At 33.1% G+C, this 70,404-nt stretch overlaps 7 protein-coding genes and 1 long non-coding RNA gene across 20 annotated transcripts; all 8 read left to right on the top strand.

Moving 5' to 3' along the window:
- Nucleotides 1-12,950: 12,950 nt before the first annotated feature.
- On the top strand, nt 12,951-19,193 carry LOC112707411 (probable hexosyltransferase MUCI70). Of its 2 annotated transcripts, XM_025759141.3 has the most exons (10): nt 12,964-13,722; nt 14,785-14,836; nt 14,918-15,075; nt 15,200-15,446; nt 15,629-15,738; nt 15,814-16,013; nt 16,625-16,728; nt 17,740-17,930; nt 18,070-18,269; nt 18,858-19,193. In XM_025759141.3, the coding sequence occupies exons 1-10, from the start codon at nt 13,452-13,454 to the stop codon at nt 19,080-19,082; spliced, it is 1,758 nt and encodes a 585-aa protein (XP_025614926.1). In that variant the 5' UTR covers nt 12,964-13,451; the 3' UTR covers nt 19,083-19,193. The 2 variants fall into 2 exon arrangements, with proteins under 2 accessions (XP_025614925.1, XP_025614926.1); XM_025759140.3 differs by having other exon boundaries at nt 12,951-13,722; nt 14,785-15,075.
- Nucleotides 19,194-20,655: 1,462 nt separating this feature from the next.
- On the top strand, nt 20,656-22,588 carry LOC112707410 (uncharacterized). Of its 3 annotated transcripts, none has more exons than XM_025759135.3 (3): nt 21,229-21,478; nt 21,604-21,662; nt 21,918-22,588. In XM_025759135.3, the coding sequence occupies exons 1-3, from the start codon at nt 21,414-21,416 to the stop codon at nt 22,301-22,303; spliced, it is 510 nt and encodes a 169-aa protein (XP_025614920.1). In that variant the 5' UTR covers nt 21,229-21,413; the 3' UTR covers nt 22,304-22,588. The 3 variants fall into 3 exon arrangements, with proteins under 3 accessions (XP_025614924.1, XP_025614920.1, XP_025614919.1); XM_025759134.3 differs by having other exon boundaries at nt 21,604-21,665; XM_025759139.3 differs by lacking the exon at nt 21,604-21,662 and having other exon boundaries at nt 20,656-21,273.
- Nucleotides 22,589-24,934: 2,346 nt separating this feature from the next.
- On the top strand, nt 24,935-25,629 carry LOC112707408 (cytochrome c oxidase copper chaperone 2). Of its 2 annotated transcripts, none has more exons than XM_025759133.3 (2): nt 24,935-25,087; nt 25,175-25,629. In XM_025759133.3, the coding sequence occupies exon 2, from the start codon at nt 25,198-25,200 to the stop codon at nt 25,411-25,413; it is 216 nt and encodes a 71-aa protein (XP_025614918.1). In that variant the 5' UTR covers nt 24,935-25,087; nt 25,175-25,197; the 3' UTR covers nt 25,414-25,629. The 2 variants fall into 2 exon arrangements, with proteins under 2 accessions (XP_025614918.1, XP_072057390.1); XM_072201289.1 differs by having other exon boundaries at nt 24,948-25,087; nt 25,187-25,629.
- Nucleotides 25,630-28,998: 3,369 nt separating this feature from the next.
- Nucleotides 28,999-34,062, top strand: LOC140174610 (uncharacterized). Of its 2 annotated transcripts, none has more exons than XR_011864346.1 (3): nt 28,999-29,093; nt 29,244-29,396; nt 33,860-34,062. It is a non-coding gene; the product is annotated as an uncharacterized lncRNA (long non-coding RNA). The 2 variants fall into 2 exon arrangements; XR_011864347.1 differs by having other exon boundaries at nt 29,047-29,093; nt 29,235-29,396.
- Nucleotides 34,063-37,406: 3,344 nt separating this feature from the next.
- On the top strand, nt 37,407-41,092 carry LOC112707407 (thymidylate kinase). Of its 5 annotated transcripts, none has more exons than XM_025759130.3 (8): nt 37,407-37,544; nt 37,640-37,693; nt 37,933-37,990; nt 38,314-38,670; nt 39,287-39,398; nt 39,555-39,614; nt 40,134-40,238; nt 40,676-41,092. In XM_025759130.3, exons 3-8 carry the CDS (start codon nt 37,953-37,955, stop codon nt 40,787-40,789), a joined length of 786 nt encoding a protein of 261 aa, XP_025614915.1. In that variant the 5' UTR covers nt 37,407-37,544; nt 37,640-37,693; nt 37,933-37,952; the 3' UTR covers nt 40,790-41,092. The 5 variants fall into 5 exon arrangements, with proteins under 5 accessions (XP_025614915.1, XP_025614916.1, XP_072057840.1 ...); XM_025759131.3 differs by having other exon boundaries at nt 37,415-37,544; nt 38,317-38,670; XM_072201739.1 differs by having other exon boundaries at nt 37,437-37,536; nt 38,317-38,670.
- A 2,422-nt stretch (nt 41,093-43,514) lies between these two features.
- LOC112707406 (probable ubiquitin-conjugating enzyme E2 25) lies at nt 43,515-48,049 on the top strand. 4 transcript variants are annotated; one of them, XM_025759127.3, is made up of 8 exons: nt 43,515-43,736; nt 43,920-44,028; nt 44,924-45,055; nt 45,143-46,159; nt 46,273-46,336; nt 46,410-46,549; nt 46,643-46,954; nt 47,561-48,049. In XM_025759127.3, exons 1-8 carry the CDS (start codon nt 43,657-43,659, stop codon nt 47,843-47,845), a joined length of 2,139 nt encoding a protein of 712 aa, XP_025614912.1. In that variant the 5' UTR covers nt 43,515-43,656; the 3' UTR covers nt 47,846-48,049. The 4 variants fall into 4 exon arrangements, with proteins under 4 accessions (XP_025614912.1, XP_025614911.1, XP_025614913.1 ...); XM_025759126.3 differs by having other exon boundaries at nt 44,924-45,061; XM_025759128.3 differs by lacking the exon at nt 43,515-43,736 and having other exon boundaries at nt 43,737-44,028; nt 44,924-45,061.
- Nucleotides 48,050-50,570: 2,521 nt separating this feature from the next.
- Nucleotides 50,571-53,372, top strand: LOC112705363 (uncharacterized). Its single transcript, XM_025756199.1, has one exon. It carries the CDS (start codon nt 50,571-50,573, stop codon nt 53,370-53,372), a length of 2,802 nt encoding a protein of 933 aa, XP_025611984.1.
- A 4,127-nt stretch (nt 53,373-57,499) lies between these two features.
- On the top strand, nt 57,500-59,833 carry LOC140174732 (protein MAIN-LIKE 1-like). The gene is made up of 4 exons (XM_072200237.1): nt 57,500-57,571; nt 58,182-58,924; nt 59,007-59,094; nt 59,189-59,833. Exons 1-4 carry the CDS (start codon nt 57,500-57,502, stop codon nt 59,831-59,833), a joined length of 1,548 nt encoding a protein of 515 aa, XP_072056338.1.
- The last annotated feature ends 10,571 nt before the right edge of the window (nt 59,834-70,404 follow it).

The raw sequence follows: 70,404 nt of genomic DNA, 5'->3' as shown, positions 1-70,404 counted from the left end.
TGCTTTGTGCTATGCAACCTACATCCAGTCTCCTCCACAACTATGGAAGAATTTCACTATAGTTAACAGTATTACATACACCAATTTCACACTCAAGTTCTAACCTAACTTGACATTGGCTATGCTAACACTCAACTATTCACTCTTAGTGCTATCCCAACTAAGAAAGGGGTACCAAACAGGTACAAGATACAAGACACTTAATCAACCTATAGAAATATGAAAATAACTCTAGGCTTTTCTCTAAAGTGTATCTCTCAGCCTTTTTCAACTCTTGGCTTTTTCTCAAGCTTTCTCACAATGCCTTTTCTCTCAAGAAATTACAGAAAGATAAGCTTAGAAAAATACATCACAATCAGTAAAACATGAAGGAGATTGACTTCATCAACAGCCTCTGTGCTATGCGAAAAACCAGATTAGCAAGCCTCTGATTCAGTTCTTCATACTGGCGGAATGCACCTTTGATTAGGTTACACTGTCCAGTTAGTTGAACTTCTTCAAAGAGATCTTCTCAGAACAAAACTTTCAAACTCCGGTTTTCTCTCCTTAGTTCTGAATGAACAGAAAAACTTCTTTTAACTCCTTGCATGTTACTGGGTCCTTCTTTCAAGGTCAACATCTTGAGCCTTGAGCTTCACCAACCACAGATTCACTTTTTCTCCTTAATCCTCAGAGTAGAAACTTTCCCTCTGACTTCCTCATCTTGACCGAAAGCCACAAAGCAGTAACCATAGAAATCTTCTCATGGTCAACTTGATCTTAGCCATAGAATAGCTACTTGGTCCCCAAGTATCACTTGTGACCGTAGATGTGAAACAGAATAGGGCAGAGAACCACTTTTTCTTGAATACCATTTTCGGATATAGCAGAGAGTTGAGAAGAGGAGAAGAAGATTTGATGCAAGCAAAATGAGATGGATTACCTTTGACCTAAGCTTGATTTGGTTTGGATTTTCTGATTAGATTTCTGTGTGTCAAGCTTTAACCTTTCTCTCTTTTGCTTCTTTGGTGTTTAGTTTGGTGAAGAAGCTCTTTCTCTTTCTTACTTTTCTGAATGTTTGATTTGACTTGATTTGAGAGAAGTGTACGTTGCTGTGGTGAGAGCAAGTGAGAGGGAATGAAAGCTTCTATCTTGTATGAGAAGCTTTGTGGGATGGATACGGGCTTGGATCCGGTTTTCATTAAGCCACCCGTTTGGCCCATTGGATCCTTTGGCTTTGATTCTCTTGGGCTGTGCTTGATTACTTATCCATCAGCCTTGCTATATCATTTTCATACCATTTGGGCTGCTTGAGATTTTGTTGGCCTGCAATATGAAATAAATAATTAGCAACATATACTTATTAACACTTAACACTAATTATTTATTTTGCCCAAAAGTAATGTTTGTCATCACTAATTAATTTAGTTAATTTCTTAACTCAACAATCTCCCCCTTGATGACCAACATGATTTAAGCAATAATCAAAAGGAAGTGAATTTGAGTAAGGTTTAGAAAACTCTGTTTGATATTTTTCATTTGCTTTTATATTGCTCCCCCTTTCCTTTTCAGTATTAGCTCCCCCTGGATTTATGCTTTCCTTTTTGTCCCTGTTTCACATTATACTTAAAGAAAGCACAATAAAGGGCTATGTACAATATATCTTGTATAGGGAGTATCAACTTAGCAATCAGCCCAATCATCACGCTAATACCATCAAATAGATTCAGCATGTGAGAGCATGTATTAATGCAGCAAAAATTCAACATGCAAACCTATCTTATCCTATTGCTTCCTATTGCTAAACATGCAAACCTATCTTATCCTATTGCTTCCTATTTGCTATTACTCCCCCTTTTGTCATCAAGGGTGGATAATAAAATAGAACAACAAAAAATCTTGGATCCTGCAGAAAAGGAGTTAGAGCACGGATCAAAGTACTAACTAAACTGTCAAAAATGCAGCAATATTAAGAGTTATTACAGTCATCCAAAAAGAAACAGTTCAACTAGTTGCAAAAAAAATTAAATAGAGTTCATGAGATAAAAAGGCAGTTTTCATCCCAAAAAGAGAGCAGCAGCAGCAGTTTTCATGAGACAAATCTTAGGCATCAGAACCATCCCCCTCCGAAGCAGCTTCCTCTTCAACATCGGTGGCAAAGTCTTCATCATTATTAATGTTATCAATGAAGGTCATAAGCACAGCCACCCTATCCCTTGATTTCTTCAGAAAGTTCTCATGCTTGCTAGCTAGTTTCCTTTGCTCCTTGCTCATGGCAATAAAGTGATTTGATTGAGAGACAAACTCTTGAGCAACATCCTTAACCACATTTAGCAGAGCCGATTTCTTTCCGGTGGAGATGGACGTTCCCTCCGTGGAAGGAGCAGGAGAATCCTCAGGGACAAAATCATCATCTTCATCATCTAAGACAACTCTTTCAGATCTAGTGGGTCCTTTGTTCTGTTTCACTGAACCACCTCCCTTTAGATATGAATGTCTATTTTCATATTTCTCATTTGTCAAGTCAACACCAAAATACTCAAAAATACAAGTTAGAAACATGCCATAAGGAAGAGCTTTGTCCTTTTCACTTCTAACAGAATCAAACATGTATCTAACCATCAAATATGCAAATGAAATTTCAGTTTTGGTGAGAATGGCATATAAAACAAGAGTGTCAGTGTATGAAACCCTTTGATATGAACCACTTTGAGGAAGTATAATGTGGTTGACCATTCGGTGCAACTGAGCACGTTCATATCCTAGGGCTTTGTGTGTGGGTGTAATGCCATCTATTAAGGAAACATGTTCACAAATACTAGCCAGGGCATCATTGTAAGAAACACCAACTCCTTCATCCCACTTAACTGACGTGTATGCACAAGGCCCAACATCAGTATACTTCAAAGCTTCACTGATGGTCTCATTGTTTAAAATGATATCTCGGCCCTTGACATACGAATGAGCGGTGCCTTCATGATAGGTCATGTTTGCATAAAACTCTTTGACCAACAATGGATAAACAGGTTTTTTGATGTCAAAAAGGTGATTCCAGTCCAGAAAAATTAAGTTGTCAACAAAAGGAAAACCTTTTCTTTTCAAAGATGGCAGATCAGCGAGAAATGAAGAGCATAGGGTACGATACTGGATGACTCCCTCATAAAAATCATTATTCATGGCAGATTTAAATCTATAGGGATTATAGTTTGAATGAGCGGTCATAAAATGGGCTTTGTGATCAAATGGTCCAATTTCTGGTTCTTTAACATTTTTGAGAGGGACTCGAGTGTTACCTCTCTGTGAACGCACAGGAACTGACCTTGCCCTGGGTTGTTGTGGCTCAGGAACAGGTTCCTCCGTCGCCTGACGCTTCCCTTTGGATGAGGATGGCTTTGAAGAGCCAGGTTTTGAAGAGGCAGGTTTGGAAGGCGTCGCCTTTGGTGGTGGAGTTGGTTTGCCGAGGCAGGGAACCTTGGAGTGTTCTTGGTTCGAGCCATGGGGTCACAGCGAGGAGGAGAGGTAGGAGGAGAAGGAGAAGGGGTAAAGGTCCGGTCTTGAGAGCGAGTGGAAGGCTTTGTGGGTTGCTTGTAAATCTTCTCACGAGGAGCCCTTTTAGCAAAGGTTTTCTTCCTCATTTGGTTAGTTTCAATCTTTTGAGGGAAGACAGGCAGTAAAGTGAGTGGGAAGAAACCGAAGAGTGTGTGGAGAAGTTATGGAGGGAAGAGAGGGAGTGTTGGTAACCGTACCCAAAAGCAAATTTCCAAAACCATGCAACTGCATCACCATTTGAAAAGACTTGAAAAGACATGACCTCATAAAAGAAAGATTTGATTTGGTTTGAAAATTAATTTTAAATTTTCAAAGTCTTTGAGAAACAAATCAAATTGAAAATCCCTTTTGGACAAAAAAATGAACGCACAGGCCACTAAAATTTTAACAAACAATTTGTAACATTCATGTTTGGGCCTTGAAGTGATTTGGATTTAATGAACCACATTTGGACCACTCTTGATCTGAATATTTGAGTTGGCCCATATTGAGTTTCGCTTGAAACAAGCCCAGATCACGCTGACTTGAAGAAAATTTTCATAGCCTGCCCAGAATTGTCTCATACTTGACCAAACATTTAAGGACTTTCCAAGGAAGCAACATAAACCAGAAGTGCTCCTTCTATCTACTCTGTCACCAGCAAAATCTGCATCACAATAACCAACTACAGAAAAATCATCAATCTTAGGATACCAAAGACCAAAATTGGATGTGTCATGAATATATCTAATGATCCTTTTAACCGCAGAAAGATGTGACTCTTTAGGTTTGGATTGGAACCTAGAGCACAATCCAACACTTTGCACAATATCGGGTATAGAGGAAGTTAGATACATAAGAGAACCGATCATCCCTCTATACCTAGTCTCATCAACATCTTTCTCAGTTTCTCCCTTATCTAATTTGGAATTAGGATGCGTGGGAGTTCCCATGGGTTTGGCATTTTCCATACCAAATTTCTTAACTAATTCCTTGGCATACTTTTCTTGATGAATGAAAATACCGTTTTCAGTTTGTTTAATTTGCAGCCCAAGGAAAAAATTAAGTTCACCCATCATACTCATGTCAAATTCGCTTGTCATGAGCTTTCCAAATTCAGTACAAAGGGATTCATTTGCTGATCCAAAAATAATGTCATCAACATATATTTGGACTAAAATAAAAGAATCATTAGAGTTCTTGATAAATAGAGTTGTATCAGTGGTGCCTCTTTGAAAACCATTTTTTAAAAGAAAAGAGCTAAGTCTCTCATACCAAGCTCTAGGAGCTTGTCTTAAACCATAGAGAGCTTTAGACAATTTAAAAACATGATTAGAATGCTCTTTATTTTCAAAACCAGGGGGCTACTCCACATATACCTCTCTATCTATCACACCATTCAAAAATGCACATTTCACATCCATTTGGTATAATTTAAAACCACAAAATGCAGCATAGGCTAAGAGAAGTCTTATGGCTTCCATTCGGGCAACAGGGGCAAAGGATTCATCAAAGTCTATTCCTTCTTCTTGGTCATATCCTTGTGCCACTAGTCTTGCCTTGTTTCTTGCAATGCTACCATCTTCTCCTAACTTGTTCCGAAATATCCACTTGGTGCCGGTCACTTTCTTTCCACTTGGCCTTGGAACCAAAGTCCACACTTGGTTCTTTTCAAACTCAAGAAGCTCATCATCCATAGCTTTAACCCAAGAGGGGTCATTTAGTGCTTCCTTGACGTTTTAAGGCTCTATTTGTGAAATAAGGGCAATGTTTGAACCTTCATTTGCCTTTCTAGTGGAAGACCTAGTTTGCACTCCATGAGAGACGTCCCCAATGACAAATTCCTCAGGATAATTCTTCAAGAATCTCCATTCACGAGGTTTGGTGGACTTGGATGCGGATTCAGTCACCAAGGGATTCTGTGTGCTGCTGTCTGCAGAATTTCCTTCAGATTCATGAGACAAAATGGAATTGTCTCTTGATTTTTCAGCATTTGCTATTTCTGGTTCAGCTTGTCCAGAATTTTCTTTTTCATGATTCTGAGCTGTTTCATCCTCCTTTTGAGCTTGATTTCCTGCATCACCATCTTCCAAAATGCTTTGCACCAAGTTAGTATCACAGAATGTAACATGTATGAACTCTTCAATAATTCTAGCATCTTGATGATAAACCCTATATGCTTTACTAGTTGTGGAATATCCTACAAACAAGCACTCATAAGCCTTTGGATCAAATTTTCCCAAACTTTCTTTGTTATTTAAAACAAAACATTTGCATCCAAAGATGTGCAAATAATCTAAGTTTGGTGGGTAGCCTATCCAAAGTTCATAAGGGGTTTTCTTCAAAAATTTCCTTATGATTGTTCGATTTAAAATGTAGCAAGCTGTGTTAACCGCTTCAGCCCAAAGGAATTTTGGAATATTACTCTCACAAAGCATGGCTCTTGTCATCTCTTGTATACTTCTATTTCTTCTTTCCACAACACCATTTTGTTGTGGCGTTCTTGGACAAGAGAAATTGTGAGATATTCCAAATTCTTCACAAAAGGATTCAAACAAATTATTTTCAAATTCAGTTCCATGATCACTTCTTATAGAAGAGATTTTTAAATCCTTTTCATTTTGAATTTTCTTGCAAAAAGGTTCAAAGGCCGAAAAGGCTTCATTTTTGTGTGCAAGAAATAAAACCCAGCCAAACCTAGTGTAGTCATCCACAGTTACTAAACCATAATGTTTACCACCTAGGCTTTGAGTTCTTGTAGGACCAAATAAATCAATGTGTAGCAACTCAAGTGGTCTTTTAGTAGAGATGTCTTCCTTTGGTTTAAAAGAACTTTTTGTTTGTTTTCCCATTTGGCAAGCATCACAAGTGATGTCTTTGTCAAACTTTATCAAAGGAAGACCTCTTACTAACTCTTTCTTTACAAGTTTGTTTATTTGAAACATACTTGCATGGCCCAATCTCTTGTGCCACAACCACTTTTCAGATTCTTTGGAGTGGAGACAAGCTACATTTTGATCCTTTAGTTCATCAAGAGTAAGTCCATACATATTATTGAAACGCTTGGCAACAAACATCACTTCATTTGTTTTTTCATTTACAACACAGCATTCAAGTCTTTTGAAAACAACAAAAAATCCTAAATCACACAGTTGGCTAATACTCAAAAGATTGTGCTTTAAACCACAAACTAAGAGCACGTCATCAATGAAAGTAGATTGCTCATTACCTACTTTTCCAACAGCAATGATTTTACCTTTGCCATCATCTCCAAAGGTCACAAAACCTCCGTCATACTTATTTAGTTTGATGAAGTAGGTTGACCTTCCAGTCATGTGCCTTGAACATCCACTATCCATGTACCACATGTCCTTTTTGTTCTTGGATGCTAGGCAAATCTGCATGATGAGTTTCAGGTGGCCTTAGGTATCCAAATTAATTTGGATCCTTTGAAGTTAATCCATCTTGGTTGCCCAAGTGCATTGAAATCACAAACAACATTGTAGACCTTGTTTCCTACAACTCTCTTTTCAATGAAGCATTGTGCATATGAGTGACCAAATTTTTTGCAATTAACACAATGATTTTCTGGTGTGTGCCGCTGAAATTGAGATGAGTTATATTGCTTGAAATGATTAAATGGTTGGAATTTTCTGGTTTTTGGAGGAAAAGCATTTCTTTTGATAAACTGATTTTTGTTATAATTGTTCCTCTTTGCAAAACTGTTTTCACCAGATTTTTTAGAGCTCTTTGGATTGTTCGAAAATGAGGTTTTGTTATAGAAAATAGGTTTCTCAAAAGCAGCCTCATTTTTCGAAATATAACCCAAACCTGGCCGGCTTGAACTCGGACCAGTTCTTGGTGAAATTTTAGCTTCATTTGTGTATTCTTCATCAGAATTTTTTTTTTACAAGTTGAAACACATCCGATACCTGATTTATTTGGTATGGATTTAGTATTTGATGAAGAGGCCACAAATTTCATAGAGGAAGTGTTGGAAACAGCATCTTCCTTTGCTATGTAGCCTAAACCAGATTTTTCAAACAACGGTCTTTGACTTGCAAGTAATTTGTCCAAGTTACTAGAACCTTGAGCAAATTTTTTCAAGTCACCATTCAGCCTTTTAATCATATCATTTAATCTTTCATTTTCAGCAATTAACTCATGAGAAGGATCCACAAAGTGCTTTCCTTTTAATTTTTCAAGTTCAGATTTTAGAAATCTATTTTCTTCAATGATGTCCAAAGCACATTCAGTTTCCTTTACTTTTTCTTTTAAAAAATCATTTTCAGCTCTTAACACATCTCTTTCAGATTTACATTCATTGTATTTATCAAGCAGTTTTGATGTGTTTAATGTAAGATCATCAATAATAGCATGCAAGTCCTCAATGGTCAAATCATAATAATTTACCTCATCAAGATTGTTGTTTCCAGCCATGACACAGTCTTTGTCATCTCCTTCATATCCTTCTTCTTCATTTGAGTCATTCTCAAGATCTTCCCAAGCTGCCATGAGTACTCTCTTCCTTTCCTTCTTTCCTTTGTCTTCCTTTTTGAGCTTTGGATAGTTTGATTTGAAGTGTCCAGCCTCCTTGCAATGATGACACGTCACCTTGCTCAAGTCTATTTTGTGCTCCTTTGAACTTGAACCTTTGTATTTTCCCTTGCTCTTCATCATTCTTCTAAATCTCCTAGCAAAAAACAAAAGCTCGTCATCTGAAATACCATCACTAGACTCACTCTCTTTTGGTTCTATTTGTGACTTGAGGGCTATTCCCTTTTTCTTTGAGTCTGTGTTTGTGTGTGTGGCTTCATAGGCAAGGAGTTTTCCTCTCAGCTCATCATAGGTTATGGGACTTATGTTGTTACTCTCGGTTAGGATAGTGGCAGTGTTTTCCCACTCTTTTGTGAGGCTTCTATGGAGTTTTCTCACCAAGGTTTGTTCTGCATAGTTTGTACCCATAGCATCAAGGTTGTTGATTATTATTGAGAATCTCTCAAAGGCTTCATCAATGCTTTCTCCATCCTTCATGCTAAACATCTCGTACTCTTTTCGCAGCATATCAATCCTCGTTTCTTTGACTTGTTTGGTGCCTTCATGTGTAACCTGGAGTTTTTCCCAGATTTCTTTGGCTGTCTTGCATCTAGACACCTTCCGGTACTCTTCAAAGCTGATAGCACAGTGAAGAAGGTTGATTGCTTTAGCGTTCAGCTCTATCTTCTTCTTATCATCTTCATTCCATTCAGCTTCACTCTTAGTGCTAACCCAACTAAGAAAGGGATACCCTACTGGTACAAGATACAAGACACATAATCAACCTAAAGAAATCTAAAATCACTCTAGACTTTTCACTCATGTATATCTCTCTGCTTCTTTCCACTCTTAGACTCTTTCAGTGACTCTCTCATTCAGCCTTTTACCTCAAGAAATTACAGAGAGATAAATATTAAAAAGAAAATTACACTCTGTAAAACATGAAGGAGATTGATGCTTCAACAGCCTCTTTGCTATGTGATGAACCAGATTTGTTTGCCTCTGATTTAGTTCCTCATTCTGCCGGAATGCTCTTTTGACTAGGAAGCACTGTCCAAGTTGATGAACTTTTTCAGAGAACTCTTCTCAGAACATAAACCTCAAAATACTGGTTATCTCTCCTTGCTTCAGAATGATAAAAAATCTTCTTTTGTATATCCTTGCATGTTGCTGAGTTGCTCTCTCCTTGGTTAACCCTCGAGCTATATGCTTCACCAACTTATTTTTTCACTTTTTTTCATTATTCCTCAAATTAGGAACTTTGTTTCTGACCTTCTTTCTTGACCGAAAGCATTAGGACAACAAACAAAAATATTTTCAATGGTAAACCCAGATCTGAGCCATGGAAATGCTACTTGGTCCCTAGAACACAAAGTTGACCATAGATTTACAGCAGTATTTATCAGAGATCGTCTTTTTCATGTATCCCAAAATGGATTGGCAGAAAGTTGAAGATGAAGAAAAAAAATAAGATGCATGTATAAGGAAATGAATCACCTTTAGCTTCTGACTTCTCTTGATACAGTTTGATGTGGATGATTAGACTTCAACCTTTTTGTTTAACCTTTTTTTTCTTGCTTCTTTGGTGAACAACTTAAGGACTAAGCTTTCTCACTCTTTCGCTGAGTTCTGACTGAAGAGAAAAAAGTAACGTTGCTTTATTGAAAGCAAAATGGAGGGATCAACCTTGAGTGATATCAAATCGGGCTTGGGTTGGTTATGATTCATGCAGCCCGTTTGATTTCTTTGGCCCATCTGATTATTGTTTTGTAGTCCACCAATCTTGGTTTTATTTTCCATCCAATTGGACTTCTGCTTTAATGAATTTTGGCCTCCAACATTTAATAAAAAATAATTAACACTAATTGGTTAATTTGCCCATAAAAATAATGTTTGTCATCATTAATTAATTTTGTTAATTTCTTAACTCAACACTTTGTTTATACCATAAAAAAGTATTGTTTACAATGATCTATATTGATTTAAAAGTTTGAAAATTTTTATACGTATTAATTTTATATTGAATATTAAAATATGATAATTTACTATGTTATTTTACTATTAATGTATGTAGTATTACATAATAAAATATAAAAATTGAAATTATTATTATATAGCTTAAATGGGTTGGACAAAATATAAAAATATAAAATAGAATTATATTATTAAATTTTAGTAATTTTAATTAGTTAATAATATAAAATAAGATAGAAGTGACTATTCATAATTGAATAGTTTTGGTTGATTAGACTAAAAAAAATAAAAAATATTCTAAATAAAAAGCTAAATAAACTTTCATATTAAATTCATTAATACGATTTTAATTTTATATAATAGTTAGATAATAGATTAGTAAAAGCAAATAGAAGGATGGCTTTAATTATTATTTGATAAAATATTCATTTAAAATAATTAAAAAAGTAAAAGTATGATATTATTAAAAATAATATATTTTTATATTTAAAAAATTATATTTAAATAAAATATTTATAAAATATAAAATTTAGAGTAACATAGCTTCATAAAAATTAATCATTAATTAATTATGAACTAACATAAAATTATAATACAATTTATTTACGAAAAAATAATCAACAATTAATATTAATGAATATAAAAATCATCCAAACACTTTGATTAAAAGTATGAGTGGTTAATTATTATTCATTATTAATAATATTTTGTTTATAACAAAAACTAAAAATATAATTATTCAGATTTAGATTTTAGAAGAATAAACGTATAAGTAACAAATGATTTATTTTATCACGCATATTATAAATTAATGAATTAAACTAAATGATATAATGATGAATTATAATTAATTAATTGGTATAAACTATAATAAATTACATAATATTTAAAAAGAAAATAAAATGAATAAAAAAATAAAAAGAAATAAAAAAGATAGAAGACTACAATAAAATAAATAGAATGTGAGAGTTTTTTTTTTACAAATTTTATATCACATCCGTTTCAATAATAATAAATAAAAATACATCAATTTGATATCTAAGAGAAAATGATGAGATAAAATCATAACACAATTCTAAAATAAAAGCTTAAATTAAACCATAATATCATTGCACAACATAAATTGAAAATAATTTTACACCACAATATACCACACAGACAGATAAATGACTTAAACTTGATTACGAAATTTTTTTATTTATGCATACATGATAACACCATGGTCTATAAATGCTTCATGGATAATATATTATATATTGCTTTGAATGATGAGGGGTTGAAAAGTGTGTGGTAGTTTGTGTCTACGATAGTTGCCTTCTTGTTCCGACGCCTCATACGAAGAAAAAGAATGGTTGTAAAAGTTACCCAATGAAAGAGTAATTGGTAAATAAATGATATTTTCTTCTAGCATATATGGTCTTTTACAGTGGTAAAATAAAAATAGAAGGAATAAAATTTTGTATTTTTATATTAAGAATAGAATTTGATATATTTATCCTAATAAAATTAAATCATTAGTTAGTTATAATTCATGTATTTAAATAACCAAAAAAATTAAATTAAATAATTTTTAAGAATTAATCAAATCAATTAATTGATACAAATAATGAGTATAATTAATTTTATTTGATTTATTGAATTCAAAAGAATAAATTAGGAAATAGTTTATTGAATTAATTAGTTGATATAATTAATTTATTATAATTGATTGGATTTAATAAATTAAAAAAATAAATAGAAAAACATAGGAGACAATGATTTTTTTAACTAAATTAATCTATATGTATTGTATTTAATCAGTATAAGTAACAAATCATCTATGTTATTATGTACTTTATAAATTAATAAATTAAAATAATTGATATAATAAATTATAATTATTTAATTGATATAAATTATAATAATTTATGTGATATTTAAATATCTAATCAAATTAATTAGTTGATATAATTCATTTACTGTAATAAATTATATTCAATAAATTATAAAAAATAAATTAAAAAACATGGTCAGAAGTATGACACGTCGATCATTAAGTGCAGAAATTTAATTTTTATATAATAAAATATACATTCTTATATATATTATAGAAATATGATTTGATTCCATTAACTTATCAATTTTTTTTAATTTGCCACGTCTATTCAGTCATTTTTCTAAAATAAATTTAGAAGAGAGAATAATGTTCTCATTTTGGAGAGAAAATGAATTCATGAAGAATTGACATCTTATTTTATTTGTTGATAATGTATTAAATATTGATTTTATATAATTATAATAAATATATTTTTTAAATTAATATAATCATGCATTATTCATTAAATGCTAATGGTAATATAATTATAATAAAAATATTTTTTCTAAAATAAATTTAAAAAAGTACTATTCTCTCTTCTGAAATTAGTATAATCCAATTTTAATAATAATAATTAGTATAATCAAATTTTAGTATATTAAGTAGAAATATATTATTATTATTATTATTATTATTATTAAAAATATTTTTGATTGATAATTGATAAATAGTTTAATAATATTTTAAATATTAATTTTATATAATTATAATAAATATATTTTTTTAAATTAATATAATTATGGTATTTATTTTGAAAAAAATTGATTTATTAAGAATTGATACTCTATTCTTATTAATTAAAAAAATTCAATTTTAGTATATTAAAATAGATAGATAGACAGATAGATAGATAAATTGAGATATAATATAATTTTAAAACGATTTATGACTTATAAATAGAAACTGAGGGAAAAAATAAAAAAGATAATATGTGACAGAGAATGTAATTGATTCAAAAGGGCAAAAAGCATTGCTATCCACCTTTTCTTGACCCACTGGTCACTTATTACTTACGTTAACTAGTAATTAATTATTGTAACAACAAAGGATTAAAATTAAAACTGCTGTAACAATAATTAAAAAATAAGCTAATTCCCACTTCCCTCCATTCACGGTCTACTTCTCAATCATCAGCGTCTCCGAAATCCCAAATCCACATTTCCAAATCGGCCTCCGATTCGAATCCCAACTGCGACAACGTTGTCCACGGCCGAGGTTGTCGTTTCAAGGATTTCTCAATCGCATGAATCTCTAAACGACAGCGTTCGACGCCCCCTCTCGCATTTTCGATCAAGGTGCCGTTTTGACGTCGCCACCACCCTCATCAACACAAATGAACCGAGGGTTTCGGTTCTCATAGCATGGTTCCGCCAAAATCAGTAATGGGTCACCCAATGTAGTGGAGAATCCAAAGTGGATTTGAAAATTTGGCGGGTAGTAATATATATAATCTTTTGCTTAAGTTTTTTTTATGAAATTTTCTGGTGTTTTGTTGAATTCTAGATTTGGATTTTGGAGTTTTGGGAGGGATTTTTATTATGAGAGGTAGGATCGAGTGTTTTAAGGTGAATCTGCAGCGATGACGGGAGTGCCATTGGCATTGGGTCTACGGTCCACGAGCTTCAACTCGCTGCAGCAGCTGCAATTGCAAAACGGTGGCGTTTTGACGGCTTCGCCGGCTGCGACGCTCCCTCGTAGGCCTTCGAAGGCGCTCCTTCACACGCCGAGGGAGAAGGAGAGGATGTGCCTCTCGATTTGCCGGCAACTTGGGAGAGGGAAGGTGGCAATGCTGCTTTTGGTTGGTCTTGGATTCTTGGTTTTCGTTTTTGGTTGCTTTATGATTTACAGTGGTTAGTCTTTCAAGTCTCCCTTTTGTTCTTTTATGTTGAGTAAATGGAAGTTGGTTTATGATATGACACTATAGAAAAGCTTTAGAAGTTTGTAACTTGACTAGACTAGATATGGTTTCCAATGGGACATCATGGCCCTGTTCGATAACTTCGTCGGAAGTATCTCAGGACAGAAATTCAGGGATAATGAGAGGCACAAACTTGTTTGGAGGACCAGATAGATAGAGAGAAACAGGCAAAATGTGTCTTGGAACAAAATTTGCTCAATTTAACTGGGGACAATGATAGTGGCAACTTTCTGTCATGTTTCAATCTTGGTCTCTCTATCTTTTTCTCCTGGGACACTTTCCGAACACAACCTATGTGCAAGTTTTAGATTTCAATGGATTAACTATAGACATGATTTTCAAGTTTCAACAACACACTATGAGGATGCCAATGCAGTCGGTTTTATCTATTAGGACAATACTCAACTGTTGTTATTGTTGTTTAAAGTAAAGTCTATAGCTGGTTTACTTGGAATTGGAGGTATTAAGGAGGAATGTCAATCTGTTTACAATTAGGAATGTATATTGATTATTGAGTTTATTTGAATGTAGTTTCAGCAGATAGTATTCCTTACTGAGTTTTGAGGAGGTCTGGGATCTACATTTCTTTGATTGGTCGCTTATTTTACCCATTCAATATCTAATCGTTTCAACCATTCAATGCACTTTCTTTGTTGTGGTCTTGAGACGAACCAAAATCTTAGGCTTCAATTCAGTTATTTTCTTATGTAGCTCACTATCATAGTTATGGCCTTCTTGGAGAGTTGGTTTGTGACAAAACAATAATGGTGTCATTTACGTCTTGTAGAGGGTCTCACACACTCACCCATTGCCAAAACAAAGTTATGCTGTTGAGTTGTATTGGTTTAAATAATATACTTCAGAATAATGTGTTCTCATTTGGGACTATCACTGATTCTTAAGCATGTATTTGTCTGCATACATTTCTTTTTTATTATATGCAGCTCAAAATCTGTATGTTTTACGGCGTGCTTTTGGTACTGTGATGAACTAGGTGGAAATATCTCTAGTGAAATTGAAGATACAAGATCTTATACCGTTACTAGGTATGAAATTGTAAAATCTGATGAAGTAGGAGATAAGTCACGAGATAGTAATTATTCTAGGGTGACCTCATTGACTACTAGGCAGCAACGCAAGTTAAAGCCACCACGAGCACTTGGGCCACCATCTTTGTCCAAGTCTAAAGGAAGAAAGGGATATTTTCCTACCTTGAGCCATCAATGTGACCATTTTGCATTCCCTCCTCCCCCTCCTGCTGATAGAAGACGACCTGGACCGCGTCGTAAGCTTTTTGTTCTTTTTGTCTGGCCTTTGATTTAAATATTTAAATATGTGAAGAAAGTGCACGTTTAATTATTATCAATGTAGAATTCTGATAATCAGGTTCTTGGTCACCTTGTTTTCAGCATGTCCTGTGTGTTATATACCAGTGGAACAAGCAATAGCTAGTATGCCGAGCTCCCCATCAGTGTCTCCTGTGCTTCACAGTTTGACTTATGTGCAAGATGAAATTCCAATTCAAACTTTTATGCAAAAAAATGATGATCCAACTAAAACTCAACCAGATGGTGGCTCCGATTTTGGTGGATATCCTACTCTGCAAGAAAGGGATGCTGCTTTTGATATAAAGGAGGCCATGACAGTGTATTGCGGGTTAGTTCATTTTTGTTTTATCTTTTTTTTTTCATCCCTAATGTTTGAAGATTGATTTTCTTGAAATAATTCATAATACTTCAATCCCCATGTTAGTGTCCAATGATTCCTAATATTTTTTTCCTTATTGAATGCATTTTGATTTCCTATCTTCAATTTTCATATCTGGTTAAAATATTTAGATTTGTCAAAGGAAGCAGACCTGGTCGCCAAACAGGATTTGACTTTGACGAGGCAGATCTATTCGAGTTGGATCAATACCATGACGTCATTGTTGCATCTGCCATATTTGGTATGACTGATGTGCTCTAGGCATGTTTTTGTTGTTGATTTTATGTTTCTCATAGTTCCATCTCTTCCATTTCAGGAAACTATGATCTCATACAGCAGCCGAGGAATATCAGTGAAGAAGCAAAGAAAAATATCCCTTTCTATATGTTTATTGATGAAGAAACAGAGTCCTTTATGAAGAATGCCAGTATTTTAGGTGTTAGTAGGAGGGTTGGATTGTGGAGAATCATTGTTGTCCGTAATATTCCTTATACTGATGCTCGGCGAAACGGAAAGGTTTATGCCTTACATTTTGTCCCTTAATTATAATTCTTTCATTTACATTTCATATAATGTTTACCATTTTGAGCATATATAATGTCACATTGCAATCATTTTGTTTGTTTTCTCTTTTGTCGACATTCCACCATTGAGTGTGTTTTGGGAAATGATTTTGCCATTAGATGCATTTTTTAAGCTAATAGACGTGCAGTTCAATTAAAATACTTATAATTTAGTGTGTGTGTATATATTATAGTTGGTCAATTATGCTTGAGTTTGGTTCTTTACCTACCTTAGTATGTTTGTATCATCCAATGAAGGGCTTTTGTTCAAGTGAAGGGTTGTTTTTTGGTCACATGGGGAAAAATTTGGATCGTTCAAGTGAAGCTGAAGATGTTGGTGGAAACTAATTTATTGTATTTTAAAATTGCAATCTCACCAGAAAGAACCTTTAATAATTGTTTTTTTTATGAATAATTTGCTTTTTAAATATGTCAATAATCTGATTTGTACTGAAGTTGAATTCAGACTGTTGGTTACATCCCCCACCCCCCCCTAAATTTACAATTTAATGTGTGTGTACCATAATACTTATGGTTTTAATGTTGGTTCTACACTTAATGCAGGTTCCTAAGCTTCTTCTGCACAGAATCTTCCCCAATGTCAGATATTCTATATGGATTGATGGAAAGCTTCAACTTGTGGTGGACCCGTACCAAGTCCTTGAAAGGTTAAGCGCTCTATCTTTCTAAATTGTATTCGTATTCTTATGCCTTTCATCATCATATTGATTTACTTGTTTGTTTATAGTTTCACTAAAAATTATGATGATCTAATGACACTTGCAAGTAGAGGTGGAAGTGGGCCGAGCTATCCGACCGGGGCTCATGGCTCGGTTTGTTTTAGGCCCGGCTCGGCTCGGCTTGTTTTATTACACAGGTCAGGCTTGGGCTTTTTCTAAAACTTGTTAGTAAAAAAGGCCAGGCCATAGGCTTTTAGGAAAGCCTATAAAGCTTGTCAAGCTGACTCGTCAAAATATTTTTTTAAAAAATAAATGATTCTTAATTTGAACTTTCAACTATTCACTCGTAATAAATCTAAAGCAACACTTCAAAAAAAAAATTAGTAGTCAAGACTAGCTAAGATTCTAGCTTGTTTTTGTTCAAAGAAAAAGTTTATGCTTATGGATTGTAAGTATAGTTATGATATGTAATTAACGATTGATATATAAACGAATTGTGACTTACAAATTATGAATTATGAATTATAGAATGCGTTTAATGTTAATTTAGATTTTTAAATTTTTTTGTTTTGAGTTATAATTCACGAAATAGACTTTTCAAATAGGTTCGTGAGCTTGTCAGGCTTTTAAACAGGCCGGGCTCGATCTTGAAAAAAGCCTGGGAAAGATAACATGCTTAGGCTTGGGCTTTATATTGACAATATAGGACAGGCTCAGCTCATTTCCACCCTTACTACTGTAAAAGTTGCTTACCTAACCGAGAAGACCTTGGAGTGCCATAGGGCACTTTTATTATGGGAATTAAATGAAAGGTGTTAAGCCAACTATATGATGGCTTTTGCACATTCTGCTTTCTAGAGAAATGTGAATTTATTTTGTTTCACGGGTAGTTTTTCTGTTGAGTTTAACAATTTTCATGCATGTATACAATATAATGTTTTAATCATTTGGCTTTATATCTGTAGCATATTCACTATGATTTCCTTTTGTACCATTCAGGTTCTTGTGGCGCCCAAACGCCACTTTCGCAATTTCAAGACACTATAGACGCTTTGATGTCTTTGTTGAAGCTGAGGCTAATAAAGCTGCTGGGAAATATGAAAATTCTTCCATTGATCATCAGGTTCAATTTTACAAATACCACGACGGACTAACCCATTATTCGAAGGATAAGCTTCCTATAACTAGTGGTAGGAACAATGTTAATATACCTTAGTCTACATGAGAAAATTCGACTATATGCGCACCTTTTTTTCTTTTGGTGTTTGCGTGTGATTGCTGATTCCTTGTTAACATTTGAAGTATTTCTTGTGGCTGAGTTTTCTGCAGATGTTCCAGAAGGTTGTGTTATCATAAGAGAACACATTCCAATTACAAATCTATTTACCTGCTTATGGTTCAATGAGGTTGATCGCTTTACTTCCAGGGACCAGATAAGCTTTTCTACTGTCAGAGACAAAATCATGGCAAAAGTTGACTGGAGTATTAATATGTTCTTGGATTGCGAAAGGCGCAACTTTGTGATACAGGTCAGTATTTTCACGTTTCCATGTCTCTGTCTAGATTTTAAAACATTACATCAGTAACAGTCACATTTAAGCCTATGATCCTAGTGACTTAGAGCTACAAGTTTTTGAATTCAATATTTGCCTCCCAAAATCTCAGTTTAGTAATTTGCTAAAGACAAAAAAATAAAGAATAAAAACCAACTTGGGTTGGGTTAGTTGAGTGGTAGGTCACTCGTTTTGTTTAAGCAAGTGTTCGGAGATTTGGATCCTGTCTTGTACATGCAGCAATCTATTGTCAGCAACAAATCTTTAAACAAAACTCAAATCCGTGATGGATTAGTCGTTAGCCTATCGGATTGGGAGATAATGTGAGAATGAAAAAAAATACATGGACACTGGGAAACACAAATTTGTTTGGAGAAAAAATGTGTCTACTGACAATTTGCTCCATTTTCTGTTGACTCAAAAACCAGTGTGAACAACATAAACATTCTTTCTATCTTGATATATTGTTTGTGGAAGGTTGTTGAATTTGAGTAATTATGTGGAACTAACAATGATTCTGGTTCTTGTTCTTGTGTGACAAACAATGATGATGGTGATGATCAGGGTTACCACAGAGACATACTAGAGCACATGCCTCCACCAGTTGTAAGAAGAAATCCACCCGTTGTTGCCATTGCTAGAAATAGTAATAATAATAATAATAATAATAATAATAATAATAATAATAACAACAACAATAATAGGCCTCAGATTAAGAAGAACCCTAGGCGTGGCAGAGATAGGAAATCAGGTTCAAGGCGTCATCATAAAGTAGGCACCGTAATTTGAGGTTTTTCAGTTTTTCTTTTTTCTTTTTCTTAACCAAAGTTTTGTCAATTGTAAATGCATTCTTTCTTGCAAGGTAATATATATACATCACAAGAGCTTTGATGAACTGAATTATGCTCCCTTTTCTTGTTTTAGTTATAAATTAGGATGGATTTTTTAATACAAAGGATTTTTAACTAGGCACCGTAATTTTGTTAAATTTTTAATTAGGTTATTGCAATTTATATATTTATAATTAGATAAAAAATGTAATTAGGTTTTTACTAGTGATTATCTTTTTAAAAGGACATAAGTATATAAAAAAATTTACGTATATACAAAAAAATTTCATTTTAATATACTGATAGTATAAAATAATTTTAATAATATCGTGTTAGCAAAAATAATTTTTTTTTTATATTAACGGCGTGAATAATCTTTTAAAAGAATGAATCTGAATGAACAATAATGTATATATTTATGTAAACAAAAAACAGCTATTAAGTTAATAACTGTATATTTGTGTATTAACGTATTGTTATAATAAGTCGCTTGATTCCAAAGACAAATCTATGCCAAAAACAATTGATTATTATCAATTGAAATTAATAAACAACTTTAGTTTACCATAATGCAAAAATATAAATTCTTTCCTGTGAGGATTATATATAGTCTTATTATATGTTAATTTTTTTATAATAAATCAAAGAATAAACTGTTAAAAATGCTCTTGAATTATTAAATTGCTAATATAAACATTTTAAATTTATTGATGACTAAAATATTCTTATAATATTTTAAAATACTCTAAAATAACAAAAAATATAATTTTTATGCGGCAAATGGTTTTTATAGTGGGTAAATTGTTTATTTATTTGACCCAAAATTTTTTGTAAATAGTTGAATAATTATTTAAAAAGTGTATATTTAAAAATGAAATTAAAATTCAATTTTTAAATTTTTTATTCTTAAAAGTATTTTTGCTCATTTACTAATAACATCAGAAAAAATATGTAATTAATATAATATCACCAAATTTTAATAATAAAAATCTTATTCTTTTAATTAGATTAAAAAAATATTAAATTTTAATTTCTAAAGTATTGAAATATTTTTAATGATTGTGTACTTTTAACACGAATAAATTTTTAGCATATTTTTATGAAGGACTCAATAATTTGGAGATATTTATAGTGATATACTCTAATAAATGTTTTTATTGGTGTTGATAGATAGTAAAAATCATCTGATATTTTGAATGAGACTGTATTCTCTTCATACACATGTCAACTTATGATACTCTGAAGAGCACCAATCTGCCAAAGGAATTTCTCAAAGTGGATGGTTAGCTATCTATGAATTCCTATACCGAAATTTGAAAAGAGAGCCAGATTTTGATTTTCTCAATAATGAATAAATACAAATATCCATGATATTAAGAATTTGGGTGGAGGATAATGCCTTTTCTCCTATGCTTATCCAAACATCAAATAAACACAAATTTATCATCTGATTGAGACACAAAAGGATCTTTTTACTCAAGTGCAAGATGGAACTCCAAAGTCCAAATTAGGCCCCACACGCTTCACACGACAAATGGGAAATATCAAATATGTGTTGATAAGTCTTTTTACTCAACCAAAAATTATAGCTCTTAATTAAGAATATAATTTTATTTTCATTCAATTTTATAAATTCAGATTTAGTAAAAAAAGTTGAACCTATCATATGAACTAGAATATTAAATTCATCAAATTCTGAGAGAGAAACTGATCAAATCAAACAACACCACAACTTTGTTCTTCTATTGGATCAGTTATGTAGATTGAATAATGTTAACATGTTATTATATTCTATTAATGAATTATATTTGAACTAATTGTCTGTGTTTAAATTTATACTGATAAGCTAACTTTAATTTTTTTTAAGTCTCTTGCATTATTAATTACTAGACTATTTTTAATCTATTTATATTTTGATAAAACGTTTTTTTTTTCTGACTTGCTCAAACAAATTTTTGTAATTTTTGAACAATAAAGGTCCTCTAATTTTTTCTATTCAATCTAGCCGACAATATGATTTCACAATTTTTTAAATAATTTTACATAAATCCATTTCCATGGCCCACAAATCCTTCAATTTCTTGATTGAATAAGAAAGGAAGAAGCCAGAAAAGGCATGCCATCTTCTGCATAGGGTATGGATGCTACAGGTATGGAAGCAATTTATAAACTATTTATGGCATAACCACTATCCACCTTTGTTCAGTAAATTATATGCAATATTCAATAATTCAATATATAAGCAAGAGGTTCTTTTGAGGCAAAAATAGAACTACCCATTCTTTTTTTTATGTCACTATTTCAATTTGCTCAATCTTATTGGATAATCACATCTTCTATGTATATATATGTCAAGTAATTATCTACTCATTTTCTTGTGTTGAATTATATAGTTTATCTTTTACTACTTACTTGAATTAGGAGATAGGATTTTACAGAGTTAATATCATTTAACCTCTTAGTTTTTGTGTGAGAATCAGGACACAAATTTGCTGTGACTTATCAAAGTGGTGGAAGATAGTTACCAGAATTTCTAAGGGTTGTAAGACTTTTATGATCAATTGCTGCTTCTAAACTCTAATTTGTAGATACTATAAAAAAGTTCAACTCTTAATCATGCTTCAAACTAGAATGAAGGTTGATCATGAGTTTTTCATCATTTTTCTACTACTACAAAGTAAAAGTTTGAAACTTTGAGTACAGTATCATTGGTAAAGAACCTTTGTTGTTTTTGAATAAATAATGGGCTGTTATTCTTGTTTTTTCTTGATCTGTGTTCTTCACTCTGCAATAGCACTTACCAGTGGGGCCTTAATGGTATTCTACACCAAAGAGATATTTATCATTGGGCATGGAATTGAAACAGCAAGCAAGCTTCAAGGGTCAACACCCCATGATCAGCTTCTGATTCAAACCTCAGATTCATTCTCAGGGTTGCTGCTGTTCACAATTGGGTTCCTTGTGTTCATGGTTTCTAGTGTGAAGGACAGTGAGTTCCAAAGCTTCTTTGCAAAAGGGTGTGTGCTCCTTCACATTTCAATGGCTATTTGGAGGTTCTGCTTTGAGAGGGAGGTTGAGGATCTTGCATATGATTGGCCAAGGCATGCTGTTGGAGACATTGCTTTGGCCATTTCATGGGTCTTCTTTCTTGTCTACTCATGGGGTGAAAAATATGATTAGTTGTTTTTGTTATTGTAAATATAATTATGTAGTTTGTCAATAATAGAGGAGTAAGTATTTTGTAATTTGTAAATTAAGAAATACTACTTGAATATGTGTTGTTAAGAAGGGTTTAGTTTTTGAAGAATTAAGTGCAAGTTATCTTTGTTATTGTTGTGGATGTTTTTGAGGTTGAGGAAGAAAATTGCTGTTTTGGTAGGTCGGGAAACACGGTTACTTTTGGTAGTTGTGGTCATGTGTATCAGATTTTCACCTAGTAAATTCTTACCTCTATTGGATCCTTAATATCTGTCGTTTTTTTTTAATTATTTCAATAAACAAAAACAGAAGTAGCTCCCCGCCTCCCTCAGGAATGGAAGAATGGCATCCGGTGGTTGGATTCTGTGGCTAACTCTCTGGAGTAGAAGTAGTCGTCCCAACTGGTAAACAAAAAAAAAAAAAAAACAAAAGCCATTCATGATCGAATATTATCTACAATCCTATAAAACCACATTACATCCGGCACTCTCGGTCATTATTATTAATGTATATTTTTATGTCACTTTAAATTTAGTATATAAAAATTTTCAGATATTTTATATAATCATTAGATAATATATTCTTGCATATTATATATGTTATTAATAAAAAAAATAATTACATTTATTAAATGGAATATAACATAATTAAATATTTTCCTATAGTTACTTTAAATTTTAGTGCCATAAATTACATTGGTCAAAGGTTTTTAAGTTTAACATACATAATATCATGTGATAAAGTAGCATACACCAACCAAATTCCTAACTCAGTTACTCTAACATCCTACAAAGACATTCAACCTACTTACAACTATATATTGCTATAACTAGAATCTATTTAGGCATTACTTTTACAATCAACTACGTTTAGGACTAACATGGCAACATTTCTATAAAACTACGTAATAAAATAAACAACAACACCAACATGAAAGTCTTCTGCCCCGGCGATATGCTACGTGGCGTTCAACCTGTTAATGTTCTCATCATTCGCCATAATGTTTAACTGAGTCTCCGGTTTGATCAAACAGAAATAAAATGGATAAAAAGTGTCGAGAATACAGTAAACTTTGACTTCTTCTAATACTATAAACAAAATTCCTTAAATAGACGGCGCCGAGCATATTTCGTTTACAATGTAAATTATGTATATTTTGTTTACACTGTAAACGAAATAGCGACATTACAAAACACGTGTGCAAACGTCATAGGACCGCGCTTTCTGAACCTTGTTTTGTTTATAGTTCGCGTAATTTCGTTTGACATGTAACATATTTTTGCTACAAATTACGCAAATAAGTAATTAATATAATTATTTTATTTATATAAATAAAAAATCCTATCTTATAGGCATACCATAAACTAATAATAAATAAATAAAAATAAAAAATCATTTATAAACATTTCCAATTTCTTCGATGCATGCTTCTCCAAGAGTCAAATATCCTGATAAACGGTAAGCAAATGAAATTACTACTGACAAAGATCTCACAAAATTCAGTAGTCGCTGCTTCACAGCCTGGCTAGCCTCAGATCATGTAAGTTTTTAACAATTGGGCCTACTCAAATAGTTAACAATTTTATGGGTAAAGTTTAAATGTAATCACAGTCCAATAACATAAACATAAAACAATGTTGTGACCCAATTCATGATATTTCTCATTCTAATGATATATATTTTTTATTTTTCTCAAATAAATAAAATAAAGATAAGTACTACCAATATTTACAAAATTATTGACTAATAAAATAGTAATTGCTGATTGAAATTTTATTAGTAAAAAATAGATATATTATTATATAAAAATTATGAAATTTTAAACTTTTTTTAATATTAAATTATTAATTTTGAATATTTAAACATTTTTATATAGATAATTTGATTAATTTATTATTTATCTATTTAAACTGGTTCGACTACAATTAAATTATTAAATTTTTGAAACTTGACCGATTTATTAACCAGTCCAATTTTCATAACTTTGATAATTTTTCTATTAATAATTAATACGATCTATTTTTTATTTATCAAATGTTTATAGTAGGAGTGTTTAAATTCAGACCGATTAAAATTAAACCACTCATTCAATTTAAATTAAATTAAAAATTGATTAAAATTACACTAATTTGAATTTAATTGAATTTTATTTTTGAAAACCGTTAGATCGGATTGGATCGAATTTTAAATCTACTTTTTATAACCGATCCAATTCAATCCAAAGTGCATGATGTGCGATATTATTATTATTATTTAATTATTATATTTTCAATCATACTTATAACATGTTCAATTTGTTATATATTTTTATATTATTCATGTATTATTATTTAATAAATATTTTATATTTAAAATATAATTTATTTATTTATTTTAATTAATTTATAATTTTATTTTTATTATTATATTATTATTAATTTTATATTATTGTTAATTATTTAAAATTTAATATAAAGACTTATTATATATATTTAATTTTTTTTAATTTACAAAATTAAAAATTTAAACTTAAATTGTACCACAAATAAAATAAATTTTTAATTCAAAATCCATCCAAATAGCACCGCGAACCACCGTAGTTCATAGCGTGTTCTAGAAGCAGCTGCACTACCCATTGGTAGCTGCCACAAAACGTGAAAACGGACCCCGCAAATTTCTCACCTTTGGAATCCAACTTTTTGAACGCATAAATTAGGGAACGCCTTGAACTCAAAAACAACGCAACGCCAAGTCTCATACGATCCAATCTAACCATCCTTAAGACGAGTAAGTTTCTTACAAACTCTTCTCTTTTTTTTCTCTTTAAATCTTCGACTATGTAGGATTAAGCGCTGAATTCTGAATTCTTTTTAGTTTTGGCTGAAGACTTTGATTCAATGGGTGAAGCAAAGCAATGTTCTTCTTCTTCTGTTAATGGCAGCAGCAGCACCATAAGTTCTGAAGCCCCAAAACCGAGGAAGAAAATCTGCTGTGCTTGCCCTGAAACTAAGAGGCTCAGAGATGAATGCATAGTTCAGCATGGTGAAGACTCTTGTACAAAATGGATTGAAGCTCACCGTTTGTGTCTTCGTTCTGAGGGGTTCAATGTTTGATTGTGGTAATTTTTATTTTTATTTTTTAAAAAAAGGGGACATTTTGGTGGGATAATTGGTTTTCAAATTACATTATTGTGTTTTGAAATCTTAGTATAAGGAATGGAATTCATAGTTTCATAATTTATTGTAATGAATCAGGAGGTTTTGTCCTGGTTAATCTTCTTGCTGAGACTTTAAATTGAAATGACTAGTTGATATGTTCCACTTGTCAAATTCCAGTGGCTATGGTGTTTTGAATTGTAGAACCTGAATCAATTGGTAAATCAGGTAGGTGATGATGCTTTTCTCTTTTGACTCTCCAACTGAGGAGTAGCAAGCATACATAGATACACATATTTCTGAAATTTGAGTAGTAGAGAGGTTTAGCTTGGTTCTTCACTTTATGTTGTTTATGTGGTGAACGGTGATATTGTGTTTTTTCTTAGTTCATGGATAGAGATTAGCTCTGATTTGTTCTGCTGAACCTTAGTGCAGAAGTGATGCAAAAGCAATAAGGTGAGATATAGATAATCCTTATATAAATGCCTTTTGTGTTTTGATGTTGCATAGTTGCACACACCTAATAATGAACTTGAAGATACTAATAGTGAGTAGTTAATGCCTTAATCCAGCAGAATTCCTCATTCACTTTTGTCATAATGTGCACACGTTAGAACACTTGATTCTGTGTAGCTTTAGGAAGCTCTTTTAGAAATTATTCTAGTAGGTAAGCCTTTTAAATTTGTGTTGGATAAACCATTTTTATTTCTTAAAATGTGATTCTAGAATCAATTATGCTTATATTTCGTTCCTGTGGTTCTTTAGTTATGTATGATTCAATTATGTTCAATGAAATTGGCACAAGTAAATTATTATCTGAAGGAATCCAAGTAATGGATAAAATCAAAGAGATTCTACCACTCTTCTTTTGCTCTGCCTCTGCTCCTTTGCTTTTGGTTTTATTTGTTCTTTTTTTTTTTTTTACCCTGGAACTGGTTCTTCTAGTTAGGGTTAAGGGGCGGCAGTGGCAGTGGCAGTGGTGTAGGGGTGATGGCTGTTGGGGTTGCGGGTGGCAGCTAAAATTGTGGTGATAAGGATGAGGGCTGAAGGGTTGTGACTGTTTGGGGTTGGGGATCGGATGGATACGAGTTTAAGGTTGAAGATGGATTTGGCGTAAACTTAAGGTTGGGGGTAATTTAGATTTAAGATGGAGAGGTGTAAAATTGTAAAATTTGTTTGAATAACTAATAATTGTAAAGAAATTAATAGTAGAGGCAGTATTGAAACTATAGTTTTTATACAAACTAATTTATTTAAAGGGAAATTTTATGGTGCCAAACATATTTGTGTCTAATTTGCCTAAAACATGAGAGTTGAAAGGTGAATCCCACTTTTTGTATTTGTGTTAGGTAGTTCAAGAAAATAGACATGGTAGAAGAGACCTTATTTAGAACTAGTTTATGTTGTTTTGTTTAGTAAAACTGTTAAAGACTTTTGTAAATTGGCTGATATAGTCAGCTAACCAATGGCTGACCACCGGTTAACCTTGGCTGACCGCCAGATAACATCAACCAAATTGGTTCAAGCTAATGACATATATAAATTGGTTGAAAACCATTTTTTACATAAACCAATTTAAATGGCTTTTTTATATTTAAATAAAAAATTCATTATTTAGTCAAATAAATCAGACTGATAATTTATTAGAATGCACATTTAGTTATATTTTTGCTGGCTGAAATTGCAAAATTAAAATTACATAATTTTTGTTAGTAGTAACAGCAAAAATAAGACATAATAAATTGCTTATTTTTGCATATACTGCTAGTGAAAATGAAACAAAATTTTTTTCCCATGTTTTCGGTCTCATTGACAATGGAAGGCGGGGTCTCCACATAAAATACAAGCACGTATCTCATGGATAATATTAATGGAGGAATTAATGATATTATAATTATTATAAGGAGGTGGAGGAGTGATGACTACAAGGTTAATGGTTTGATTGTTTCATCCATAAACAAGCTAATTTTAATCTTGAGGAATGCATTTTTTCTTTTGTGATAATTCAATTGAGTTAAAAATAAAATATCCATGGAAGATTTTATGTGAGGAACTACTACACAAAATTTGGTTATGGTGGAATATAGAAGTGCTAGTGGTTTGTGCCTGCGAAGAACTTAGAAGTTGGTTTGAAGAATCTAGATAGCAATAATGAACTCATAAAAATGTGTTATCATGCTCAAAAAAAATAAAAGGTTGGTTGAAGTGTATTATGAGCATGGTGTCTCACTTCTTGAAGTATTAGAAGGTGATACTAGTGTTGTCTACTTAGACGATGAAGAAGATATTGGGCAGGAACCAAGTGAGACTCCAATTCCTAATTTTAAACCAACTTTAGTTGATGCTCTCCTTCCAAATTCTAAGTCAAATGAACAAGAGTCTAACTCTAATCTTGGGCTAAGTGCAGCTCCAACACCCACTATTACTATTGCCAACATTGTCCCCATACCTAAATCATAACCATCCAAGTCTACCAATGTTTCTAATAAACCCAACATTAACGATTACTGGACGGTAACCGTACCCACACCATTCTAGCACCCTCGCACTTCTGTTCTGGCTTTGTGACTTGGCCCAATTATCGCTTGAAGGAGAGCGAATCGAGTTTCCAGCTGCGGTGCTTCCACCACCCACCATGGTGCTGCAACTAATAGCGACGAATGATAAAGATTTAACAAGAAGAAGAGCAACAAGAAGAAGAAGAAGATAAAGAAGAATAAGAAGACAAGAGGAAGGAAGACGGAAATTAAAGAAGAACTTAACTCAGATAAATGAGAAAATTAGGGTTTTAGGGACTAAATTGGGCACAAATACAACCCTTGTCACGTCAACTAGTCGTTGCAAGATCCAGCGTGGCAGAGAGAGTGCCACAATGGCATTTCGTTTGCTGAGTCATCACCGGAAAGGGTTGAGGGACCACATTGGTGCCCGGATCTAAATCTGGAGGACCGGTATAGGTAATTTTAAATTTCGAATACCAAAATAAGTAATCGCGTGAATCTTAGGGACCAAAATGGGAAATTAGTCCCCAAGTAAAACATTTGGGTTTTAAAATTACGGAAATACAACTTTTACAATTTGGATGTGAAAATGCAACTTTCTATAAAATTATGTAAACCGTTGAAGGGGTTCCACGATTTCTAAATATACATAAACCGTTGGAGGAATTCCACAGTTTATGTTCATATTGCATTTGGCCAGAAACCGTGGTAGAAGTTTCACGATTTTCTGTTGAAATCGAAAATAAGCATAAACCGTGAAAGGCGTCTAACGGTTTATGGTGGCACCCAGCTGCCCTGTACATACGAACCTAGAGTGATGAGTAGTGTGATGGTTGAGAGTCGTTTTCACACATTTACAAATGGAAGGGGAGGAGAATTTAAATACAAATTAGAAAGATATAATTAAATACAAAAAGAGTACTAAAAAAGAGTACTAAAAAATTATAACCAAAAGAATACATGGGCTTGTATGCTGAAAAGGATGGGTCATGTAGCTGCAGCTAAGACGAGGCCCAAAGAGTCTCTCACCACTGCTCCGATTCCTCTATGATCACTCTTCCTAACTACTGCATCAACATTTATTTTGAATAGGGAGTTTGGTGGGGCATTCCGTCTGCTTCTTGATTTTGCCAGCAGGTTTGAGTGTCGTCTTATCTTCTTCTCTTCAATTAACTGTGCTTTCCAAAAATCCTCCCAATTCTTTCATGCCTTTTAAATTTTTTCATCAACTTGTGTCGCAATTCCTTCAAAAACTAATAGATTTCTGACTCTTCATAGTTGATTCAGGAGGAAGCTAAAGAGGGACCTCTCTTTCTCCTGGAGCCTTTGCATCATCTCAATTATCCATGTCTTCAAGTTCTGACTCTCTGATGCTTCGCTCCTCAAATTAAAAGGGGATGCAAACCAAAATCTTCGAGCATAAGCGCAGTCTCCAACCAAGTGGGATTCTGCTTTTGGATTAGCTGAATGGTTTTGATTTTGTACATTAATGTCATGATATGCAATTTTGACTCTGAAGTTTCCATCCCTAGTTTTCTTCCATATGAAAATGTCTTATTGGTCTATCCTAGGAATAAGGATTTCAATAATTTGTTGAGCTTCAAATGGTAAAAAATTTCTCTAATTGCTTTCCAATTCCAGCTCTTCTCTTGATTTATAAGCTCCGACACGGTAGACTTAGGTTCCAGTGTATTTGGGGTGTCCATGGCTTCGAGCCATTCTGTTTGAGTAGCCAAGGGTCTCTCCATATCCTCACATTTCTTCCATCTTTTATCCTCCAGTATCCTTCTTTTTTCACTACACCTTTGGCTTGTCATATACTTATCCATGTATAACTTGGTGAGAAGCCTAAGTCTGAGTTTAAAAAGTTCTTTCTCCTATAGTATTTTCCCCAATAATCCTGGTAGCCAGGGAATTTGGGTTTTTCATTAATCTCCAACCTTGTTTTTCCAAGAGAGCCATGTTAAAAGCATCAATGTCTCTGAATTTTAGGCCTCCTTGTTGCTTTGGCTTGCATAGCTTATCCCACTTGACTTAGTGTATCTTCCACTATCCATTCTTTGATCTCTAGTAAAATCTATTTATTATTGATCTGATGTGCTGGCATAGGCTTGTCCGCAGTTTGAAATAGCCCATTATGTATGTTGGGGTCGCTTGAGCCACTGACTTTATTAACACTTCTTTCCCTGCTCTCGATAACAACTTCTCGTTCCAGCCTTTTAATTTCTTCCAAACTCGCTCTTGGACATAGTAAAAAACGTGCTTCTTCGATCTTCTAACAAAGGTTGGTAGTCCAAAGTACTTTGAGTATCTTTCTATAGCTTTTATCTCTACTCAATCTTGAATGATCATTTGTCTGTCAGTTGTTACATTTCGGCTAAAAGACAACTCCGACTTCTCAAGGTTTATCTGTTGTCCCAATGCGCTTTGATAAAAAAAATTAAAGCTTTTTTTGACTACTTGAATAGCTTGTCTGATGCTCTAGTAAGCAGTATACTATTATCCGCGAAGAAAAGATGATTAATTTTTAGGTTGTCTTTAGCTATCCCTATTCCCTGTATGATATTACTGTTCTGTGCCTTCCTCAAGATTCCTGCTAAAACATCAGCACAAGGTATAAATAGATAAGGGGATACGGATCCTCTTGTCTTAATCCTCTTGATGGTTGGAATAGTTTGCTAGGTCTACCATTTATGAAAATGGAAAAGGACGTCGTGTTGATACAATTCCAGATTGTTTGCGTCAATCTCTTCAGGAACCCCATAGCTAGTAGAACCTCCCTTAAGAACTCCCATTCATTCCTATCATAAGCTTTCTCCATATCTAGCTTCATCCCGATATATCCTTTTTTGCCAGTCACCTTCTTCTTCATGTAGTAGAAGATGTTAAAAGTCACTAAACCATTATCCGTTATCAACCTCTTGGGAACAAAAGCACTCTGGTTCTCCCCAATAATCTGGGGGAGAAGAGTTTCATCCTAATTGCCATTATCTTGGTTGCTATTTTCAGCACCACATTGCACAAAAAAATAGACTTGAACTCTCTTGTGTGTTTCGGTTTCTCTATCTTCATAATCATGCATATGTGTGTGTGGTTCAAGGATTTCGGATCTTCCCTTTCATTCAAGATTCTTAGGACTATTCCCGTGACATCCTTTCCCACGACATTCCACATTTTTTGATAAACAAGAGCCAGCATTTCATCGAGGCTGGGTGCCTTTGTAGGGTGCATCTGGTGCAAGGCTTGAAAAACCTCCTCTTTAGTGAAGTCAGCATTTAGAATATTAAATTTCTCCTCATCAACTCTCCCCTTCACTACCTCTACAACCTCTTATACCTCCAACATTCTTTTTGATGTAAACAGCCTCTCGAAGAAATCACACATTACTCTTTGAATATGCTTAAAGCATTCGTTATCCCCAATTTCATCCACCCGGTTCCTCCTCCTTCTTTATGAAGCCTTGTTATGAAAAAATTTTGTGTTTCGATCCCCATATTTTAGCCAACTTGTTCTTTATCGTTGACTCTACCACACTTTTTTCACCTTTAAGAGCCCATCCAAATATGCTTCTCCCTTCTTTTTCTCCTCAAAACTTCTTTACTTTATGGTAAAGTGTTTAGTTGGTTTAAAATTCTTTATGCCTCTATAATCCTCTTAGGTATATTTCCAAAGTTTTTCTTCACCCAAATGTCTAGCTTTCCTCTGCATAGCTTTATCTTCTCATGGATGCTATTAGTGTTTGATTCCCAAGCTTCCTCCAATACCTTTTGGCATTCATCATTTGTTAACTAAATTTTTTCAAAACAAAATCTGTGCACTCCACTTCTACCTTTCTTTTTATCACCTTTCAGATCTAAAAGAATTGGACAGTGGCCGGATTTATACCTATTAAGGTGATAGACAATAGTTTTGGAGAACACTTATTTTCAATCCATGTTTGCAAACGCTTGGTCTAGTCTTTCCTGAATATTGTTCTCCTCTAAGTGTCTATTTGTCCATGTAAAAGAGTGCCCGACAAGGCCTAAATCGAGCAACTCACTTGTTTAAACCGCTTTCTAAAACCTTTAACCTGTGCAAATGTAACCGGGTTTCCTCCACTTTTTTCTTGCTGGCTCAACACTTGGTTGAAGTCTCCAAATACCATCCATGGCCTGTTGGTAACTCGGCCTAGTGTCCTGAGAAGCTCCCAGCTTGTACGTTTATCTTGGTTTTCCATACAGTTATAGAAACCCGTCGTTCTCCACCACTTATTTGTTCCCTTGATCTTGACTTTCATGTCTATATGATTTGGAGACATAGATATTATATTGACCTCCAAAGAATTGTCCCATAGACAAGCCAACCCCGCTCCTCTTTGCCTTCTCTCTCCCTGATAACCGACTCCCACACTATTTTTGTAGTTCTCCTTTATATCTCATGCTCATAATCTCCTTTGCCTTCTTTTTTGTCTCTATTAAAAAGACAAGGTTGGGAACTTTCTATTTTAAGAGCTTGTGCAAAGCTCTCATTGTCTATGGGTTTCCAAGCCCATGACAATTCCAGCTCAGTATTTTCATGGCGCCCAACAGGGCTGTCCAGCAGCTTTCGTTGTTGTGCTCTCAATTTTTCGCGCCATCTTCTTTGCCTATGGCTCTGCTCCTTCTCCTTTCTCCTCCTTACCTCCACCATTTTTCCCCTTCAGGTTCATTTCAACCAGCTTTATTTTGTTTTTCTTGCTAGGGATTGATTCCCTGGCTTGCCTCTTCTATTTTCTGCTACTTTCTCTCTTACCTCCAGCTGCTGATTTATTATGTCATAGAGTCTGTATGTTATCTCCATATCATTTTCTTTCTTGGTTTCTAGCTCCTTCACTTCTTCTTTTTTATTATTGTTGACTTCTTCTTCCTCTTTTTCCATTGTCTTCCCATTTCCCTCAATTTCGCTTTCTATTTCTAGTTCTTTTTGTATTAGCTCAATTAAAAACTCTTTTTGTTTTATCCCCTTTTTGTCAGCATGTCCTAGATCCACTCTTAGTTGGGTGGCTGCTTGGGCTGTTGGCGCAGGAGGTTGGCCAGAACCTTCTCCAATATTATGACCACTCGAGTCCAACATTGTCAGGTTAGCCAACTTGTCCATAAGTTTTTCAGTGAGATTTTCTTTCAATTTTCTATTTTTTTTGTCGTGCTCTGGTGCTCTTGCTCCACTTTCTTCCCTACCTTATCTGACTTCAGCCATGGTCCCAGCTTCATATTACTATCCTGACCTTCCTTCACATCTTTTGTTGCTGTATTGTACACGCTCTCTTCATGACCTCTTTTTCTACAATAATATAGTAACATGTTGGTAGTTGTTCATACTTGAAGTCAACTCAGGCAGTCTTCTTTACTCTCCACATTCATTTTGACAATAGCTTTAACAAATCTCTCCTAATCTCGTCCTACTTCACACTCCTTGACATCTCTCATAGAAGCCGATATTTTCTTCCCTAACTTAGGGATCATATAGTGTTCAGGCAACCCCCAAATTTATATTTTAATATTAGCTTTGTCTAATTCTTCCTCTATATTTTCTTCTTTCCTTTTCCATCTCTTTCCTAGTAGCTAGTCATTTCTAAACATCCATAGATTTTCCTTTAAAACTCTATTAAGATCTATCTCTTTTTTAAAAAAGAACTAGTAGAGTTTAGGTCTTATCTCTGTTACTCTAAATCCCTTAGAATTTTTTAAAATATTGGGCATAGCAGTTTGAATCCAGGCTACATTAATGTGTTTGTTGGTAATGAGCTTTTTTACTATGCTTTTCTTTTAGAATCTCACTCTTCAGAGATATCTTCATAGTCATATATTATCAATGCTTTTTCTTTTTCCACCGTTCCATTAGTGTTTTGACGATTTTATTCTTCTTTCTCACCTGTTTTATTTCAGGATTGAAGCCGAGTTACCCTTTCTTAATTGCTGCTTTGGGGTGGTTCACGATTAGGAATGGAGGCTTTCACAATAGCAAAATAGATATTTAACACTACACTTTTCAAACCCTAGGAAAGCAAACCTTGAGATTGGAAAGAGAGGAATTTCAACATAAGTACACTAATATTCTTCAAAATGATATTAGTTTCGAGCACATGCGGTTAAGGTGTCTAAAAGGGTTATTAAGTCTTACTCAACTCATAACAAATACTGTTAAAAAATTGAAATTATATATGGTCCAGATTAGGTAAATAGCTTAATTAAGTTTCTTTTGAAAAAAGAGTTTAAACAATAAATACTTATATTAAAAGTAGCTTATAAATAAGTTATTATGTATTTGATTTTTTAATCTTAAAAGTTTATTTTAAAAGAAGACTAATAAAAAACTTTTTATTATAAAAGAAATTATTTTTTAATTTTTTCATAAACATTTAAATAACTTTTTAAAAAGTTACAATTTAATTTTAAAAATTACACTTAAATATTAATACTATAATTTTTTATAAGTTAAAAATAAACAAAAAATATTTATAGACTATTCAAACTGGCCCAAAATCATAAAAGCGTATAAAGAAATTATGCAAATGCATTAATTAAATTACTAAATTAAATTAAATAATACATATAAGTTTACACTTAAAGAAATCTACTCTCCAGGACATTAAAATAGATTGGTAAAAGAAAATAGAAAGTTGAGAGAAGCACTACCAAAAAATAATGATTAATTCAAACTTCAAATACATTAGCCACTCGCTTTAGGAGTTTTTTATTTAAATACATTAAAAAAATATTTATTAAAATAAATAATTTTAAATATAATTACAAAAATAGACAGCATGTCTTATCTCGCTTACAGTGTAAGCGAGATATAGTAAGATAAATTTTTAACAGTTATAAAAAGATGTGCAATCCTTGACATTCTTCACATACATTTTATATTTTCTTCTCCTTCGTTTCTCTTCCAAAAAATGGATAAAAATATCCAATAGTAACAAATATGTGGTTGTCTGTGTGTATCTCAATTGTTGTATGAGAAACAGTGACAATTGGGTGATATTTGAGTATGAATCCGTTACTGTTACGCATTCGGCGAGTAAGTTCCTTATCCGAGTCGAAGAATTTGATATTGAGTAATCTTGGTGGTTTCGAGAGAAAAAATATTGGAGGGTTCGGTGTAGGTTGCTAGCACCATTGGAAAACGGAGTTTTTCGGTTTCGTCTGTTTCGCCTCCAAGGTGACGAACATGTGGGACTCATGTTTGACATCCATGGGAGAGTTAAATCTTAGTGCTAACCTCATAAATCAGTAACTGATCTAGTGACAAACGCCATCGAAGGACCCTCTGCTTGATGCATTCCCAATTCTTTGTTTCTTCATGCACTCTTCTCTTTGTATGCTTTTCTACTCAGTTCTTCCATCCAATACTTGCCTTATGAACCTGAAATCACTCAACAAATACATCAAGACATCGAATGGAATTAATGAATTAAAATCACCAATTTAAGGTCTAAAAAGTATGTTTTCACATTTAAGCAAAATCCAAGGGAGAATTATAAAACCATGCTATTTCATTGAATAAATGTGAGTAAATGATAAAATCCCCCAAATTAAGCACAAAATAAACCACGAAATCGGGGTTTATAACTGCTCTTGCCGGTTCTTGCTCTGTTGCGTCAACCCTATCAATTTGTCAACAGTTGCAACAATAACACGAATTCAATTTACGGAATATCATAATGAGTTACAAATTCGGAACACAAGAAAACCATAAAGGATGGTTACTTTGCTGCCATAGGATATATGAAAACCTGTCGGTCAGGTGGACAGCACATCGAAAATCTCTGATATATCCAAAATATCAACATTGGAGTGCAGTCAGTTATGTCTGTCGTACCTCGATGCGCTGCAGAGCGCAGCGAATGGTAGGTCCATGCAAGCACCGCTGAACCCCAAGACAGACCACGGCACGTCTGAAAGTCGGCAAGTAGTGACGGCCACCGGAGATGGACCAGGTTGTTCGACTTGTCCGTCATCAGATAACCTCAATCAGTAACATGATGTAACACTTCGCATATTGTCAGAGTGTCTCTGGATCAGTGGTGTCAGGCATATGTCGGACTCAGTCCCGAAGCCATGTTAGCTTCAATGAGAAAGACTCCTTCCTTTGCGCCCTCTGCTGCTGAACCACTGGAGGTCTGACACCAAGTAGACGCTCCACTAACTCCCACGCCTCAGTGCTGTACCATCTGTAGAAATTACGGAAGCACCCTCACTGGCTTCCCATGCGCGCGTATCCTTGGGTGGTACACAACATCCTGCAGGGTGATGATGCACTCACCCCATGGTAGGTGAAATATGTGGGTCTCCAAACGCTAGCGCTCCATGAATGTCATAATCAGAGAATTGTCAAAGACAAAGTCCCTGAGAGGCACTGTGTAGCCAAAGCCAGCCTCCCGTAAATACAGAGTGATGATGTCCAATGGTGGAAGCGTGTGACTCACTCGCCGAAAAAGAAGTAGACGATGTCTCTGATAACAAATAAATGATCACAATTAGAAATATATTATATACGTGCATTGACATAACAAACTGAGTTAACTATTATATACATTTATTTAACAGAAGTTTATAAATATATACTAACTAAATTTATTTAAATAAAATCTTTTACGTTAATAATTACTAAGTTAATAAATATTTTCTCAATACGTTAATTAAAATAAAAACATTTAGTAAAATAATTAATAATTTAATTAACAATTTTTACTTAATAATTTAATTTAGATAAGTACAAAATTATATAATTGTTTACTTCAAAAATAATTTTTACTTGGATTGTTAATAACTAAATTAATAAATTAAAAATATTTAATTAATAAATTAATTTTAAAGGTTGAAAAAATTTACTTCAATATTTAATATCTAAATTAATAATTATGTACTTAAAAATTTAATCACAAAAAAAATTAGAACCACATTCCTAAAATTATACTTTATCAGTGACTTGTTGCTAACGATACATTTAGCCACCTAAATCATAAATTGTATTCTAGTTCAATCATAAATTGTATTCTAATTCTTGGCAAATATCTTAATAATGGATATACATATATGCGATAACATAAACGTAAAGATAAAAAAACTAACTGCGAAGTCGGCTGTCCTAGCGAGGTGCTATATCACATTCAGTCGATTGATGTTTGGATCACGTGCGCTATCTTAGTGTTACTAAATAATATGGTCAAAAAAGGATAGATAAGAGGAAAAAGTAGTGAAAAAATTGAAAATAAGGCTCAAAATCTTGTTGTGAATGACATGTATATATAGGTTTCGCCCAAACTTATTTCGTTTACAATCCCGTTTACACTGTAAACGGATAAGATTTTTTTTATGACCAGATAAAATAAGACATACTAAATATTTTTGTAATTATTTTTAAAATTATTTATTTTAATAAATATTTTTTTAATTTATTTAAATAAAAAATCCCTCACTTTAGTACTTTAGGAATAGTGCATTATTAATTTATTTTTTTAACTAAATTTATTAATTTCAAGAAGGGCGCGAAAAGTGGGTGAATACAGTGATATGAGAGGCGCGAAAACCCTAAGTTCTTAGTGCCTCCTTCTCTGACGGTGATTTGGTCTTTCTCTCAACTTCGCTCTGCTCTCTGTCTCTTTTTCTGATGTCTTCCCTCTTGTTTGCTTGATAATCTTCTTGTCAATCATAAAATTGCAGGAATGATGCATAGGACGGATCAATGGCGGCGTGAATTTGATTCACAAACATTTGGTAATAATGCACTCTATGTGTTTGTTATTTTGCTTCTTAGAAATTGGAATCGTTTAATTACTTCCAGTTTAGTGTTTCAATAACTCTCTTGCATTCTATGTATATTGAAGAATTACTACTCAATTGCTGTCATGAAATAATTTACATATCTGGTTTATTACCTCTGCTCCACTTTTGCCCATTTTCTTCTTGAATTTCATGATTATGCTTTAATTTTATACGTTACTATTTTGGTTCAGTTTAAGTGGTGGGCGAGGATATGATCTGTGGCACTTGTACCACAGCTTCTAAATCACTGTAAGAACCATTTTCTTCTTAAGCTTTTAACTTCAAATCTTATTTTATTCGTCAAAATTTAAGTATGGTCTCTCCATCCGCTCCCTCCCCCCCTCCCTTTCCAACCTTCTTTTCAGTTATACTCTTTGAAAATTATACCCGATCCATAATAGTTCTCAGTTCAACCAGTGAAAAGTTTTCTTTGGTAGAACGCAAAGGCTTGCAATGTTTGATTTCTTTTCTTTATCTTTCTTTTTTTTCTTGTGTTCATACCATGTTCTCTATTCTTGGTGTTTATCTTTATTTTTGTACTAATATTTAAGGGGTTGGTTTTTCTTTTGTAGAAGTTTCAAAGAACTATTGTTGCAGAAATCATTCAATTTTCGGGTTCAGTTCTTCTCCAATTGCTCCCCTAAGAAGCTAAGAATGGATAGTAATCTTAATTGTAGCATTGAGGGCAACAAAAAGGTGTGTAGAGGTGCCTTGGTTGTCCTAGAAGGCTTGGATCGTTCTGGGAAGTCCTCTCAGTGTAGCAGACTAGTCAATTATTTTGAGAGTCAAGGAATTTCTGCTGAATTATGGAGATTTCCTGACAGAAACACTGATGTTGGGAAAATGATATCTGCCTATCTTACTAACACTTCACAGTTGGATGATCATACTATTCATCTCCTCTTTAGTGCCAATCGTTGGGAGAAGAGGTTTTGTGTCTCCCCCACCCTTTTCTGATGATTAATAAATGTTTACATTGTTATCCGTATAATTGAAGACTGCGCGTATAAACAATAAGATGGACCTTTATTGAAGTAGGAACTAGGAAGCTCAGGTTGATGGTTCCAATAAACTTGTGCATTTTGTAATCTACACCATATTATGTTGGCATAACTGATAACAAAAAAAATCAATAACTGCTGCTTAGCTTGATGTTATAATACCAATCTTAAGTATATGCAGGTTTTTTAGCTTTGAGGGAAGCATATCAAAGAAATCTGATAATGTATCTGAGTGATTCTCATGACTACACTAATATGGCTGATATGACTTTGCTGATATTGTAACAAGATGTATATCCTGGATATTTTGTTGCACTGGGTTATCTGTATATTTTTGCTAGTGTTTTTTGGTTACAAGTAAATTCTAATGTTACTTTGAAATATCTTAAATCAAATCAGTTTTTTATGTATTTATGATGGTTAGTTTGGACTAGTACTATCTGTTGCTTATAAAGTTTTAAGTATTTTTACAAGTTAAGGTAGTTTGTAAACATATTTGAACTCGTAGATCTTACATTCAAATATGTGTGTGTTGACTTTGTAGGTCACTGATGGAAACCAAACTCAAATCTGGAACAACTCTCATTGTTGACCGCTATTCATATTCTGGTGTGGCTTTCTCCGCTGCCAAGGGACTTGATATTGAGTGGTGTAAGGTAAATTCTTAAGTAATCTGTTTTCTGTTGCGGTGAAAAAATCAACGGCGCAAATGAGAGCTTCCATTCTAGTTAAGAGTTTTTGTAATATGTGTTTTCTGTTAACTACACTAATAGGTTCTATCTCTATTAGTTAATCATGAACACATTTTTTAGGCTCCAGAGGTTGGGCTGCTTGCTCCGGATTTGGTAGCTTACCTTGATATTCCACCGGAGGTAATATGAAACTTCTTTCCGTGTAGCCAATAGAAAAGTTCTGTTTTGGGCAAGTTTTAAGCCTCAATCCAATATCTGCTTTGTTAAAAAGAAAATTTTACTTTCCACTGGTTTTTATTTTCTTTCATGCTGGGAAAACAAGATTTTTATTCTACTGAAAGAAATCCATGCTTCTTTTCTGAAGTGTTTCTCGGCTCTCTTTCTTTGTTCAATCTTGCTCAGATTTTTTTGAAGTAAAGGGAGTGTGGGAAGTTGGGACAATAGTTACATCATACATGTATTACCGTTTTCCAAGAGGGTGTTCTGTTCTTAATATAGAGATGTGTTGTGCTGTACTGCTATTTCGTCTGTAAAATTAACACTTTGATATAAACCTGAATGAGCTTTTGGCACTACATGCACAAGGGTTTTCCGACCTCTTTCGGTGTTTTTGGCTAGCATATTTAAGTATTGGTTCATTCATGTTGGTGTACCATTGTTTGTTTATTTGTATTTTCCCATACATTCCATATATATCAGAAAGCCGCAGAAAGAGGAGGATATGGAGGTGAGAGATATGAAAAGTTGGAGTTTCAGAAGAAAGTTGCTGAAAGTTACAAAGCTCTTCATGATGTCTCCTGGAAGGTAATTGGCTGCTTATATGACCACTGCTCCTGAAATTAACAGTTCTGACATTAAGGCTATATTTGATAAGTGTTTTAAAACAGAAGAAAATATAGACATTAGGCAATGAAGATAATGTCTATCACAACTCTTCCTAGTTTTTTGTAGACAAAATTTGGCTAATTTTTTTAGAGAGGAGATATTTTACTTGTTCCTTTACTTGTATCTGTTTCTTTCTTTGGACACGTTGGTGTCTTTAAATGTCTGTAGTATTTCTTAGGACTATTACCAATCAAGGCCTACAGATTTTTATAGCTGACTGTCACTCTGTGTTTCACTTTTTTGGCTTTTCATTTTGTTGGCAAAGGGGGTGGAATTTCATTCTAAATAAACCTTCTTATTTTGTTCTTGTTTTTGCCTTTGTTCCTCCTTTTTCTCTTTCCACTGGCTTGGTGCAGTCTGTAGATGCTTGCCAACCCATTGAAGATGTGGAAAAACAGTTACAGGAGATAGTATTTGATTGTGTCACAGAGTGTCAGAAGGGGAAGAAGCCGCTCTCCCTCTTGTGGTAAAAGTAGACTTATCATACTCTTGAAAGGGATATAGACAAATATGTGAGGATCAATCATGAACCTTATAATATTCGGTTGTGTTTGTTTCATTCTTATTTCCTATGTATCATTAGTTAGACATTTGTTTTCTATATATATAATGGCAAATAGGCTTTTTGTAATCTCGGTGAGAGCACTGTATAATTAAATTTCACTGAAGTTAACCTTTATAGTTTTCTTTTTTTTTTTTTGGTCAGAAACCTTTATAGTTTATACACTACAATAGAGTTTCTTGGCTATGGTATTGAAGTTCATATTCTCCAATTTGGCCTTTTGTCCCCAGAACTTTTTCCTACTATTATGTATGTTTAATTATCTACATGCTTACGGTATCAAATTGTCAAGGCTGGAATCTACTTTTTCTTTGTGCTTTTTAAAATCATTTTTTCATGTCTCATTTATGTCAATATTCTATATTTTTTATGAAAATGCCTTTTCTTCTCATTTTTATCCCCTTGACAACATTTAAAATAATGTTTTCTTTGTTCCTGTAGAAAATTGAATTAATCAATATACTAATATAATTTTGGCTGTGTACCAAAAAAAAAATATATCAGTAACCAATTAGTTAATGCAAATAAAAATACATATTTGATGTTTTATTAATATTTTATTATATTATTTAAACAAGTTTAATTATTTATTTATTATAAATTTAGTTATTTTATTTGATAGATTTAATTATTATAATTAATTATTTAGTTGAAAAAATTGTGAATATATATATATATATATAATAGTTAATTTGGTGATTATTTTTAGTATATATAAAATATTCTTTTAAAATAATCTCATAAGTTTGGTGCAATAAATTTCAAATAAATTTCTCCCTAGTTATCCGTGATAGAAAGCTTTAAAAAGTTAAATTTGGTGGCATAAGCAATGCTCGATGATTTTGTTTATCAAGCAACGGATAGATAGATCATAGAATCTTACATTTGAAGACACTGAATAGTGAATACAGTCAACTCTCAAAGTTCACAAGTAAGACACGTAAGGTTCCAATTCCATACTTAGTGACAAGATGGTAAATATAGCAAAAATTATGTCCATTTCAGGAAGAAAAAGGATTGGCTTTGGGGCAATCTATATTAATCTCCTTTGACAAGGCGCGAAGCCATGAAAATTGAAAGATTTCAACCTTCCATTAATAAATTTCCTATATAAATATTCTTAGGGTTTTTTATTCCCCACCCTTTTCATTTCTATTTTAACAATATTTTTCTTATTTTTCCAGCTCGTTGCTAATGTTTTTTGATTTACTAAACACATGTCATTTGTATTACTTAAAAAATTATCGATATAACAATGAATTTAGATCCTCAAGTTAAACTTTTAGAATACTGCTAAGTTGACGGTTATTATGACTAGATTAAATCAAGCGTCACATATACAATATACAGTATGTAACATATAATCAATTAATGATTAATAAAACGAAAAGTTATGTTACCAAAGTATTAAAAATAATTTATTAGAATTAATCTAATTATTCTTTTTACCCCAATTGACTGATAAAATCCAATTATTGTCTTCGAGAATTGAGGAGGTAGAGTCTCTACTCTCTACTAAAAGGTTTCTTATTTTTAATTTTTATATGTCACAATTCACTTCCTAGAAATTGATACTTTTAAGTTTTAATTAAAAAATTATCAAAATAGGGACTATCTTGAGCAACCAGATTTTTCACATATCATTATAGTAACACAGGTTTGATTAGTTTGGTACTTAATTAATTTTTTAAAAAAATATATAAAATAATATATAAATTTATGATAGTTAATTTTGTCTTTATTTATTATTTTTTTATATCAATCATAATACATATACATAAAAAATCAATAATTAATTAATTATTATATAAAAATTTGTGTTTAATAATACTTTTTTATTATATTATTATAAAAAAATTTATATTTTTATATTTCATATCATATTTCATTTATACTACGATTTTACGAGTGAGTTAAATAAGACAAACTTTTATCTATTTACCGTATAAATAAAATAAGACTAAAAAACAGTTAAATACATGATTATTCTTATTTCATTCGTGGATATGTTATAATTTTATATATATCTTAATAACAGTAGGTTTATTTTTCCTATTTAAAAAATTCACATCACAACAATACTAATAAAAATATCAATTATGTTAGATATATAATAAAATAAGCTATTAGCGTATAATATATATTGAAATATAAAACACATAATAAAATAAATTAAACTGTATATATATTTATATATAAATATATAATGATTACTTTTTTAAGTTTATTTAGTATTTTTGTAAAAACATATTTCATCACATATTTTATTTACAAAACTTTAAAAAATTAAAAAAAGAATAAACAAAAAATAAAAATATTACTTACACAAAAATGTTTTTTTATTAGAAAATAACTAAAAAATATTAAATAATTTAATATAATACATTTTAGTTATTGTCTTTACATAAATATTTTTTCTGGCCACCAAAAGAAAAAAATGCGAGATTCAACGAATTTTCATTTATAAAATAGTTTAATTTTAAAATTTTAATATATTAATAGTATAAAATATTTTATTAATTATATAACTATAATTATTTTTTTAAATAATCATTCACATAATTAATATAAAAAAATTATTTTTATTAATATAATATTATATAATTAAATACACATTATTTTATACTGATAATGAAAATAGGGTTTCAAAATCGAAGTTTGGATTTAAAATTGCATAAATCCCCACATAAAAAACCAAGAGCGAGTCAGGAACCATAAAAAATTGGCTAATCGTAAATAAAAAAAATTAGATCTTGCCGCACTCCTTCGCCGCCGATGATGAGCCGATCGAAATTGGAGCCGCCGTGTCATCAGCCGCCGTGCATCCCCAAATATGCGTCTCCCGACACCTCCAAGTCTCTCTCTCTATCCTTTGCGTTTTTTCTCTTTTTAGTTTTTAATTTTATTTCACTTCCTTACTCCGCTTACCTAAACAAACACCTTGAAGAAAAAAAGAAAACAAAAAAATACTCACTCTCTTTTGCTCTCTTGTATTTTTCATTTTCCTTGTTTCGCCGTGGAATAAATTAAAATAACAGAAGGAAAGCATATTCTTCTTCTTGTTCTCCGAAGATGGAGATGGACCCTGACGTTGTTGAAATTCTTCCCCCAATTCACCGAACTTCCAGATTGGTTAAGCAAAATCAGGTTTTTACTTTGTTGATGATCCTGCTCCTGCTCCCACTGTCCTTTTTATTTATTATTTTTTTAAAAATATAATTTTGGCTTTGCGAGGTTTCCTGAATTTGATAAAAGATTGCATCTTTTTAATATTATTTCATCTGGGTGCTTATTTTGTCAGCCATGATCACCTATTGGAAGATCTTCGTCCTCTTTGGGATTTACTTGTTTTTTTGTTGCTCTTCTCTTTCCTCGACATTTTTGCCCCTTTTTTAGTTGGCTCTGTTGTTCATGTTTTTATTATGACATAACTCTTTGCTATCGTTATGCCACTTTATGGTAAGTGGTAACCCTTCGTTGTTGTTTCTGTGTGTGAGCATAGAATTGATTGTGTTTACTGAGAACGTTCAGTTGTGAGTCATTGCTATTTTGCGGTTGTATCCAATTTTTTAGATCGAATTTTGGAATTGATTATGCCTTCCTGTTATGTTCTATTGCCCTTTTGGGTCTTCAATACTGTTGAAAGTTAAGGGGATTTGAAAACAGATAATGGCTATGCTATGCTTTGTACTTTGTAGTTTGTACAACCTTTAGCTTGGTTAAGATTTTCCTATTTGGACTTTACATAAACTTTAGTGATGATCTTATTTCATTTTTACATAGTTATTTTTGTAGTAGACAATATGGTTAGTTAACGCCAACAATTTTACGTGCATGGTGAAGTTGTGGAAGCCTGTCAGAAATCTGTGATCCATGCTATAACTTAAATATGGCAAAATTGTAATCTAAAACACTTAGGTGTGAAGGCACTGCAGCTATGTTTGATGCAAATGTTTGCTACTTAATTTGTGTTTGAATATATGAATGTTTCTGGTCTGCATTTTCCTTACTCAGATAGAATAATTCTATTTTACTTTACTAGGCCATTCCACAGGATGTAATTGAAATTGACAACGACGATGATTGCGAGGATTTAATGATAATTGGTGAAAAAGTTGGTAAAAGTAACAAGGGGAAGACAATTGAATCTATTCACAATGGCTATGGCAATCAAGTTGTGGTTTGTATAACATTTGTTCTTTATATTTATCTTTTCCAAGATGAAACATGAGTATAACATTTTGCTTGGAATCATTTCCAGGAAAGTGGGTTTGAGACTTCTACTGGTCATTCTTCGGTACCACATAACCTAACAAGTGTTGATGCTCATGTTGCGGATCTATCATATGATGATGATGAGGATGCTGATGATGACTACATTGATTTTATTTCTGAAGAGTACGCACAAGTCGATGAGTATGCTTTATTACAGGCACACTTTGATAATGTGGATATACCTCCTGGAATTGAGGCACCGTTTACTTGGTTGCCAGAATATGAACAAGGTTTGAAGCAAACTGGGAATAGTTCTTTGCATCCTTGGTATCCTACACAATCAGATGCTGAAATTCCTCAGGTGATAGAGTCAGCTAAATCTAAAATCATAGGATCTTCAACAGGTGCTTCTAATTTTCAAATGAACATGGGTGATGTTGATCACTCCTCTGGAATAAATTTGGCTTCTCAATCTGCTCCTAGTAAGAAGAAAGTAGCTAATTCACAACGCAGGGTTCGTGGTTCACACACATTATCAGGACCCCACTCATCTAAGTCTCAATGGTTTTCAGGACCTTTCCATGTTAAAAAGACGCCTGCTATTGGTTTCGTCGGCAATTCAGAGGCTGTGAAACCACCACCGGCAGGTGCACCACCATTTTGGAGGAAATTTAAAACTGCTAAGAAGCTAGGTGGCAGTAGCAGTTTGTACCATCCAAGTTTCATTGGACAGAATGGATCATTTCATCCACCAGGAATGGAATCAAAAGGCCCATGGTCAACAAATTTTCAGAATTTTATGCCAACTTTTTCTGATTACAATGCTAATTCAACTAGCTATGGTCCACTTGATTTTCTTCATCCTCCTCCTGGGCATATGCAGTTTAACACATCGGTTCACAATTCTGCCGGAGAAGGAAATAGTGGAGATAGCCCAGTTGTGGCCATCTCTGATGAAGATCGGGATGAAATCATGATGAAATTTCGAAGTTTTAAACAATTTGACACTGTTGAAGATCCATCAGATCATCGCTTTGTTGGCTATAACTCTTCCTTGAAGCAGGTAAACTTTTTGGTCAGCATTTTGATATACATTTTGTTTTATTTCTAAGGTTAATTGTTTGATAGTACCATGAATTGACTATTTTGTTTTGCCATTGATTATTTCTTGAACAGCATCCAAAGAATTGGGCTAAAAAAATCCAGGACGAGTGGAAGATTTTGGAGAAGGATTTGCCAGGTCAGTTTGTTACTGTGTTCCAGTTTTCAAATGGATGTTATATATTCTGATTCTTTCAATTTCTCCTCATCAGATACAATATTTGTCCGAGTTTATGAATCAAGGATGGATCTTTTGAGGGCCGTTATTATTGGAGCAGTGGGGACTCCTTATCATGATGGTCTTTTCTTCTTTGATGTTTTCTTCCCCAGTGGCTATCCCAATGTACCGCCGGTAAGTGGTTGATGATAAGCGAATCTAGTTCACACTATTTTGTCGTCTACTCTCTTTAATTTAAGTCTTAGACAATAGACTTTTTCACTGCAGCAAGTTTACTACCACTCTGGAGGTCTTCGACTCAACCCGAACTTGTATAATTGTGGCAAAGTATGCCTTAGCCTGCTTAATACCTGGTCTGGCAACAAGAACGAGAAGTGGCTTCCAGGTGTTTCAACAATTCTGCAGGTTCTGGTCTCTATACAAGGTCTGATTCTGAATACGAAGCCTTACTTTAACGAACCTGGATATGCACACATGAGTGGTTCCGCAAATGGTGAAACAAAGTCCCTGCAGTATAATGAGGACACATTCATCCTTTCATTAAGAACAATGATGTATATGATGAAAAGGCCCCCAAAGGTATGATTCTAGTCTTGGTAATCTTATATCTCAAACAAGATATTTGTCTTCAAAAGTTTGATTGCCATGTTTACTTGTATCATCTCTCGTCTTTGTATCAAGCTCAACTTTATGAATTTGGTTCTTCTAAAGTGAAAAAATTGGTATAGTGATAAAGTGAGGGGTTAATCCCCATTGAATTTGTAACTTTCATCATAAGTGAGCCCCACTATCTTAATTAAAGGGTGATTAAATACTTACTTTTTCAATTTACCAATATTCTCACTTTAGAGGAACTTCATCCCAACTTTATGTATGGTTGACAGGTTTCGAAGATTGTTATATTTCTATGTCGTTGACCTTTAATTACCATTCCGAACCATCAATAATTATGACCTACATCTGAGAAACTGCTATGTTTACTATATTATAATGATATTTCTGGAGTTCACAATACGTAGCGATGAAGGTAGTTTAGTATTACTTCGAAAAATGGAATTCATGTCAATGAAGAAGAATCCAGCAAGTGCCAGAATAGGCAATTTTTTCTATTGTGGATTCCTTGAACTTGTGTTTGTCCCATTTGAGGTTTTGAAGTTCAACTGTCCATTTTATTTTTGGTTTCAGCATTTTGAGAACTTTGTTACGGGGCATTTCTATAGCCGAGCTCATGATATTCTAGTGGCATGCAAAGCGTACATGGAGGGTGCGCAAGTTGGATGTTTGGTCAAAGGTGGGGTTCAAGATGTCGACGAAGGCGACAAAAGCTGCTCGAAGCAGTTCAAGGAATCTCTAACTGGATATGTGAATATGATTGTCAAAGAGTTTGCAAAAATTGGAGTTAAGGACTGTGAGAAGTTCCTCTCCACCAAAAAAATAGTGAACAAGCCTTTGTCTTTGCCTGCAGCCTGAACATTCTCATTGTGATTACCAATTTTGAGACTTTGATACAAAAGGCTTAACTAAATAGAAGGTTTATGTTTATGTGGCTAACACTTTCAGGGCACTGCTTTCTGCACATAGTCTTGGATGATGTATATAGTTACAGTTGCAGATAAATATTTAAAGGACATTGCTAAGGTCACAGGAGATAAATATGTCTATTCATGATCTCAATTTGGCTTCTGTCTGGTTGCTTTTGACTTTTTCCTTTGTTTCTTTTAGGGTTACGTTGACAACACTGCATTACATAAGATATTAAGATAGTGAATTTTATGGTGTTTATGATTAAAGTGGTTATGATGGCTATAATATTTTGGTAACAATTAAAAAGTGCAACTAAAATTAAGGCAATATTTTTTTACTATTTAGTAATATTTTTAAGTGTTTTTGACACTGATAAAAATGTTTCCGAATTTTGTTATGGACAAAAAATGTTTTTAAATAATTTTAAAACGTGTCAAAAGTGCTTAGTTGTGATTAAAAAACATTTTTCCATTAAAGAAAATGTGTGATGTGATTCATTTGCTATACAAAAAACTGTTTGCCACATCATTTTCTTACGTTTGTAAACAATGAGAATATTTTTGTCAATAATAAAATTTGGAGAATTTTTGCTAAAGACAAAATAATTCGATTGTGTATTTTTTGTGTTTTATCCTATTTTTAATTTGATTGCATTTTTTATTTTTATTTTAAATAAAGAAGTGTTGTTAAATAATAAAAAAATAGAATTTTAATTTTCATTGTATTTTTATGTATTGTGAAAATTTTATAACCACTTTAATCATAATCATCATAGAATGTATTTACTAAGTTACAAACAATTCAAAGTTTTTAATACTCTTGGTGACTTTTCAAACATAGCCGGCTGTATACTATATAACCTCTCATTCTAATTAATTTGACTTGAATTATAAGGTTAAGTTTCTGTTCTTTTTTTCTTTTCCCAGTTCCCACTAGAGTTGCGAGACTTGTTTAAGAAAAAATGAATTGTTAGCTTATAAACATGAACATGTGATCTAATAGTTACTTTACTTGGTCTCTTAACTAAGTGATGTAGATTCTATCCCTCATTCTTGCGAATGAAAATCATTTTATAGCCAGACTTTTAACCCTTAATTAAAAGTTTAAGGGTCCAAGTGATTAGTCATTGTTTTATATATATACATATAAGAAATTGTGTATATAATTTTGTATGGTGTATAATGTTCCATGCCTTTTTAATATGAAATTATAATATTTTTCCTGATGTACCCTGTCCTAGGGGGCAACATCTTATCCGTTGTTCACGGATAGATGGAATGCACTAAGAAGTCTTCATTGCTAACTTGTTTTTTGGTCTTTGACTCCATAGTTTCTTCTGCCTTAATGAGTGATGAAGAATTATTCCAAGTCTTTGTGGTCAACCATAGAGGGAAGACAAATAAATAAATAAATAATAACATTTGAAATATCCAAGAAATTGTTTTTTCGTATTCTACTATGCATGGGTTGAAAATCTCTAAGGAAAGGAAACTTCCCTGAAAATGTATGAGTAGAAAGATGGTCGAATCAACGTCACAACTCTATCTTAAGTATACTACATCCACTCCTAGTGATCTCTAACCAATAAAAAGAACCACAAATTTCAACGCAAATCACAATCAATGGGAACTCGATAACTTCGGAAGGAAATATATAAAAACGAAATCGTTCTGTTTTTATTGGATGTCAAAAACAAACGACAAGAGAGTGCTAGCTCACTCCGTTTACTGAGTCATTGTTGGGGTCGAGGGACCGCCATAGTGTTTGGAGCTCGATCTCGAAGACAACAATAATGCAATTGAAACCTTAGGAATCAAATCAGTAAACGGCGTGAATTAGAGACCGCTTAGGGGTTAGTGATTAGAACTATTATGATTATTATTATAGTAGATTATGAGATGGACTAATTTAACTTTAAATAACTGTAATAATTAGGGGTGTACATATGGGTTGAGTAAAAATTGGATTTATCTTGACTCAAACTTTAAATAATGATTGAATTTATTTTTGAGATTCTTACTCGATTTTAATTCCGGTAAAATCTTACTACTTTTGAGACACACTAAAATCGGGTCTAAACTGGTGAAATCCATTCTTGATAAGTTCTATGTAAAAAAAATATGATGCACTTATTTATAAAAAAAAAATTGTTATTGAAAAGTTGATTTAAATTTGAATTTATTTATAAATTCTAATTCTATGTTTTTTTGATGTATTTTCTAATTTAACAAATGTGATTAAAAACAAACCAATAAATTTATAATTAATATAACATAATATTAAAATTAATTTAAAACATATATACCTTTTTCAGTTCCCTTAGGAGGTACATGAATCGGGTGAAGCCGGGTTCGCCTTGACTCGGACCCGGTCCTAAATAATGATCGCGTCTATTCTTGAGACCTTTATTCGGCCTTAATCCTGATAAAATCACATCAAATTTGCGCCAAAAGTATTCGAATCCGGACCGAATCTTCAAGCTGAGCCATGTATACCTCTAATAATAATAATAATCTATCTAACTATTTTTTTTTCAAAGGATTCAAACTCGATGTTTGGTAACTACTACTATGTAGTAGAGACATAGAGAGATTATATAAGTAAACTCAATTCTTCTTTTCTCCCTCAACCACTCCTCTCTCATAACACAAACAAACTCTTGATCATTGTTATGGATCCTCTTCTCTCAGTTATCGTCTTTCTCTTCACTTTCTTGTCCATCAAGTTTGCCTGTTCTGCTTCAGAACTCTCATATAACAACCACTGTAACTCTTTTGTCTCATACTCAACACCTTCCAACAAAAGGGTTAACACTTTCCCTCTTGGTGATACTCACAATGGTTACTTCCAAGGAGGGAAGAAGATCACTGGCCTTGGAAATGGAGAAACATGGAGCCAATTCTCCTACCTTCAACCAAGAAGAATCCAAACAACTGAGGCCTCTCACTTATTCAAACTTGAAGGCCTTGTTTCATTCAGGAGCACTCTTGCATGGAACTTCACCTATGTTCAAAGCCGAAGTCACCGGTCGAGGAGAATTCGTCACGGTAGTGATCTTGTAACTTCTTTTAAGCTTGAAGGGTTCTGGTCTGAATCCTCAGGGAAGGTTTGCATGGTTGGGAGAGGCACTTATTTTTCCGAAAAAGGTGAATCTATTGGCCTTGAAGCTGTGTTTAAGCTTAACAATGTGTTCAGTTCAAGTAATATCAGTAGCATGGTCATTGGAAAGTTGGAGAGCTTGAGTTCTGAGAATGATAAGAGTTACTTTGAACCAATTTCTGTGTTCATGTTCCCAAAAGAAGCATACAAGTATACCTTAGATTCCACAGAGGCAGATAAAGAATGCTCTTCTGGAATTGATGCTGAACAAGGTTTGTCATTGGATTCAAACTCCTTAAGTTTTTGCTCATATTCAATCTCAAGAGCCATTGCTATGCTCCCATTGGAGTACTCTGATGAATGCAATTCTCCTAAGAATTGCACTCCTATTGATGGCAGCTCTGGACAATTGCCAACACTAATGTCTTTGAAAGCCATTCAGTGTTCTCATTCTCAGAAGCATACGATGAGGGTTCTTCTTGAATTTTCAAATAATAGTTACTACTACTATGGTATGAACCAAGAAAAAAATCCCCAAAACATATTAGTAGGTGAAGGGTGGTGGAATAAGAAGAGCAATGTTTTGTGTGTAGTAGCTTGCCATATCAAGGGAATTTCATCTTCCGTGGATGGCACTCCTGTTGACGATTGCTCGGTGAGATTAAGATTGAGGTTCCCCTCGACTTGGTCGATCAAAAACACTAGTAGCATAGTTGGGGAAATTTGGAGCAACAAGACTGCAAATGAACAAGGCTACTTCAAGAGGATCAAATTCAGAAATGATGAAGCTCAATCTGTGGTGATTGGTCATGGCTTAGAGTATGAGTACAGCCAACTAGAAATAGCTAACAAATCATGCCACAACCAAAAACCTGTTGAAGGCCAGGGGAAAAGCTATCCAGAGGCATATTCTTATGATATGAGATTTGATATGTCAGTTAGAGAGTCAAGAAAAAGAGTAGCTTGGGGTTATTCAGCTCCTTTATTTGTTGCTGATAAATTTTATGATTTGGGGATGCCTATGTTTTCGGATTCTGTTTCAAGCTTCTCAGATCAAGTTCCTCCTCCTGATATCCACAACAGCAATACTGGTAGCTTGTTCAACATTAGCTACAAGATTAGCCTCACACCGCTGTCTCTCTCGGGGATAGATGACAAGAATTCTTTCTTCAGTAATAAGTCATTTGAGTCGGTGAAGCTCACTGCCGAAGGAATTTATGATGCTCAAGGTGGAACCTTGTGTATGGTAGGCTGCCGCGAAGTTTCCTCAAAAAATGCTATAAATACGTATTCTTTGGACTGTGAGATTATGGTGAACTTTCAGTTTCCACCATTAGGTACAACCAATGGGAGGCGCATCAGGGGAAGCATCGAAAGCACGCGCAAAAAGTCAGATCCTCTTTACTTCAAGCCTTTAGACCTATCTGCATCAACAAATTACGTGATATCATTAAGAAGGAATGCTTGGAGAATGGATATGGAGGTCATCATAGCACTGATATCCACCACTCTAGCATGTGTTTTTGTTGGATTGCAACTCTACCATGTAAAGAGGAACCCTGATGTGCTACCCTTCATCTCAATTATGATGATGTCGATTCTCACTTTTGGCTACATGATACCTCTTGTTCTGAACCTTGAAGCTCTTCTCAGCCAAAATCCTAACAACAAAAACATTGTATATGGCTTTGTTGGATGGCTTGAAGTCAATGAAATCGCGGTGAGGCTAACAACCATGGTAGCTTTCTTGTTGCAGTTCCGGCTCCTATACCTTACTTGGTCATCAAGAAAGACCAACGGAAGCAAGGAAGGTTTCTGGAATGCCGAGAAGAAGGCCACATTTGTCGCCTTACCCTTGTTTGCAGCCGGTTTATTGGTCGTATTCCTGTTCAAATTGAAGAAGGGTCGAGCTTCAGCTTCTATATACGCCGGAGGGTACTACAACCGAGAACCTTCCTCTTGGGAAAACTTCAAGTCTTATGGTGGTTTAGTAATGGATGGTTTTCTCTTGCCACAGATAATTTTGAACATTTTCTCAAACATAAAGAGGGCACAAATTCTTTCATGCTCATTTTACATTGGAACTACATTTGTGAGAGTGTTGCCACATGCCTATGATCTCTACAGGGCTCACAATTATGCTGAAGTAGATAATTTTGCATACCTGTATGCAGATCCTGATACAGATTTTTACTCAACTGCTTGGGATATTGTGATCCCTTTGGGGGGTATATTGTTTGCTATCATTGTATACTTGCAGCAACGTTTTGATGCTCTTTGTATAATGCCTCAGAGATTCAAAGGGTCATTTGCATATGATAAGGTGCCTGCAGAAACTGAATTAGAAGGAGAAGTACAAACAACAAACATGTAATGTGCACTTTTCTGAAACCAATGTGAATTATAGTTTTTCTTTTTCTTAGTAATGTATTTAGGGGAACACAAGCAGAGTTCTCTACAAATCTATTGTGGTTATGAAATTGTGTTTTGTTGTGAGTTTACTGTTAGTCTTTTTAAAATAAATTTGGTATTGTAAAAAGACTGTTCATGTGGCTGATGAGTTTGGCTAGCCTTGTATACTATGAAATTTTGAAGGTGTATAAGATCCAGTTTAAATAAATAGTTTAATTAAATTTAAAAAAATAGTTTAAATAATAAATGTTTATATTAAAAATAATTTATAAATAAATTTTTTTATTTTTAAATTTTAAAAGTGTTTATTTTTAAAAAAATGTGATAAAAAATTTTTTAGTACGAGAGAAGTTATTTTTGTTTGATTTTTTCATAAGCAGTTAAGCACTTCAATAATTTTTTAGAAATCTACAATTTAGTTTTAAAAATTACACCAAATATTAATACTATTAGTTTTTATAAGTTAAAAACTCAAAAAAATAATTTATAAAACTTACCAAACAGGTCTTAAAAGTAGCGTTTATTTGTTAGTTTTAAGAAAGTGTTTTTACAACTAGGCTTTTGTATAGTTGAAAAAAGTTTGAAATTTATTGTAATAAAATCTATTTTATATTTATTTAAAAGAAAAGGCAATTAACTAATACAAATTAGTTATCTATTTTTTTCACTAAAAGTATTGACCTTTATCATTCTTCCAAAACTAACTTAAAGCCAAAAAAATAAAAATAAAAAAGAATACTAAGTATTTAGAAATCTTTCTTGGATTATTGTTCCTTCCAATCTATGGTTGTTGACTTGCTGCCGTTGAACCCAAGTTTATGATTTTTTTTCTAAACAAAAGAATCCTTCAGAAATTTTTATTTTACTAGTTTTACAAGAAACATCACATCAATTTATCTATTATTTATCATTGAATAAAAAAAATTGTATGAAATTCTAATATATAATAATAGATAACAGAAAAAAATCAGTATTTTATATAAAATTAAAAAATACTATGCATATACTATATAAAATTTATTATTTAAAAATATTATACATATATTATAGAAAAAATTTCAAATATATTAAGTACACTGATATTCTAATAATTTTAATTGTTGATCTCAATTATAAAAAAATATGTAATATATTAATTAAAATTAACTATTAAAATTACTAAAATACTAATATTTCAAATACATTTAAAAACTTTTCTATGCTATATAAAATAGATATATCTATTGTTCAACACAAATTAATATGCACTTATTACATACATCAAGGGGAGTTCAAACTTCTCCGCTGTATTTTGAATTTTTTATCCTTGTCAACAATATCCGTAACAATGATTAAGGAATAAACATATTTTGCATATCTAAATGACCTAAAAACGAACAAAGAAAATGCAGGAACAAAGAATAGTAAAACTCAATAAAAGGATACAGCCTGAAATTTCGGAGTGATCATCCAAGATGATAAATAAAATGGGCCGGAGGAATCCAATAAAAAGAATGATCCAATTGGTAAGAGTGAGAAAACTACATGTGTGGATGAAATACTATAAAGTATAGGAAAATTATCAAGTATGCCATAATACTTTGGGTAATGCTACTGTGGTGAAGGAAAAAATTTTCCTCATGTGTTGAAGAGATGTGGCACTAGAGCAAAGGTGACCCGTGTCTTTTACATTGATAAATAACTTTTGTGTTAAAGCAGTATACGTCAACATCATAAATGTTAATTATATTAGATTAATTTACTTTTAACAATGATAATTTATTTGTTGGGCTTTATTAGTTTTGTAAAGCGTTCAGCTTTAAATTTTTTGTGAATATTATCTAGCAGGTAGAAATTAGTCTATGAAATAATAAATTAAAATAATAATAATAACAACAATAATATCCTTCTAAAATAATAATAATAATAATAATAATAATAATAATAATAATGCTAATAACAAGAAAGAGTTAGAATATCACCACCCAAATCTTTTTTTTTTGCCAAAATTTATATATATATATATTCTCATATTTAATTTGTATAATAATAAAAAATAAAAATATTTTTAATTTTAAAAAATATTCAAAATTAATTATTAGTATTATTTTTGATTATATATTTTTTCATAAAATTAGTAGATGAAAGTCTATTGGATAATTAAAATTTATGCTGAAAAATTTTGGTTTTATTAAATTAGATGAAACGTATTTAAAAAAAATTATATTTAACAAAACCAAAATGTTGCAGAAAAAATTTTAACTGTTCAATAGATTTTCATCTAATTTTATAAAAAAATATAAACTCAAAAATAAAAAGAAACAGAGTAAAAATAACATTATTCATTAGTTTTGAATAATTTTTTTCTTTTAAAGTAAGGACAAATTTAAAAGAGAGCAAGCATAACTTTTTTGAACAAAGTTAACAATTTTAAGTATTTAAAGTTATTATATATTATATAATTTTATTTAAAAAATAGAGTAAGTAATTATCTTAGACAAATAATTAAATTATTAAACTCAAAAGCAAGTAATAATCCTTAAATTGAGATAAATATTATTTTCAATCATTTTTTGATTAAATAAATTTCTAATATTTTTAAATTTATATTTTTTTCTTTTTTAAATATTTTTTCTCTTAATTTTCATACTTATTATCATATAAAAATATTTTAATATTATAATAACTAAAAAATTTTTACATATTATAGTACAGGCATGAAAGTAAATTATTTTAAATTTTATTTATTTTTCTCATGATATTAAAATTATAACAGATTAAGTAATTTCATTAAAACAATTATATTTTATTTAAAAATATGTTTTAAATGCATATAACAAAGTTATTAGAATAATTTATTTATATTATTTTATAGCATATTTGTTTATGATATGAAACATAAAAATATAATTTACTGTTACAATAATATTCAACAAAATAAACTAACAAAAAATAGATAATTTTTTATATTTTATTGAATCCAAAATAAAAAATTATAAGAATTAAGATATTTTTTATATAAAAAACACTTATTAGTATCTTTTAATTAAAAAATATTAATTATGATTATATATATTACTAAATATATAATATTATATTTAATTATATAATATTTTAATTTTTAACTTATTTTTTATTAAATTTTTGGATTCATCTCTATTTTGAAGGTAAAAATATATTTATTATTATATAAGTTAAATATGAGAATATATATAACAAAAATATAGTTTTAAATAAAAATTAAATTATTATTATTATTATATTATTATTATTATTATTATTAATTTAAAAGGATATTATTGTTGTTATTATTGTTGTTTTAATTTACTATTTTATGGAGCAATTCCTATAATTCTAGCTGTTGGATAATATTCACAAAAAAATCTAAAGCTGCCAAAACTTTTCAAAACCAATAAATTTCAATAAATAAATTATCATCATTAAAAGTAAATTAAACTAATATAATAAATATTTATGATATTGACATATTATACCCATTTTATTTTAACACAAAATTTGTCTACAAGTATGAGAATAACACTAACACCCGTCACCGCTTTTCTAATGCCACACCCCTTTAGCATATGAGGAAAAATTTTTCCTTCAGCACGGTAGAATTTTCCTAATATTTTTTGGGGGGTAAAAAATCCAAATAAGCCAAGGAGAGTTAGAAATTATCCAAATCAGCCAAATCAAAAATCCACACCTGAATCCACCAGGACCAATTATTATATAATTCGAATCAATTAGATTCGAATTATACTCTCATGTAATTCAAGTTGAATTAATTCGAATTACTAGGAATGCAATGAAATAAGGGAGTTCGAAACAACTCGTTTCGAATTATACCTAACAAATTCGAATTTACTTAATTCGAATTACTAGGAGAAGCGCATATTAGTGAGGTTCGAATCTAGTTTATTCGAATTAGGTGAAAAGTGATTTGCATAGTAATTCGAATCAAGTTGATTCGAATTACAAGGGGTTCGGCTATAAAAGGAGTTCGAGCCAAGTTCATTCGAATCACTTTCTCATTCTTCGACCCCACCAAATCCCAGAGAAAAAGACCAAGGTTCAGTACGAGTAAGAGCAGAGCGGCTTTTTTTGTCGATGGGGGACGATCCGGGAAGGCTTTATCGTTTGGATGGAGTAGCTCATATCGCCGGTGTGATCAACGACGAGGTTAGTGGTTTATGAAAGCGGTTTATGATAACGGTATTTGTTAATGGTTTTTTATAATGGTTTATGTTACTGTAAGTGGTTTAGGATAGTGGTTTAAGATAGTGGTGTAGGCTAGTGGTTTTTGTTAATGGTTTTTTTTATAGCGGTTTATTTAAGTGTTAGAGGTGTAAGGAGGTGGTTTAGGCCAGTAGTTTTCTTTAGTGGTATTTGAAATTATTTTTTGTAAGCGGTTTGTGTTAATGGTTTTGGATTGTGGTTTTAGTGATGGTTAGCGGTTTCGGGTCGTGGTTTAGGTTGGTGGTGTAGGACGGTGGTTTTTGTTAATGGTTTTTTTTAGCGGTTTATTTTAGTGTAAGCGGTTAACGGTAGTGGCTTATGATAAATGTGAAAATGCATATGTTATTGTTAATGTTATTTGCACGTGGTGCATCTGCTTTTGTTGATGGTATTTGCACATGGTTTGAGTGAGCGGTTTGTGTATAAAATGTTGGTCGTTTGTTTCATATATCTTTTACCCATCACGATTTATTTTCTGGTTCCATATGAAATATGTTGTATATGTTAGTGGTTTGTGCATCGGTTCTAATTATGCGGTTTATGTACTGGCCAGCCTCGTCGTTGCATATCCAGCGTTAGGCGGCAGCAGGGGATGCGTCTTGATGAGAGATACATTCCGTACTTGCAGATGGCCGGATTGTACCATCTTGCGAGACTGAACGACAGATGGTTCCGACTAGATGAGCCCCTAGTCAGCGCATTCGTCGAGAGGTGGTGGCCTGAGACGCACACCTTCCACATGCCGTTTGGAGAGTGCACCATCACGCTTCAGGACGTCGCATACCAGCTGAGGTTGCCAGTCGACGGAGATTATGTTAGTGGTTGCCTGACAGACTTCCACCTTTACATTGAGGGTGGTCGACCTGCTTGGCAGTGGTTCCATGAGTTGTTCGGTGTTTTACCTCCCGAGAACCAGGTGCAGAAATTCGCAGTCAACTGCACCTGGTTTCAGGAGACATTTGCAGAGTGTCCAGACGGGGCTGATGAGGAGACGGTTAGGCGCTTTGTCCGGGCCTATATCATGATGTTATTGGGCACGCAGCTGTTTGCCGACAAGTCCGGCAATCGTATACACATCAGATGGCTACCTTATGTTGCTCGGCTTGAGGAGATGGGTCGCTACAGTTGGGGGTCGGCGACACTAGCATGGTTGTACAGGTGCATGTGCCGAGTCGCCAACAGACATGTGGTGAAGTTAGCTGGCCCTTTACAGTTACTACAGTCTTGGATCTTCTGGAGGTTTCCCACTCTTAGACCATCTGGGTATGAGGAGATTAGCTGGCCCCTTGCCTCGAGGTACCGTTATTGTTTTATACTATATATTTTTCTGGTATTTATTTTCGATTATGCAACCAATTTTTATGTTTCTCGTACGCAGATGGTCTGGTTACAGTCCTGGGATTAGCAACAAGGGACCTCGGGTACAGATGGCTCGCATGAAGATCGACTTGTTACAGCCTCGGCAGGTAAGTACGCAAAACAGAAGTGTATCTTAAGTGATTGTTTCATTTTACATTGTCTAACATAAGTGTACAAACGTTTTTATGTTGAATTTTTCAGTTCATATGGATGCCCTATAGCGCACTCGACGTCATCCAGGTTGTCCATCCGGAGGTCTTGGAGCCTCGGCATACTATGTTATGGCGGTGCAGGACGTCCCTGATTTATTTTGCAGTTGTCGAGTGGCATCAGGTTGACAGAGTTTTACCTCAGTTTGGTGGCGTTCAGCCGATACCGTCTCCCGCCCTGAACATCGACTTCTTGATGTCGAAGGACGGGAGAGGAGGTGACCGTTGGTTCCCGGCACAGTACGCTGATTGGCATCTTCACTGGCAGGAGCGTGTGGAGCACATTCTACAGTTTGACATCGTGCCCGATCCCGGTCCGTCACATGATTTCTTGACATGGTGGTATCAGCACGGAAAGAGGTTTCTGTCGCCGGAGATGTTATTGGGGGATCCGAGAGGTATTCCTATTCCAGATGAGGCCACGCAGAGGGGTGCCGGCCGAGTTCCAGATATGGACCGGGTCGAGGATGTTCCTGATAGAGGTCGTATTGAGCGGAGAGCACGAGTTGGGACACGTCGTAGCCAGCGTGAGTGGAACTGGGTGGATCAGGCTATGGATGACGGAGACGACCCAGTTAGGGGTGGGGGGAGAGTACGTGGTTGTGGAGGCAGGAGGAGGGTGGGTGCTGCTAGATAGGGTGCCCAGATGCCTGGGGGAGATGATGCTGCGGGGGTTGATAGTGCCCATCAGGGCGGGCATGCTGGTGGGTCGCATGGATCTGGTATGGGAGATCCCCCGAGTCACACTGATGCTGGGGTTGGTGGTGGAGGTCTTGGAGATTATTTCATTGGTGTTCCCGGTGATGATCATACCCTTCAGGAGAGTACTCCATGGGTGAGTCCTGGCTCGATGTTTGGAGATTTACTTGCTAGTGATGGCATTTTGAAGCACCTTGATGTTCACAGCTGCATCAGCCCTAACCATCGGCATAATGAAGGTGGATATCACATGGTAGTCCAGACTCCTGTGGTCACTGGAGATGGAGCTGGCGAGACATGTATGCGGTCCGTTGTATCGCTTCACTTCCCAGATACCCTTCCGCTGTCGGAGACTCAACCGAATCAGCCATGTGCACCCATTTCCAAACTCAGAACACTTTCCCACATACCTGCGGTAGTCAGACTCAACGACCTTGTACTGGACCCCTCGACGGATACTGTACGTCTTCACACTCAACAGCGCCTCATCTTTATTTGGAAATTGTTGGCCAACCTGGAATTCGTTCATACCGGCAGACCCCTCGGTATCTCTAGCGCCAAATCCTGAGGGCTGCAGAGCATTTTCTTCCTGCCGCATGGCATCCAGGTCCAACGAGAAAAAATGGGTGGATACTGCTGTGTGCCAGAGCTAGATCCACCTGTAGCCCTCCTCGGAACAGTAGTTCCAACATCATCGCCGCTTTCATCAGCGATCATATCCGGCTCGACGTCATCGTCATCTAGATCATCAAACAAACCATCACCAACACCAGCCGGTGTGGGACAATGTACCTCGCTGGGAATATGTTCCCCATACCGAACCTCGTCTCCAACATTGCTGCTTAGATCAACGACAAACGAAGGGGACGCAACAGGCTGCATCGGTGGCTCATACACAGGAGCAGAGGATGAAGCAACAGCAGGTCTCGAGCTCGAGCCGGCAACCGCGGCTATAGTATTGGCATTCCGGTTCGAACCACCCGAGCTAGATACCACATCAACCAACTTTGCCAACAGCTCTGGTGTCCTTACCTCGGGAAACTGCCTACGAGAAAGAAACATAACCTGCAAGTCCTCGTCACTACCGATTGTGAAACAATCAAACTTCACGGTGTCATGGAGCACCGCTGTTGGAATGCGGTAGAAAAACTTCTTGACCCTTTTAACTCCTTCAAGATCAAGCTTCTCCACCACAGACCTAACAAGAGCATCGTAGGTGGTTGTTGGCGTCACGATAATACATAGGGGATCCTTATCAGTGAACTTCACACCGGACCGAGTTTTTCTCTTAATCGACCCTCTGTAATGTACCAGAACTAGGAAACTCTCCTCACTAGCCATCTCCCCTTTTTGTTGAGAGCATCATGAGTTCACAGCATATATATATAGCTCTGGCTCGCACTATATATATGTAATTCGAAACAATTTATTTCGAATTAGGTTGTATCCCAAACTAACCTAGTAATTCGAATTAACTAAATTCGAATTTGATAAGTATAATTCGAAACAACTTGTTTCGAATTACCTTATTTTGTGGCCTTCCTAGTAATTCGAATTAACTCAATTCGAATTACCTTATTTTGTTTCCTTCCTTGTAATTCGAATTAATTCAATTCGAACTTCCTTATTTCATTGCATTCCTAGTAATTCGAATTAATTCAACTCGAATTACATGAGAGTATAATTTGAATCTAATTGAATCGAATTATATAATAATTGGTCCTGGTGGATTTAGGTGTGGATTTTTGATTTGGCTGATTTAGGTAATTTTCAACTCTCCTTGGCTTATTTGGGTTTTTTACCCTTTTTTGGGAATTTCAATGTTCTTTGTACCATCAAGTTGCAAGTAAATTTATTTGTCTTATAGCTTTTTATAAAATGACAAATATAGCCCTCTAATAAAGAAGGAAAAAGACAAAAACGATAAAGATTTTGCAAAGAACTAAGTGTTGAAAGAAAACGCTACGGTAAATTTAAGATTTGGATTCTTTAAAATTTGAATTTCACTTTAGAGAGTAAAATGTGATCTTGTACCTTTAAATAGTTTCTCTTTTATATTTATTTTTGGTTCCACCTATAAAATTAATAATGAGAAATCACATTTTACTCTCTAAAGTAAAATTCAAACTTTAGAATATTCAAATCCGTAAATTTAAGGAACCATTTAATATGTAGTTTTTTTTTAAGTTGGTTGAAAAAAAATTATTATATAAAAAATTTTAAGAGTTAATATTTTTTTAATTTTTATCTTGTTTTTAAATTAATATTATCTAATATATTTTTCTTTTATGAAGTATTAATAGGTCAAAATCTTTTTAGTGGGTGAACTAGGTGTAAAATATTTTTTTATTATATATCATTTTGTTTGAGAATTTTTAAAAAAAATAAAACTCTAATTCGTTGGAATATTTTTATTTTTCCGTATGTGCAAAAAAAAAGTAAAAACATATATGATTGTTTGAATATTAATTTTTAATGTTTTAAGCCAACTATTAATTTATATTTTGATATATATATATATATATATATATATATATATATATTAATGTAAAAAATTCACATTTTCAACACGGCCATAGTAACACGAATAAGAAAGTCTCCTATTTTTTTTATATATTTCTCTTAATGTACATAATATATTTATTAATTTAAAATTATTAATGTTACTTATACTTAGTATAGGTGCAGAATACATTAATATATATTACAATGAATATATTAATATTATTGTTTTTATTGTATATTTTATATTTTAATATATATTCTATATAAATTTTGATTTAGTAAATAATTTTTAATATACATATAGCAGTATAAATATACATTTTATTCTTGATTATTGTTAATATAGTTTTGATACCTTACCTAAAAATAATAATTCATAAGGAGGTATATATTATTGTTATATGGTGAAAATGTTTACTTACAGATAATAATTCATAAGATGATACATAAATATTATTCAAATGTTATTATTTTAAAATTATAATAGGACACATTTACTAAAATTATATATTATACTCTTTTATGAATTATGTTAAATTTTATCAAATAAAAGTCTAATCAAAACACACAAAAAATATACTTTAGTAATTAATTTTTAATATAACCTATTTAAGAAGAATTTAAACAAGGTACTTTTATCATTTTATATATTCTCACAATTTTAATTTATAAAAGTAGTTTTACCTACAATTCAAAAGATTTATATACGATGACGATTATATTTTAGTTACTTTATTGTAATATTTTATTTTTGTGCAAATAGTACATAAATAAATAGCGAGTTAATTTTGATAATTTTAAATTGATAATGTCGCCCCTTCAAAAAAAAATGATAATATTCTTCTCAAATTCATATATATTAGTATATTATTTTTAATGTAAAATATATTGTTACTGAATTTTCATCAAATTGGACTATTAACATTATTATTTTAAAGGTAATTTTTAAACCTTTCTTATTAAGTAAGGAGTGTTATAATTTCTGTCAATTAAACAAATTTTAGTTTTTTATTATTATATTTTATATCAGCACTTTAAATTTAGAATTTAGAATTTACTAAGATTTAGGATTTAAAATTTAAGATTCAAAATTTAAAATTTAAGATTAAAAAATTAGAATTTATAATTTAGAATTTAAAGAGTGATGCGCTCTTTACTTTTCACAAAACAATAACATTTTTTAAAATGCTCTAAATATTTTTTCTCAAAAAAATAACCTAATAGATATACATCACAAACTAAATTCAAATACATGTGAATTATTCAGTTATTTCTATCTCATTTTTATTCATATATATTTGTGGGATTTTTTTCATTATAAATTATTAAAAATATTTATTTTCACCAAACTCACTTTTGATCTTTATTTACAGGAATGCACGTTTTTTTTTTTAATTAGAGCAAGGTCACCGTACCCCTTACAAACTCCATATAAATTATGGAGTTCGCCGTACCTCCCAGTGAACTCTATATATATTATAGACGCTGTACCCTTGGCGGACTTTATGCAAAGTTCGGCACATTATAAATTCAAAGTGGGACTATTGTCCCTTGTCCTTTTCTTTTCAAACCTTCTTCTAAATTTTATTCTGTTAGAATTTTTTGTATTCCGGTATTCAAGAAGTTCGTTATTCACAGCATCAATAGTTTGAAGTTAGTAATTAATATGTTAGTTTGAGTAATTTTTCTCATATTAGTTAGAGTTACCTATTATTTCTTAGTTAGTGGTTGCATGCTAATTATAATTAGAGTTACTATTTACTTATTTCATGTTATTTCGTAGTTGTTGATTGTTTTTAACATGTGAATTAGTGTAAGCTGTGCCTGTTAGTCTATTTCTTTGTTAGTTTAGTAAAAAAAAAATTAGTTTAAATTGTTAGTCAAATCGTAATAAAATTAATTTAGAATATAGGGTTAAGTGAGTAATAGGTTAGGGTTGCCTAAGATTTTAGTGAAAGTGAGGTAGATAAGTAGTATTTATCAAATACGTTTGTTTACAAATTTCGTTAATGTGAAACAAATATTGATAAGTAGATGTTATTTTGTTTAAATTGGTTGTGGTTAGATGGAGCAACAGTTATTGAAATACGAGGGGACCCTCTACAAAGGCCGATCACATTACTGGCAAACTTGATCGAGCCCATAGTAACCATTATCATCGTCACCAAAAATATACATGTACATCGGAATAAGCCATATTTAACAAAAAAAATTTTAATTATAAATTAAAAAATAACTATTTTCCAAAAATAAAATACGACTTAATGTATTTAAAGTGGAGTTCGCCGGAGAGTAAGACGAACTTGCTAATTTTTATAGAGTTCGCTGTGGAGTGCGGCGAACTTGCCCAAATACTTAAAAAATGTACATTTCGATAAATAAAGCTCAGAAATAAATTTTAAAAAAATAAATATTTTTCATAATTTATATTAAAAAAATCCCCTCCTAGAGACATAAAAATGTTAAACCTTTTAATAATATTAAAATTTTGTAAAATTTCTTTTGCAACTAACACAAAGAAATTTTAACACAAAAATATGGTTTTCTTCTACATTTATATAAAAAGTGATACCCAGATTATTTTTACGAAAATATTTTATTATAATTCACTATTTTTTTCAAACACAACAAAAACATATTTTTATATGGTTGCATCTAAAACATTTCGGTAAAAAATAAAATTTGAATATTGGTCTTTCGGTGAATATTATTCATTGAGATTATTAAATGTTGATAAATATAAAAGTTCATATTAAAATGAATGTTATAAAATAAATTTATAATAAAGAGAATATTTTAAAATATAAAAATATAAGAAATGCCTAAATTAAATATTTATTTATTGTGAAAAAATTTATATATATATATATTAAGAAAGCTTAAATAAGATATGTGTGTGGAACATTTTATTGAATAAAAATATTTTATTAAATACTATCTCAATTATATTACAAATTTAAATAAAATAATAATTATTTTGTAACAAAAATGTTGGTTGAAAGATAAGAGATCTACTCATTATATTAGTCCATCACAACCTTCAGTCCTTTCCAACACAAATTGGTTAAAGCATTAAAGGATAAGACTGTAATTTTATCTCTCATTATGTGGATGAAGGAAAGGGCAAGTTGCTTCTTCACTGTACTCTTCAAACAAACAATCCCATGTACAAAATTCTCGCTTTCATCTCATTCTTTATTATATTTTATTATAAATCTTATTGGTTGAAATGATGGAAATAACAATGTTCTATTCGGCTGCGTTTATTTTTTTGAGACAGGACAGGATATGACACTAAGACAGAGACAATAGAACGTCGGCACTAAAAATTATTTTTTGTGTATTATGTTTGTATACGATAGACAAGATACTAATGTAATGTCCTGTATTATGTTTGATAGATATGGACAAAACTAAGATATTATGCGAAATGACTAAAATAGTCATGTGATTCCAAATTTTTTACATCCAGTACAAATTAATTTAATAAAAAATAAGAGTATGTAGAAGTACAGAAAATTACGAGAAGAATTGGTCTATGAACCAATAAGATAAGAATGGTATTAAAATAAAAAAATTAAGAATAAATAAAGTAATATAAAGTAGAAGAGTGAATTAAGTCTCCGTTAATACAGCATGCTATAGAGAAAAGAATGAACGATATATAAAAAGGAATAAATTAATTATCTAGTCAAGTAAAAAATTCTACCAAAAAAAGAGAGTATCTGAAAAAAAAGAACGCAGAGAAAGAAGAACTACGATGTAGAGAAGAAGGTAAAATTAAGAAAAATAAGAAGAGATAATAGTAGAATAATAAAAAATATCTATGGATATAAAGGAAAATTTTTTTGATAAAAACGTCTGTTTTCACCTTTTCAAATCCTGTGTCCATCATTGTCCTCCGTAAAAGAGTGACACAAAAATATAAAATAGTGTTCTGGAGACAATGTGTTCCGTATCCATGTTTCTGCCTCCAAACACGTTGTAAACATTCGTTGTCCATATCTTTGTATCATGTCTCCAAAAACAAATGCTACCTTAAAGTACAGTAATATACTGTACTGCTTCCCAAAGTATAACGGTTATGCCTCGCAGGTGATAATTAGCTAGTGTTGAGGTCATAGTTGGTTACAATGGCTTGGGAAAGTGGGCTGTTAAAAGAAAATTGCTAGTGTATGGAAGGTAGCTATTGATAATGATTATGAATTGTTAGTGCAGGGATACCTGCTGTTCAGGGAGTGTTTTCTCTGTTTCATTGCTTCCTATTCTAATTCATACATTCTTTCTCTTACTATTTTTTGTGATAATTGTTGTTGTGTAGTTGTTTATTAATTTGGTGCTTTCTTTGAGAGTAAATTGGAATCATGGCAGATGGAACCTGTTTGAATTGATTGGAAGAACTCACCCTGTCCAACAAGCAAGAGATCACCACACTCAGTCATGGTCTCATAGAGGTAAATGAGCGGATTGCGACATGCAAGCCGGCTCACAAGCATGGATTCATCTTTACATTCTATTGACAAGATGTTGCATGAAAATCAGAAATTCAAACAGAAAAACACTGATTACGTCCTCGCCGGGGACGATGTCGCGAATGGTGGTGCTAGTCCTGGTTCGGTCAGCCTGGGAGTTGAGCAATCGTGGCCTCGGATGAGGGTGAAAGTTGTTGATCTTCCTATATTTGACGGTGATGGGGTTGAAGATTGGGTGTTTTGTGCTCGCCAATACTTGGAAACGTTCGAAATACCATTGCAGTAGAGGAACTAGGTATCATCGTTCCACCTTGTAGGTGTGGCTTATGCATGGTATTGGTGGGGAATCAACAATAACATCACCTAAAACTGGGATATATTTTTGAATGCTATGGAGGTCAGGTTCGGGAAGAATCTCTTCTATGATCTTCGCACCGCCCTCAAGGAACTGAAGCAGAATGATTCGGTGGAGGAGTACCAGAACCAATTCGAAGAATTGACTAACAGAGACAATGGGTTGAGTGAAGAGTGGATTACTTTCCTCTTTGTAGCTGGGCTTCAAGATCAGATGAAATGTGAATTGCTCTTAGCCTAACCCACTTCTTATATCCAAGCAGTCTCCATTGCCAAGCTGTATGAGCAGAAGAATGCTTCTACCTTGGGCCTGATCCACATTGGAATGACTAAGACCAACGCCCCCACAACCCGACCCGGTTCTCACTAATCAAACCCTCAACCTATCCAATCTCATCTCTTTAGCACCCCTCACCACCACAAGTTCAGCAGCTTCTAATACCTTTCCAATACCCTTAACGCCAACAACACCACCACCATTGTTGAAGAAATTAACAACTGCAGATATTCGAGCTCGAAAGGAAAAGGGCTTGTACTACTACTGTGATAAATGTTATACACAAGGACACTGCTGTAAGGCCTCCTACCAACTTCTTGTGGGAGAGGAGGAGCTTCAGGAATTGTTGCACAGATTGCCTCCAGTGCCAAAAGAGGAATCCAAGTCAGATTCAGAGGATGCAGATACTACGGGGAAAGGTAGGCACCTCGCATCAGTCTAAATGCTCTAAAAGAATAATTTCATCCAGAAACTTTAAGGTTTAAAGGGATGCACGGAAACTGGCCGCTACTAATCTTGATTGACGGCAGTAGCACCCACAATTTTATCAAAGAGTCAGTAGCTAAGAAACTGAACTTAAACCTCACCACATCCCAAACGCTTCAGGTAATGGTAGGTAATAGGTATTCTATTAATTGCACTGCAAAATGTCATGATTTTTTTGTTCTGGTGCAAGGATATAGCTTTAGAGTAGACACTTATGTGCTGGATTTAAAAGGTGTTGATGTTGTGTTGGGTGTATATTGGATGATGCGGTTGGGCACTATCTGAATCAATTACTTAGAACTATTTATGAAGTTCAAGGTTTTGGCAAAATGGATAACATTCAAAGGAGATAGGCTATTAAGGGACACTGAATTGAATTTCAGAAAGGTGAAGAAGCTTAATGGCAGTGGCAATATTGCCTCTCTGTTCTAACTAGAGACGGTCAATTCAGTAGCATTCCCGGCTCCAGAAGTAATTGATGGGGCTGTTCAAGAAATGCTTGAGGCTTTTTTAGATGTTTTTGCAGAACCCACCCAATTACCACAGCATCACGTTGTTGATCATCCAATTCACCTAGCGTCGGGTGTCGCACCAGTTAGCATCAGACCATACAAGTGCCTTCACTTCCAAAAAGGAAGAGATGGGGTGTTTAGTAGCTGAAATGTTGCAAACGAGAGTAATTAGGGATAGCCAAAGTGCATTTTCTAGTCTAGTATTACTTGTGAAGAAGAAAAATAGAGGCTGGAAATTTTGTGTTGACTATCGTGCCTTGAATGCAATTACTGTGAAAAATAAGTTCCCAATCCCAACCATTGATGAAATTTTAGATACAGGAGTGGTTACAAATTCGAATGAGAAAGGAAGATATTGATAAGACAACCTTTTAAACTCATCTTGGGCATCATGAGTTTGTTGTTATGCCATTTGGGCTCATAAATGTGCAATCTACTTTTCAAGCTACTATGAATTGGGTTTTTCAGTCTTTCTTACGACGATTTATTGCTGTCTTCTTCGATGATATTCTAGTTTATAACCGCACTAGAGAGGAACATCTACAACACTTGGCTCAAACATCGCAAGTTCTTAGAGAGCATCAATTATTTGCCAAACAATCTAAATGCACTTTCCTCCAGAGGTAGATTGAATATTTGAGTCATGTGATTTTTGGGGAAGGGGTGAGGGTGTATCCTTCGAAAAATTAAAGTCATTGTCGCCTAGCCAACTCCAACCACTGTGAAGCAACTACGTGGGTTTCTTGGACTCACAAGATACTACAGGAAGTTTGTTGCCAACTATGCTCAGCTAGTGTTTTTTTGTACCGAATTGCTAAAGAAAAATGCATTCCATTGGACAATGGATGCTGATCACGCCTTTAATTATTTAAAACAGTTAATGGTTCACACTTCGGTATTATCCCTTCCCAATTTTTCCCAACCTTTCGTCATCGAAACTGACATGTCCAACACCAGAGATTGGTGCAGTTTTATCCCAAGTGGGTTACATGTACAGAATGAAAACTTCATTCTCGATTCTACGAGAATTTTTATGAAAGCCTTTCATTTGCTTCTCTTCGATGGAAGTCTTATTTTCCCAGAATGTATCCTAATTTTTGGCCTAATTCTTCTTCTGATGATCGATTCAACCTCTGATCAAAAAGATCTATCTTGGTTCTATTTGATCTCTTCAACAAGTTACCCAATTAGTATTGATAAATTCATATTTTATGATAATTTTTTGGTTAAAAAGAGTGGAATTTATCAACTTTTCTTGCACGTATTCTTTGAAATTGCATGTTTTTGTGAATTTTATCCTAATTGTACTTACTGGATTAAGCATGTTTTTTATGCTATAAAAAATGTCAAATTAATTCTGTTTTTATTCCATTCAATGCCATGATGAAATTTCTTTAAGCGTTCTAAGATTCAAATACATCAACGGCTTCAAAGGATTGAAAAGAATGGAGCGAAGAAGGAAATTTGGGAAGTGATTCAGAGTGGAGATTGTTGGATGCTTGCGTGAGCGAATTTCTTGCGTAGGCTAGCAATTCTCGCTTAGGTGAGTTTTCTACGTGAGCTACCATTTATCGCGTGCGCGTGACATTCCTTTCTGTGTGCAAAAAATTTCCACATGTCTGGTTTAATGAAACACATGCATCATCGTTTTGGGGTTTTTCAAAGGCCCCAATAGCGATTTTTGATGGTATAATAAAGCCAAGATGAAGGAGAATCAATCAAGTAGTGATAGTTTAGGTTTTCATGCCGATTCTATTAGCATCTCATTTTCAAGAACTGTTGTCTTTTAGTTTGTTTTTCTTTGAGCTATACTTCCCGTTGTTAATAAAAAAACAATAGCATAACAATTCTCCACAGTATCTTAAAAAATTAACAATAAAAAAAATTATAGGTTAATTAAAAT

This window comes from Arachis hypogaea, chromosome 8 (assembly GCF_003086295.3).
Source record: "Arachis hypogaea cultivar Tifrunner chromosome 8, arahy.Tifrunner.gnm2.J5K5, whole genome shotgun sequence".
NCBI lineage: Eukaryota > Viridiplantae > Streptophyta > Magnoliopsida > Fabales > Fabaceae > Arachis > Arachis hypogaea.
Note: the sequence above shows the minus strand (reverse complement) of the source record. Positions and strands in the feature narration are given on the sequence as shown.

Excerpts from the sequence above, each read along its gene's own strand:
- LOC112707410 (XM_025759134.3), top strand. The coding sequence starts at position 21,414 with ATGTCACTATTTCAATTTGCTCAATCTTATTGGATAATCACATCTTCT. Across the intron at positions 21,479-21,603 it reads TCTATGTATATATATGTCAA|GACACAAATTTGCTGTGACT; the intron begins GTAATTATCTAC and ends TGTGAGAATCAG. Across the intron at positions 21,666-21,917 it reads TACCAGAATTTCTAAGGGTT|CACTTACCAGTGGGGCCTTA; the intron begins GTAAGACTTTTA and ends ACTCTGCAATAG.
- LOC112707408 (XM_025759133.3), top strand. The coding sequence starts at position 25,198 with ATGGGTGAAGCAAAGCAATGTTCTTCTTCTTCTGTTAATGGCAGCAGC.
- LOC112707406 (XM_025759126.3), top strand. The coding sequence starts at position 43,657 with ATGATGAGCCGATCGAAATTGGAGCCGCCGTGTCATCAGCCGCCGTGC. Across the intron at positions 44,029-44,923 it reads GATTGGTTAAGCAAAATCAG|GCCATTCCACAGGATGTAAT; the intron begins GTTTTTACTTTG and ends TTACTTTACTAG. Across the intron at positions 46,955-47,560 it reads TGATGAAAAGGCCCCCAAAG|CATTTTGAGAACTTTGTTAC; the intron begins GTATGATTCTAG and ends TTTTGGTTTCAG.
- LOC112707411 (XM_025759140.3), top strand. The coding sequence starts at position 13,452 with ATGACGGGAGTGCCATTGGCATTGGGTCTACGGTCCACGAGCTTCAAC. Across the intron at positions 13,723-14,784 it reads TTGCTTTATGATTTACAGTG|GTGGAAATATCTCTAGTGAA; the intron begins GTTAGTCTTTCA and ends GTGATGAACTAG. Across the intron at positions 15,447-15,628 it reads GCCATGACAGTGTATTGCGG|ATTTGTCAAAGGAAGCAGAC; the intron begins GTTAGTTCATTT and ends TAAAATATTTAG.
- LOC112707407 (XM_025759130.3), top strand. The coding sequence starts at position 37,953 with ATGATCTGTGGCACTTGTACCACAGCTTCTAAATCACT. Across the intron at positions 39,399-39,554 it reads TTGATATTGAGTGGTGTAAG|GCTCCAGAGGTTGGGCTGCT; the intron begins GTAAATTCTTAA and ends CACATTTTTTAG. Across the intron at positions 39,615-40,133 it reads ACCTTGATATTCCACCGGAG|AAAGCCGCAGAAAGAGGAGG; the intron begins GTAATATGAAAC and ends CATATATATCAG.
- LOC140174732 (XM_072200237.1), top strand. The coding sequence starts at position 57,500 with ATGGGGGACGATCCGGGAAGGCTTTATCGTTTGGATGGAGTAGCTCAT. Across the intron at positions 58,925-59,006 it reads AGCTGGCCCCTTGCCTCGAG|ATGGTCTGGTTACAGTCCTG; the intron begins GTACCGTTATTG and ends TCTCGTACGCAG. Across the intron at positions 59,095-59,188 it reads ACTTGTTACAGCCTCGGCAG|TTCATATGGATGCCCTATAG; the intron begins GTAAGTACGCAA and ends TGAATTTTTCAG.
- LOC112705363 (XM_025756199.1), top strand. The coding sequence starts at position 50,571 with ATGGATCCTCTTCTCTCAGTTATCGTCTTTCTCTTCACTTTCTTGTCC.